This window comes from Neomonachus schauinslandi, chromosome 6 (genome assembly GCF_002201575.2).
Source record: "Neomonachus schauinslandi chromosome 6, ASM220157v2, whole genome shotgun sequence".
NCBI lineage: Eukaryota > Metazoa > Chordata > Mammalia > Carnivora > Phocidae > Neomonachus > Neomonachus schauinslandi.
In genome coordinates this window covers 117,862,334-117,932,451 of record NC_058408.1, presented here as the reverse complement: position 1 = coordinate 117,932,451, position 70,118 = coordinate 117,862,334, and the positions used below count along the sequence as shown (strand labels likewise).

General features: G+C 42.4%; 1 protein-coding gene across 1 annotated transcript; it reads left to right on the top strand.

Annotated features, from left to right (window-relative positions):
- Positions 1–10,735: 10,735 nt before the first annotated feature.
- On the top strand, positions 10,736–65,099 carry PANK1 (pantothenate kinase 1). The gene is given in 8 exon segments (XM_021699586.2): positions 10,736–11,114; positions 11,116–11,605; positions 41,602–41,954; positions 50,714–50,967; positions 55,546–55,722; positions 56,223–56,346; positions 60,144–60,269; positions 63,581–65,099. Coding segments are annotated over 8 exon segments (1,797 nt in total). The 5' UTR covers positions 10,736–10,901; the 3' UTR covers positions 63,641–65,099.
- Positions 65,100–70,118: the final 5,019 nt, after the last annotated feature.

Below are 70,118 nucleotides of genomic sequence, written 5' to 3'. Positions count from 1 at the left end.
CTCTCCTCTCCTCTCCTCTCCTCTCCTCTCCTCTCCTCTCCTCTCCTTTCCTTTCCTTTTCTTTCTTTCTTTTTCTTTCAAGTAGGCTCTATGCCCAACATGAGGCTTGAACTCACAACCCTGAGATCAAGATTTGTGCTGAGCCAGCAAGATACCCCCTGTGGTTTTCTTTGAACACCATACTACCTATTTATCAAAATTCTCTATTGAGATTTGTGGCAGATAAATAGATGGGTTCACTCAACTCCATTTCAACCCCTTGTAATATGCCATAGTGCATGCTAGAAGTGAGAAAATTGAAGACTTTATTTCCCAGACTCCCTTAGACCTTGGGTCCAATACATAGTCTAGCTCTAGCCAAGCAGATGCACTTGGGCAGCGTCTGGAAGGCCAGAATGAAAAGGAAGCTGCATTTCTGCTGTTTTATGTGCTGGGCAGTGCAGTGGCAGCAGAGGTTCCAGTGTCTCATCTTGGATGTCATAGACTTGGAGAGACAGAACACAGGCATGCCTCTTGCAGGTGTAGATTCAGCCTGAGCCAGTCAGTCCTGGTCCCGGCAGTAGGAGCAGTGACTTCCTGATTTCTTGGTTTACCATTGTACCAGAAGTAGCAACTCCCATATCACAGTTCCCTGAGTAAGCTGATTCTGTGGTGGAATGCTGGCAGTCATTACTGGAACTCAGCCTGGAGGCTGCTCCTTCAGCCTTTCCCCTGATTATCCGCCCAGTTCACTGTATTAATTCATTTTATGCTGAAATGAGTTCAAGTGACTTTTATTTTTTGCAGAAGAACCTTCACTATTCAGCAGGGATTTCCTCTGGGAAACAAGGAGGCTGTATAACAAATCTGAGTGTCCTGAATGCTGGGACCCTAATTTAAAACTCTCCCTACTGCTGCTATCATTCTCAAAGGAAGGTGCACATACCCTAATCACCAGCATCCCCCAAATACTGGAACTTTGGTTATGGTGAAATGTCTACACACACACACATTTTTCTTCCATAGGCTGGAATGTTGTTCCAAATCTCTTCACATGACAGTTCCCATCTTAATCTCTCAAGCTTCAGGTACCAGCATCAACTGTGGCTTCCTCAACTTCCCCCATCTAAACTGCCCCCCCTTCCAGTTATTCTCTTTCACAACTTTTGTTTAATTTTTACATTACTTAGCACAATCTGTATTTATTTATTTGCTTGTTTATTTTCTGTATTCCCCTGTCCCCACCCCTTCTCCCCACACCCCACCCAAAAGAATGTATGCTCCGTGATGGAAGGGGCTTTTTCTCGCATTGTTCATCACTGTAACCTCATTACTTAGCACAGTAGCTTGCACATGGTAGTATCATTTAAAAATACTTGTTGAATAAATACAAAATAGAGATTGTTATAGCTAGGAAATTTTTTAAAAGGGAAAAAGTCTCTTTTGTAAACAAGGTTAATCTAGACTGCAAAGAAATAATGAGAAATAAAGGGACGCAACAATTGTGATGAAAGGCAGCCCTGTGCAGGTAGAGGAGTCGGACGGCAAACACTCGCAACCACGGCGTGAACTCAAGGCAGTGAGAGACACACTGCCTTTTGGGAGGCACCGTGGGTGAGTCATGAAGTGTTCAGGTTCCAGAGCCACCTAAGTGTGACCTTAAATGTCAGTTCTACATTTCTGCTCTGTGATTTTGGGTAAGTGAATGAGCTTCTCTCGATTTCGTTCCCTCATCTGGAATATGAGGAGAATAATAGTACCCAACTCACATGCCTTCTGTGCTAATCAAAAGAAAAGATGATACTTATGTGCTTAGTACAGTGTATGGCCCGTGAGGACTCCATAAATGTTAGATAATAAGACTATTATAATTTTGTTAAACCCAGCTCCATTCCTGAAATTATGGCCAATACTTGGGGTCATTCCGATTATAGCCTATTACATTTCTAGCAGCCACACCATATCCCCCTTCACCAAATCATAATTAGTAGGTACTCAAAAAAATTAGTGACTGACAGGAAGTTTGTTCATGTGGGGTGTGTTCCATTCTTGGATACACAGTTATTACTGGTGGTGCTGATGCTATATTTTTCCATCTCTGTTGACCAAAAACAAAAAAGAAACTTAAACAGGCAACAAGAGTATTGGGTGGAGGGGTGCCTGGGTGACTCAGTTGGTTAAGCATCTGCCTTCGGCTCGGGTCATGATCCCAGGGTCCTAGGATCGAGTCCCACATCGGGGTCCCTGCTCAGTGGGGAGTCTGCTTCTCTCTCTCCCTCTGCTGCTCCCCCTGCATGTGCTCTCTCTGTCAAATAAATAAATAAAATCTTTAAAAAAAAAAAAAGAAAGAAAGAGTATTGGGTGGAAAATACTCCATCATCAGAGAGAAGAGCAACCAATATAAAAGAACAGTAAAGAGAGAAGGATTGGCCTAAACCTTTCCAGTGATGCATTTCAGTGAATAATTTTCCATACATTTGGTTTGTCCAGTTGAGAGGGACAAGGTCAAATCATTCTTTCATTCAGCAAGTATTTATGAAGTGCCTACCAAATTTATGATGTAGAAAGAATAGGCTAGGAATACCTCCTCTGCATTCACCCCAACCTTAGTTAACTTCTATTCAATATTTAAAATTCAGCACAGGGGCTCCTGGCTGGCTCAGTTGGTAGAGCGAAAGAGTCTTGATCTCAGGGTCATGAGTTCAAGCCCCATGATGGGCATAGAGCTGACATGAAAAAAAAGTAGAATTCAGCTCAAATACCATTTCCTCTGCTAAAGCTTAAGACTAGGCCAGGTCACCCTAGTAGGTGTCCTTATGGCACTGGCAGTCTTACTTTTTCCAACTTGTCAGAATGTACTTATGCCTTTGCTTTTTGGGTGATTATGTGCTTACTGCATGTCTTTTCTGTAATCTACACAAGGGCAGGGACTTTGGTTTTGGTCAAGAATGTATCCATGGTACTTAGCTTGGTGTCTACTCTATAGTAGCTGCTCAATTCTGAAGAAAGGAAAAGATCGAGGCCCTGATGAAGGGGTCATCAGAACCTCACTCTAACACTATTAATTCACCAGGGTAAGGTTTGGTTTTTTTTTAAGATTTTATTTATTTATTTGAGAAAGAGAGAGAGAGCACGAGTGGGGAGAGGGTCAGAGGGACAAGCAGAGTCCTCGCTGAGTGGGGCTTGATCCCAGGACCCTGAGGTCATGACCTGAGCCAAAGTCAGATGCTTAACTAACTGAACCACCCAGGCACCCTGACACCAGGACAGTTTGGGCTTGTTTCTGGTGGCCTCTGACTCCCCAAAGCAGCTCTGCTCCCTAGGGCCCTGAAAAAGCAGTATGAAAATCACTGTCATCGAAAATAGTGCTATAATCCAAAATCATCTATCTCTTGTATGAGATGGCCTCATGGCGAATCTCTAAGCAAGGCACCAACACGTATAACAAAAGCAAAAATGAAATAAAGAAGTTCATCTTGGCTCAATGTTATTCTGGCAGCTAAAGTTCTAATAATTCAGAGTTTATTTTTTTAAGTAATCTCTACACCCAACATGGGGCTTGAGCTCACAACCTCAAGATCAAGAGTCACATGCTCCAATGACTGTGCCAGCCAGGCACCCCTAGTAATTCTTTTTACACTAAGTCTTGAAGTGTACCTTATTTCCATGCTCACACTGTAGCATCAATGTGATAATTACCTGGATGAAAACTTGAGCATGTTTGACTTTATCTCCATTTTGGCAAATAACTAGAATTTCCGCAGTGATAACATATAATGATGGCATGGCAGGCAGGTTTTATGTTTGTCTTAAAAAAATAACCAGTCTTACTTAGAGTAACTAAACGCTAGGTTACAAATCCAGATTGCTGACCTCCCTCCTTTTCCGCAAAGAAGCCTTTCCCCAAGTCCCGCAGACCTTCCCCATGTTTCATTGGCCACTCCAAAGTCAATCACAGACAGAGGCCAATCAGGATTGCTCTCCTGAATCTCAGCCCACCTCCTCAGGGAAGCTTGTGGCCCTGGCTCACCCATACCTGGGCCTCTCTTCCCCTTCCACTCCGAGGCCTCAGCTCCTTCCCCTGTACCAGGAGGGAACTGCATTCTCCGATGATTCCACACACATTTTTTTCAGCTCCCAATTGAGCTTGGCACTGTCTTGAGTCCTGGGGATTCAAACATGGGAGTCCCTACGATTGGTTTGGGAGGCTGAGAGCTGTCAGAAGTGCCTCAGGGACCAGGTATATAACACACAGGTGTAAATGCAGCCTACTTCCTTTCTTGCCTTTTTGTTGTTGTTGTTGTTGTTGTACAACACAGTGATTTAATATTTGTGTATATTGCAAAATGATCGTTAAGTCTAATTAACAGGGATGCCTGGTGGCTCAGTCGTTAAGCGTCTGCTTCCGGCTCAGGTCATGATCCCAGAGTCCTGGGATCGAGTCCCGCATCTGGCTCCTTGCTCTGTGGGGAGCCTTCTTCTCCCTCTGCCTGCCTCTCCCCCTGCTTGTGCCCTCTCTCTCTGACAAATAAATAAATAAAATCTTTAAAGAAAAAAAAAAAGTCTAACATCCATCACCACACATAGTTACAATTTTTTTTCTTGTGACGAGAACTTTTAAGATCCACTCTCCTAGCAACTTTTAAATATACAACACAGCACTATTAACTATAGTCACCATGTTGTACATTACATCCCCATGACTTATTTATTTTATAACTGAAAGTTTGTAGATCTTGACCACCCTCACCCATTCTGCACTACCTCCAATCACCAATCTGTTCTCTGTATCTATGAGTTCTGTTTCTGTTTTTGTTTTTTAGATTGCACATAGAAGTGGGATCCTAAAGTATCTGTCTTCTCTGTCTGACTTATTTTACTTAGCATAATGCCCTCAAGGTCTAGCGAAGTTGTCACAAATGGCAAGATGTCTTTCTTTTTAATGGCTGGATAATATTCCATTGTATATATGTACCATGTAGCCTACTTGCTTTCGAATCCAAACCTTCAATTTGCAACACCCAGGTGGTCAAAAAGAACACATCTTGGGTGGGAGGGAGATTTGGTTTCTTTTTTTCTTTTTTTTTTTTTTAATTTTATTTATTTATTTGAGAGAATGAGTGAGAGAGAGCAGGGTGAGGAGGGAGTAGGGAGAGGGAGAGTCAGACTCCCCGCTGAGCAGGGAGCCCAACGTGGGGCTCCATCCCAGGGTCCTGGGATCATGACCTGAGCTGAAGGCAGATGCTTAACCGACTTAGCCACCCAGGCACCCCAGGTTTTGCTTTCTTGTTTGCCCATCCTTGAGGAGACCAAAAAAAATTTTCTTGTTTTACAATGAAATGTGATAAGTGTGAATTGGACTGTGATAGGCAGAGAGTGGTATGGCTTACACCAGAGGGGCACGCCCCCATCCTGGGGGGAGCTGCTGGGAAAGCCTTCGGGGAGCTGTACCTGGGATCTCATAGGAGCACCGGGTGTAAGCGTGCGTAGCAGGAGATAAAGGCTGAGGCAGGCAGAGTATGAAGGACCTGGATGAGCCCCGTTAGAGAGTTTAGAATATTAAGAATTGTTGGGCATCCATGAAGGAATTTAGGTACAAAAATGTCAGGGTCAGATCTATATTTTTAAAGGATCATCCTTTTTGAAGTGTAAGATCCAGAGAGAATATAGGTAGAAGGTCATTCTCCTTTTCTGCATATTTTATCTTGCCTGTTGAAACCACCACTTTGCCAGTTGCCCAAACTGGAAACAGAAATCATCCTAGCCTTACCTCTCCCTCACCTTCCAAATGGCCACCAAGTCCTATGGATTCTACCCTCAAAAAATTCTTGACTCTACCCAATGCTCTCATTCCAACTGCTGTCCTTCACTCAGACCCTCATCACCGCTTATATGAACTTTTCCAATAGCCTTCTCTCTGATCCCCCTAAATAAGGACCTCCTCCCCCAGTCTGTTCTCTAGGCAGCTACCAGAGATCCTTCCAGAATTCAAATCTTGTAGTTTTTCTATAGCCTAAATCTTTTTAACAGTTTCCCGTGGCCCTCAGGAAGAAGTTCAAGCTCTTTCCTACTGGCAGAAAGCCATCTGAGATTTGGACCCATCGAACATTTTCAGCTCCAAGCACTCACCTCCTCCCTTGCTAAGCCGTCCTTCAGCATTGTTGAACTCCTGGCAGATTCCCAAACAGGCCAGAAGGTTTCAAACCCACCCACAGAGTCTCCATTTCCCTCCTTCTGAATGAATTTTTTTCAACCTTCCCTAAACAAATCCCATTATTATTCAAAATTCAGTTTAAGGGTTATTTCCTCCCTGACGCCAGTGTTACCCTCCATCTTAGCATACCTCCCTGCTCTCTCCTCCCCTGAGCTCTCTCTCTGGCATCCTCCAGAGTTACTCCCCTGGCAGAGGTGATACTTGGCTTTGTTCATTGTTTCTCCAATCAAGGAGCATCTACATCATAATCTCGTTTTTTAAAAAGTTTTTTGCTAAAAAACAAAAACAGTTTTTTGCTACTGTTTTGCTTCTTTAATTTTAAAAATACTTATCATAGGGGCGCCTGGGTGGCTCAGTTGGTTGCACGACCAACTCTTGATTTCAGCTCAGGTTGTGATCTTGGGGTCATGGGATTGCCCTGCTGGGGCTCCATGATTAGCAGGGAGTCTGCTTGAGATTGTTTCCCTCTGCTTCTCCCCCGCTCCTCCTCTGCTCCCCCACCCCACTCTCTCTCTCAAATAAATAAACAAATCTTTTTTAAAAATAAAATACATAAAAAATACTTACCATCACCATGCAGACTCCTGTGCTCCAAACCAGTGCCATGAACCTGGGCCCAGAATCTGCTCTTAAAAAAATCTCCTAGATTACTGGCAATGTTCGTTTCTTGATCGGGTGCTAATTACACAGTGTTTATTTGTGCAAAATTCACTGAGCTCTATCCTTAGTATATGCATACATTTCTGTACGCATGTTATTTTCAATGAAGAGTTAAAAAGTAAAAACTCCCTAGGTTATTTTTGTGTATACTGATGGAGAACCATCAACTTCTCTCTCTTGCTACGAACTGTAAACTCCTCGAGGGCAGTGAAGAAGGCATCTATTTTGTCTCTATATTCCCACCATCTGTTTTAGTTCCTACAACATAGTACACACTGAATGAATGACTAATACATCAATGAATGAATGAATAAAGGGAGAGAAGTGGCTTGTGGGTTCCTCCCTCCCTCACTCTTCCAAACATTTGTTCCATGCCCCTGCTGGAGCACATGAGAGCTCATACCTCAAAGTTACATTTCCGAGAGACTTCCTCTCTACCACGTGCCTGGTGTGACTGATCTGGGGCACCAGCCTGACAAGGACGGGAGCAAGGAAGCAGGTGGAGGACGTTCTGTCCCAGTACCAGTAATTTTGCCCTGCCTGGGTCGGAGCCACCTGGCTCAGTCCTTCCTCACCATGCTTGGGAATCAAGCTGGAGAAAGTGTGTCCTTGGAGATTCTGCATTGCTAAAGCTTCCACTTGCATATCGGATATAAACTGCTTCCTAAACTACTCAGCTCAAGTTATGTGAGAATTTGAAAACTATATCTTTGACTATTTAGAAATAGCAATGGAGATTTTTTAGCAAATTTACAGTAGAAAGTGAGAGACATCCTGGGTAAAATATCATGCAAGTCATTTATTCAGTCACAGATGATTACCAAAAGTTTCCTAAGGATACAATGAGGAACAAGAGTCATCTGCCTTAATGGAGATCACAGTGTGTGTGTGTGTGTGTGTGTGTGTGTTGTGGGGGGGGGGAGGTAGAGACCGACAGTCAAATAGTAACACTGAAGAGGACTTCCACTCCCTCCATTTTGACCTCAAACTTTCTTACTGATTAAGTTCTTCTTTCCAGTTTTCCAGTGTACCTCTTAAGTCAGGCTAAAGACCCTGTAGGCAAAGCATCCCCTGATGGGAACCAAAACTACTCAAGCTGTAAGGACTGCCCTGAGCCAGCAAGGCCTGCATGATTGACCCCAAGACAACCTGATCAACCTGACCTTGACTGCCCAGCTGCATTCACCCATTGACTTTTGTCCCACATTTTCCTTATATAAACCTGGAAGTATTTCTTTAAGACATTACTCCAAGGTCTTACCAGTGTTGGCCTCACTGAAATACATCCCTTTCTTGTTTCAACACTACTCGACTCTTTGCCTTTGGATTTTTGTCAGTGGCAAGTGGCCACTTGGGACCCTCTGAGCTAGGGGCCTGTTGGGTCGTTTCTTGATCAGGTGCTAATTACACAGAGTGTTTATTTGTGCAAAATTCACTGAGCTCTATCCTTAGGATATGCATACATTTCTGTACGCATGTTATTTTCAATGAAGAGTTAAAAAGTAAAAACTCACAGTGTTTATTACAAGCTAAAGACCCTGTGGGCAAAGCATCCCCTGATGGGAACCAAAACTACTCAAGCTGTAAGGACTGCCCTGAGCCAGCAAGACCTGCATGATTGACCCCAAGACAACCTGATCAACCTGACCTTGACTGCCCAGCTGCATTCACCCATTGACTTTTGTCCCACATTTTCCTTATATAAACCTGGAAGTATTTCTTTGGGACATTAGTCCAAGGTCTTACCAGTGTTGGCCTCACTGAAATACATCCCTTTCTTGTTTCAACACTACTGGTCTGTTTGGGACCCTCTGAGCTAGGGGCCCTTGCAACCTTGCCCCCCCCCCCCCCCGCCCGTTAACAATATCTAGCTTTTTCATAGCAGTTATGATGTGCTGGGTACTTTGCATATGTTAATTCATTTCATCATTGTAACAACTCAGTGATGTCCTATTATTATCCCCATTGACAAATAAGGGAACAGAGGCATTGTAGTCACAAACTGATAGAGTCATGAAGATACAGTGTAGGGAGTAGAAACACGTGATCTAGTCCTAAGGGTCAGGGAAGATTTCTCCAAATATACGAGGTTGAAACAGAGGTCTGAGGATTGAGTCAGCATCTAGTGGACAAAGAGGTCTGGGGGAAGAGCATTTCAGGCAATGGAAGTAACAGGTGCAAAGGGATAATAATTTGAGGAATTGGCAGGCTGCCCTACAGCAGGAGCACAAGCAGGAGAGGAAGGCAGGAGCCGTAGCACCCAACTTTGTTTGTTTGTTTTTCCTCTATGTCTCAAATAGTATAATAAGGTCAGGGATAGACGATGTAGGGCTTAGCCCTAGTTTTGCTCTTAATAACCTCAGCCATTTCTCTGTGGCTCATTCCTTATGTGCAAAAATGAGTGGATGGACCAGAGTTCTCCAGTGGCCCCTGGTGTAGGAAACAAAGGCAGAAGGAAATGTAGATAAAATTAAATGTCCGTATAACCTGTAGTCCATTGACAAATACTTGAGGCAAGCAGAGTATAACCCTCCTCCAGGAAGCTCCAAACTGTCTTAATATGAATGCCTTGCTAGAGGGAAAAACAACCTTGGTTTGACTACAGCAAGCCCCCCCCCAATTCGGTGAGTCTTCTTTAACATATGAAAATCCTTTTGGAACTTCCCTTACCTTTACTCCCCTCAACCCCAAAGTATATAATCAGTTGCCCCTCACAATCCTGGAGCAGCAATAGCTCTTTCTGCCCATGGGTCCTGTCCCTGTGCTTTAATAAAACCCCACCATTTTGCACTGAAGACATGTCAAGAATTCTCTCTTGGCTGTTGGCTCCAGACCCCACCAAACCTCACCTATATTCAAAAACATCAGTCCCTATGGTTCCAAAGGTGTGGTTCTGGGTAGGGCTCTCCTGGAAGCAATTGCTCATCCGGGCTGCAGGCCCTGGCTGCAGCTGAATGCACCAAGGCCCAGGGGCTTGGCAACCCAGCAGCCCAGCCCGCACTTGGTAGTCTCTGACTTCTCTGCAGATTCAGTCCATACAAATGATGGAGAACATCACTCGTAATAAATCATACTGTAAATATGGCTGTGAGCATGGTTTGCTCCCCTCACTTGAAGGGTGGACTGCTAATAATAACAATGTAATTAAAATAACTACCTCTTTGAAGCATTTACTGTGTGCTAGGATTGTACCAGCTACTTCAGGTAGATTTCTCGCAACAGCTCCTGGTGAGATTCAAAAGCTGAGGCCTCAAGGGATTACATAACTTTGGAAAGGTCCTCACCACCCAAGTTTTTCCTGCCTACTGAGCATGTCCAGTCCTGTTTCCTATTGCCAGGTGTGTTAACTTGAGCAATTTTCTATGGGTTTGCTCAGTGACTGAGTTGGAATTTGAACCCAGCTCTGACTCCAAAGTTTATGGTGTTGACCACGCTGCCATGCTGCCTTCCCTTCTTAAAACACAGGCAACTCCTTACTCTATAAATAGGATGACATTGTCTCTTGAAGTCCTTTCTGGGTGAGGAAAGTGCTTTTTATAGCTTGGGACTGCTTCTGTTTACTTGGTCTCTTCCAGCACCGGTTAATCCCGTGTGCAGCTGTGTCCTTCACTGTCCTTACACTGTATTCCTAGGTTTCCTCCCCGCAAAGACAACTCCAGGAAACCGCATGGTGTCTGCATGTGGGCCAGTAAAGAAATTTCACTCCCTTTGCTTCGCAAATCAGCCTACCTTTCTATAACTAATCGTTCTCCTCCCTCCACTCAGGCCTGTGAGTAGTTTGGTCACTTAACCAAACACACGCACACTCACAAAGCAAGGAGAGGAGGGGTTTTGGAGGTGACACCGTGAATGACCTTGCAAAGGTGTCTAGCCCACTGCGGGCAGGATTAGCAAACCTGAAACCTCTACAGATATTTGTGTGCCTCCGTATTCCTCCCCAGGCTGCCTGCTCCTCTAGCGCCAGCCTCGCCCAGTCCCCTCTCGGCTACTCCGAGATACAAAGCCCAACCCGCCCATCTCTTTGCAAACCCTGAGAACTTCATTCCCCATGTTGAAACTCGTCGGTGGCGGTGGCGGGCAGCACTGGGCATGCTCAGTAGCGGGGACAGGTCTGGGAGGCAAGGAAGCCGCGTTTGAAGTCGCACGACCCCGGTATCAGGAGGAGGCGGGTTGCCGGGGCCCCGGCTGGGGGTCCGCGGGGCTCTCCGATTCCGCGCCGGGAGCCGGTATGCTCCCGGCCGGCGCGGCGGGGCGGGCGCGCGGGGGGGCAGAGCGCTGAGGAGCGGGGGGAGCCGGTGGGAGAAGGGGAGGAGCGCCGGGCTCGCCATCCCCCGGCGCCGGCTCTGCGGCTGCTGAATCGGAAACCGCAGGGAGGATCCGGGGAAATAAAGACGCCCGAGAATGACCTCCAGCGAGGCCGCCTGAGCCGGGGCCCGCGCGCCGCCGCACCAGCCCCCGGCATGGGCGACCGGGGCGGGCGGCCGGAGCACTCGGCCACGCACGCCCTGGGGGCCCCCGCCGACGCCGGCGCTGCCGCCGTGAACGGGCTGCTGCACAACGGCTTCCACCCGCCGCCAGTCCAGCCGCCGCGCCTCTGCAGCCGGGGCCCCGCAGGCGGTGGCGACGCGGCGCCCCCGCGCCTCCCGCTCTTGCCGGAGCTCCAGCCGCAGCCACCGCCCCCTCAGCACGACTCCCCGGCCAAGAAATGCCGGCTGCGGAGGAGAATGGACTCTGGGAGAAAGAACAGGCCGCGTAAGTCCCATCGCGAGGGGAGCGCTGGCGCGAGGCAGGCGCATCCCGCGGGCCCAGCACCCGGGAGCGGCGGGGCAGGCACCGCAGCGCGCCCGGTGCGCCTCAGCGCCCGCTGTCGGGGAGTGTACGGAGGGGTCTCCCGGGACTGATTCTTTCCCCAGGGGCGCCAAGCACTAAAGATCGCAGCTTAAGCCTCACTCTTGTTTGCTTCGGTCTGTAGAATGGGCCGATTGAATGCGGATCCTGCGCTGCTCGTTCGGTCACGACTCTAAAAAAGGCTAGCGCATCGCCCGCCTCACTAATTTGTTGATGGGAAAATGCAAGTGTGAGAACATTATTTGGGTGCGGGAGTAGGGGTAGAGTTGGAGGGACAGCCGGAGCCGTCCTCTCCCTTCTCCTTGCCCCTTTTCCTTCTCAGAGTTCGTCTTTCTGGGGTTACCGCTCAGGCAGCCACCTTGTCCTTTGAATCGCAGAGTAGCCGCCAGTACCTCGGGTCTATTGGCAAGCGCCAGGCCTGGAGGCGTGGAGTTTGACAACCCCCCAAATCACAGCCTATTAAATGCTTTTTCTTCGCAGCCAATGAGAGGACCTGTTGGCCGCGACACACCCACTGATACCATGTGGGCCGGAACTATGTGGACCAATGAAAATTGGAGGTGGAGTTGTTTTTTTTTTTTTCCGGGAATTGGGGATGTAGAGTTGAGGGTTTCTAATGGTGTGTGTGGCGTAAAAAGCTGAAATGCGTAATTTCACAGTCTAAGGCTTGTATATGATATTGGTCTATAAAGAGTACCTTCCCCGCAGGACGTTGTGAGATGTAAATTTGTAGATCGAGTTTACAACTGGTTTTTCCCATCTGAGCCGAACCTCATTCAACTGGTTACCTCTTTCTGGGTGTCTTTAATGAAGCTTATAAATGGCAAAAAGCAAAGTAAGTAGAATGCATTACTAATTAGTGATTGCATTCAACACCATTTGCATATGTCTGATACTGAGAAATTGCTAGTATAGGTTTTGGATATATCTGTAAAAACTTGATATTTGGCAAACTTTTTTGTTTCTGTTTAGACTCTTAATTTTTCTGTGCCCAGTTAAAATCTCTGAGACTTTAGGAAGTATCGGTGTGGGACGTGACTCTGATACTTGTATTTTGTAGATCTGAAATGTTTAGTTGGAAAGTTAGAAGTCTTGTCTGGAACTTTGAAGCCACACAGCAGATTTGGCAATGGTTGTAAGGAGGACATCTACTTAGCACTTGAAGTTGTATTTATTTTTGTTTTTGAGACTTGTTAGAAAATTACTTTCCTTATGGACTTAATATTACTTATGATTTGTTAACCTGTTTTACTTCTTTCAAAACCACATTTTAGTTATTTCTCTGATCTATGTGTACAAATTGTATGACAGTTTGCAATGTAAATTGCTAAAATATATTGAAAGAGAACTATATTGAGTTTTGGGGTATTCCAGCTAGCTTAAATGGTCTATGAGAGCACAATACCTTTTTAAGTAATTTTTTGAGGAATTTAAGGTACACTCTTAATAATAGATTGGAAGCATAGAAAAAACCATTTTGAGCCTTAATTTGAGCTTGCAAACCCACAGAGATTATTATCTTAGAATACAAGAAAATGTAACTTTATGCCTGTATGTTTGGTGTCAGAAATTAAAGTGGTTTGTATTTTTTACAAAAATAAAAACCTTAGTTATCTTAAATTCAGTGACCAGGACACTTACCTATAAACTTTTAAAAGGGATTCATCAAAGTGCGCCTGGGTGGCTCAGTTGGTTAAGCGACTGCCTTCAGCTCAGGTCACGATCCCGGGTTCCTGGGATCGAGCCCCACACCCGGCTCTCTGCTGTGGGGGTAGCTGCTTCTCCCTCTTCCTCTGCTGCTCCCCCCTGCTAGTGCTCTCCTGCTCTATCGGTTCTGTCAAATAAATAAATAAGATCCTTAAAAAAAAAAAAAGTAAAAGGGATTCATCCAAATCGACTTTTCATTATCCTACCATGTTTTCTTTTCTCAAATTTGAATGAACATTTCTGAAATAAATTTTACGTGTTCTGAGTCACATCTGCTGTATTCACTACCAAAATTCCTCAGTGAAAACTAGGTTTAATATCTTTACACCTTGCCTAGGTATCTTTTAGGTATCTTTTTAATGTTTAGGTATCTTTTTATAAAAAAAGATAGTGCTCAATCAGTTCATATTTAGGTTCTCTAATCCACTTAGAGTTAAATATATCCCTATTTTCTAATGACTGATAGATTTTTTTTTTAAGATTTAATTTATTTATTTGACAGAGAGAGAGAGAGCACAAGCAGAGGGAACAGCAGAGGGAGAGGAAGAAGCAGGCTCCCCGCCAAGCAGGGAGCCGATGCGGAGCTCCATCCCAGGACCCTGGGATCATGACCTGAGCCGAAGGCAGACGCTTAACCATCTGAGCCACCCAGGCATCCCTGACTGATAGATTTTATGTGAGCAACTATAACAAAGAGTTTTGGGTGCTTTAAATAAAATGTAAGAGTATGTTGGGGATTGAAGCATCAAAGCTAGGCAAATAATTCCTACTTACCACTTTACAACATCAGACACCTGAGTCTACTACCTAAACCAGAGGTGTGTTAAAGACAGCCAGATCTCACTTCTCTCAGATAAGCATCTGGAATGCTGATGTGAGTAGGTGTGTTTCTGTTTGGTAATATCGAGCTTAGAGTGCAGTACATAAAATACTTGATGTTTAAAAACAATGAGTGGAATGAAACAAACAATTCAGTAGTTTCTAATTGTTTTAAAAATGAAATCTCAGTGCAGGGACTCTTTACAAGCTTGTAATCTAAACACCAGACCAGTGGCAGGTTGATTTTGCTAAAGCAGGAGAGAGGAACATTGTCTGCTGTTCATCGAAAGTACTGTCACCTCACTACTTGTCCTTGGAAGGCTTTTCTAAGACTAACCGCTTCATCGAACTTCCTTCATTACCTGCCTTCCCTCAGCTACTCAGCAGCTCTGTGACCTCAACCAAGTTACTAGCTCTCATCTTGAGATGCTGGCATTGGCTAGGTGATCTTCAAGTGTGGTTTCTTGTACCTTTCAAATTCTCACACTTCACAGCTGATGAGGTCTTTCCACGTGACTTCTACACTAGTTATAGTTAAGCATTTAATTATGGTTTGGGGTTTTTTGTTTGTTTTTTTGCCTTGTGCTGATTGTTTCATGTGTGTTATTTGTCTTATCTCCTCAATTAAGTTGGAAGTCTGATTATAGGTGATATAGTTTTTTTCTCTTATGCCTTGCTTCTTGGGGACATGAACACTTGATTGAGGTCACAGAGAAAAGGTACAAGTCACATCTCTACCTCACTGAGGTAGCCATGTCCATCCATAAGATAGACTTTGGCAAAAGTCCTGCAGTGGAATTTCCATAAAGTATCAACTGGGAGATTCCTTTGGCCTGTTCCTTGGTGCTTTGATTCTTCGAAATACATGTAAGTAGCACCTTATGGAGTCAGTGCATTTCCCAAATATTTTGAAACATTCTAATAGTCCTAATAAAATGCTATGAGGACTTAATGTGTTATAAACGGTGAAGCCATTCATACCCAGGAGGGCATGAGTTTGAAATGCAGCTGGATGGCCTGAGGCCGGTTATTTCACCTTCCTGCTTCAGTTCCAGTATGATGAGGTGGAGATAATCATACTACCTCGCTGGGTTGACGTGAGGATTAAATGAGATAATGTATAATAAGAACTTAGATTCCTGCTTGGCACATAGCAGCTATTCAGCAAAGGCCAGCTGTCATCACCCACATACAGAATCCTGTCCACTGTTAATCCATAGAACAGGACAACAAAGCTGGCAGAGACAACCTCAGACTGACATAGTTTAAAAAAAAAATACATGCTCAGAATAAGAAAGACCAAAATGTTTTATTTGATTAGCTGTAACACTTTTAGTCCTACAATGATTTTTTTTTTTTACCCTTCCCCAATAAAAATAGTGGATAATACAAACATGTAGGAAAAAAAGCAGTTAAAAAGTACTCACAGTTTCATCACTCAGAGAAAACTATGGTACATGTTTAAAATGTACCATATTTTACAGGTAATTTTGGATCATACTAAGATAAGATTTTGATAATTTTTATTTAAAAATAAAATTTTAGCATAAGCATTTAGCAAACATCATTTTTAATGGTGTATTATAATCCCAATATTCCATTATATGGATATACCAGAATTTATTTAACCTTTCTCTCCTAGCTTTAGGCTGTAGCGAGGGTCTCTATATCATAAACATCGCTGCAGCAACAACTTCCTACATAACTCTTTCTTAAGTTGTTTTTGTATGTTTGGTTTTTAAAAATGTATTTATTTAGAGAGAGAAAGAGAGTGCACACGCATGGGCAAGCGGGAGGAGAGGGCAGGGAAGAGAGGGAGCGAGAGAGAATCTCAAGTTGACTCCCCGCTGAGCAGGAGCCTGGCTTGGGGCTCGATCTCACCACCCAGAGACCTTGACCTGAGCGGAAAGCAAGAGTCCAGTGCTCAACCGACTGAGCCACCTAGGAGCCCCTTAAGTTATTTTTGTTGAGATTGGCGAATACATTCTCTTTGGAGGCGGAACAGAAATGGCACAAGGTAGTATTTAGATGTTGCCTTGAAATACTGGATATTTTAGACCACAAGGACACTGTTAGATGAGCCACCCTAGTGGAGGGAGGAAAAAATGCCAAGGGGATTGTTGGAGTCACCGAACACTATGCTACAGAAAGGCAAATATTTGGGCATCATCAGAAGGCTGGGTGATGAGTGCTGCCCTCTCCATTCCCTCTTCTGTTGTGCTGCAACAAGCAGGAATAAGGACTGGATCAGTGCTGGCAGCCTCCTGTGGTGTGGGGGTGGGAAGTTCTGGCTTCTCAAATCATTTAGATAGAACACTACTAGCAGAAAATGGGTGAGAGTTCATTATGCACAGAACATACTCATGGGTACAAACCGAAGAAACCGAAGTCTGTTACCAGTTTTAGCTAGCCACCGTTGTGAAAGTAAGAGGTGTCGATTTTCTAAATACTGGGGTATTTAGCTTTGGCATTTGGGCTTTCTACTACCTCTGAATCAGGCTAATTAGAAAAACCAGGATAAAAAGATAATAGGTAGAATTTTCTGGTTGTATCTGCATAGAATGTAGATATATGCGCTTTAAAACAACAACAACAACCATATTCAGTGCTTCTAGATGGATGGGAAGCATGCAAATTCAAGAACAAAAGAGAAATGGAAAGCAAGGGCTCATTATACTATTGCTACTTTCTGGGACATGGTCAGATTCCCAAGTTTGTCAATGAAATTATGAGTTGTGCAATGCACATTTGGACTGAAGATTAAGAATTGAAGGCCTAGGGGCTCCTGGGTGGCTCTGTCATTAGGCGTCTGCCTTTGGCTCAGGTCGTGATCCCAGGGTCCTGGGGTCGAGCCCCGCATCGGGCTCCCTGCTCAGTGGGAAGCCTGATTCTCCCTCTGCCTGCCACTCCCCCTGCTTGTGCTCACTCTCACATGTTCTTTCTCTCAAATAAATAAATAAATAAAATATTTAAAATAAAAAAGAATTGAAGGCCCAAGTCTCCAGCATTGAAGAGGTTAAGTCAGGTATCAGGATCTTTTAGACACGTGAACACTCTTCCTCAAAAGACCAGTAAATGAATTTCAACATTAATGTGAAGCATATTTGTTTGGCACGGTAACCAGAGTTGGAAAGAGTACTGTTAATTTTTAGCATGTGGGATGCTTACCAAGTGAATAAAACAAAAAGCCGTCGTGGTTTTGGAAACAGAATTAGTAGGGAAACAAAGGAGTCCTGGTTTTAACTGACAGGTTTGGGGTTTGGTTTGGTTTGGTTTGGTTTTGTGATAGCCTGGCTGGTGTATGTATGTGTGGTTTTAATACAAATCAAATGCCATGAAAGTAAAAATACGTCAAGGTTTGACTTCTATGATATTTAATTACATGTGTTTTAGCTTTAATAGGTAAGTCAGTATTCACCTTGGGATGGCAGTATTCTGATTCAGATATGGAAACTGTTCAGTGTACCAAACGTGGTGCACAGAATTTCTAAGTAGACCTTTTCTCTAGATAGTGCAGCTGTCAAGCTTGGTATCTCATTACTTAATTCATGCCATCTCGTAGATGCTTAGAGCTGGCTAATCGTGTGTGTGTGTGTGTGTGTGTGTGTGTGTGTGTGTGTTCGTATTCTCCGTCAATTTGAAGCGGTAAGGTAATGTTACTTTTAGTGGCTGTTCCATCAAAATAATGATCTGGACGTCTAGCAGATTTCTCTATAGTTTGGAAAGAGGATGGAAAAACTCATGACAATAGTGAGTACTTAACAGTAGTCACTTTGATTGAGTAATCAGAGTAGCTGTTATTGAGCAACAGCTAAAGGCCTGTGTTTTTATGAAAGCATGCAAATTACCAACCCCACTCTCCATTTTACAGAAGAGGAAAGAGAGGCTCAGAGAGATGAAGTATCCTGCCCGAAGACCTGTATTCAGTGAATGTCAGGGCCAAAATTCAGACCCAGGTCTAAGTCCATTGACAGCTAGCTGGCTGTTTTTTCTGCCACAATAAACCTATTATTTATGTCAGGAAAAGAAGTATGTTCTGTAAAATTTTCGGAAGAGATAAGCGTATGCAATCTGTACCTTTGGCAAAAAGCTGATCTGTGTGTCTGTGGAAGTAACAGTGGCCAGCATTACGGGGCACTTACTATGTGCAGACTCTGAGCTAAAGACTTTACATGGATTATCTGAACAAACATTCCTAGCACCCTATGAGATGGGTACTGCTATGGACTTGTGTCCCTCAAAGCTCATGTATTGACTTCTAACCCCCAAGGTGATTGTGTTAGGAGGTAGGGCCTTTGGAAGGTGATTAGGTCATGAGGGTAGAGCCACTGGGATTAGTGTCCTTAGAAAAGAGACCTCAGAAAGCTAGCCGCCGCCCCTGCCCCTCCATCCCTGCTTCTGCCATGTGAGGTTACCTCCAAAAGCCATCTAGGAGGCAGGCTCTCACCAGACACTGAATCCACCAGCACCTTGATCTTGGACTCCAGAACTGTGAGAAAGAAATTTCTGTTGTTTATAAGATACTCAGACAATGGTAAGACAGATCCTATCATGATCTTCCTTCTTCAGGTGAAGAAACTGAGGGAGGGCACAAGGGCTCCGGGTAAAACCGTCAGAGTTCAGATTTTGACTCTGCTGGGCTAGACTCAGGACCGTAGAGGGCTCTCGGAAAGTGTGAGTAGTGTTCTGTAGTGGAAAGAGCTTTAGAGCCACCAGACCTAAATTTAGAGTCTCCCTGCACTGTGGGGGTTTTTTTTGTTTGGCAAACTGTTTTTTGTTTTTGTTTTTGTTTTTAAAGACTTATTTATTTATTTTAGATAGAGAAAGAGAGTGGGGGGAGAGGGGCAGAGAGTTTTAAGCAGACTCCGCACTGAGCACAGAGCCCAACTCGGGGCTCCATCTCAGGACCCTGAGATCATGACCTGAGCCAAAACCAAGAGTCAGGTACTCACCTGACTGTGCCCCCCAGGTGCCCCAGCACTGTTTAATAACAGTGTAGCCTTAAGGTGAGATCCTCAACTTCTGGGACTATCTCTTGAATAGAGTTAATGGGACCCATCTTACTAGTTGTGGGGACCAAATGTGGAAAATGTAGATAAGTGTAGAACAGAATGACTAGACCCTGGTGTGTGCACAGTAAAAGACATTTGGTTATTAACACTAGCAACTCTTAATAAAGGTCATTTAATATTAATATTATTGCTGTTATTTAGTTACAGAGGCTTTCAAAACTTTGTGAAATCTCAGAATTTCCATCTTGCCCGGACTGAGACTGGGCCTGGGTTTCCGGGTATGTTCTAAACTGACCTAACATCACATCCTGTGTGGAAGCTCCCCTAACTCCCTCTGACGTTTCTAGAAGCAGGACACATGGCCTGTGTCACAATTCAATGACCTCATTGTCACTTTTCTTAAGTTGCCCCATTGCAACTCCTGTAATGGAGTACAGCATGCCCTGTCTGAGGGTGATGTTGGCAACTTTGTGACTAAGAAGACTGTCATTGATTTTACTGCTAATCTAGTGCCAGGACAAAGTGATTTTTAAAAAAGGAAGTTCCTTCCTTTGATCTTTACGGTTTGATACCTCAGCCCTTAGGTGAGGCAGATAATGCACAAAAGAGATGAGAAGGATTAGGAAAGTGAGCGCTTGGCCTTTGTAAAAGCTGCATGAATTGGACAAGGCTTCAGAATTCAGAACAGCTGCGTGGAGTTCTTAGGCCTTCTTTTTAACCTGCAGCCTAGCAAACTTTGTTCTGGCAGATGAGGAGATGGATATTTCTGGGCACTTGTTGCCTTTAAGACTAGCACATGAACCTTCTGGGGCACCTGGCCTTGACTCTATGCTGAATCGGGGCCACAGGGCCTTTAGCTTGCGCCTCTGGATAGTGTGAGCCTACCCGAATCTCTGGGAGCGGGGACCAGCCTGGACGGTGTTGGTTACTAGGAATCGTCTGGGGCTTCTGGACAAACAACTCCTTTACAGCCTGAGGCAGGAGGTCCAGGAGTGAGAGAGGCAGGGGTGGACTTGTGTGACTTCAAACTTGATGTGGGTCAGCAGTTGTGATGAGGCTTCCGGCAGAATGTAAGCACTCAAATGTTAGCTATTATGGGTGGTGGTGTTAGATGCCCTTCCTTGCACGTAGTCAAATCAGACTCCCATAACTTCTACCTTGACCATACATTTTGTCCAATCTCTCTTCTACATGACTGCTCACTAGATATTTAAAGACAGCTATTTTATCTTGACTTTTCCTTGGGGTCCTACCCTCTGAGAAACCAAGACCCACAGACTCACCTGCCAGACCCCATCATCCATGCGATTCAGTACTGGTTGTAATGGGTTGCCAACAGCATTAAAGCTTAGACAGGAGGATGGTCTCTTGGGGTTGTCATGAAGGGGATTAAGTAAGTACTGACCTGGGTGACCTTGAACACTGACATTTAATAAGCCTGTGGGTCCCACAGGGGCTAACCAGTTTTTATCCCTGCGCTAGACTTTACATGTGATACTTGGCTTCACGTGATTCCAAGCTGGAGTGTAGACTGAAGCCAGTTACCTGGCTTGATTTTACTCAAATACTAAGGCATTTCCAAAGTCACTAAACTCTGTGTGTATGAATTAGAAGACGTGAACATAGTTGAGGCTGTCTGCTTACTATTCATACTTTCCCAACTACCAGTGTTTGATGAAAAACATCTAAAGACATGCTGTGTATTTAGGGAAAGGAAGGTAGTATCTGTTTGGGCAAGGAGATACCACATCTTCTTATCTTTTATAGAAGGTTTTTACTATAAGGAAGTGGCCCAAATGTGATTTATTCTTTGGAGTGACTGCATAAGAGATCATCAACACTTTTTTTTCTCAAAGATTTTATTTATTTATTTGAGAGAGAGAGAGAGAGAGCATGAATGGGGGAGAGGAGCAGAGAGAGATGGAGAAGCAGACTCCCCACTGACCAGGGAGCCCGACATGGCGCTCGATCCCAGGACCCTGTGATGACGACCTGAGCCGAAGGCAGATGCTTAACTGACTGAGCCACCCAGGTGCCCCTATCATCAACACTTTTATTTATTTATTTATTTATTTATTAAACATTTTATTTATTTTTGACAGAGAGAGAGAGAGCACAAGCATGGGAAGCAGCAGGCAGAGGGAGAGGAAGAAGCAAGCTCCCCGCTGAGCAGGGAGCCCGATGTGGTGCTCGATCCCAGGACTCTGGGATCACGACCTGAGCCGAAGGCAGACGCTTAACGGACTGAGCCACCCAGGCGCCCCTCATCAACACTTTTAAAGAGTGGTGAGGGGTATCATGAATAATTATGCCAGGACCACAGGCATAAAATGGGATTATCCGAGACAAACCACGAGGAGTCCCCTTGATGTGCTGGTGCTGGCTCCTACAGGCCCTGAGAGCTGGCTGTACACATTACTTTCTAACTGCATTCAATGTCCTTATGTCAGTAGCTTGACATTGGCTACGGTGGGTGTATTTATACTGTGGAAATTAGTGAAGAGTAAAAATCAAGGCTTTATTTTTAGAGAGCCAGTTGCTAAACATTTACCAGTACGCCACTGACTAGAAAACAGGTCATGGGTCACGCAGAGGAAAGTCCCAGAGAACATCAGTAATACAAGCTGAATTATTAAGGCATTTGAGTCAGAAGGGGAGGAAAAGGCCAACGTGTCCTCTGCTAAGTAGGACAATGCCAGAAGATGGGGAGTTAGACAAAGGAGCTTCATTCTCAGGAAAGCAAGTTTCTACAAACTTGCTTTGATGTAAGGGCCCGCTATGATGTAAGGGTAAAATTTGGAATTGCACTGTTATCTGCCTCCCTTTCTCCCTCTTAAATTCCTACCCCAAATACAGTTGGGTTCAGTGCTGGATCACCCAGTAGGTAGGACAAGCAGGTGTTAATATACCAGCAATGCAGCAGGAGAACTAAGGAAAGGAGAAGAAAATAGTATACATGACTTTAGGTATACAGATATATATCCGTGCTGCACCAAAGTGTTAATCACAGGGAAATCGTAACTTTGGGCTTCTTTATACTCATTTTATGATTCCCTATGTTTTTATTTTGGATGACTTGAATTGTTTTGAGCTGTATGTTCATCACACGTGGATTGGGAAACACCAACGTTTCTTCTGTAAATAGGTGTTAAGTCCGGCCCCGATGAGCCTTGCACCTATCTAGGGTGATTTAAAGTTAATTTACTGTTGGTGAAATGGCAGGGTGGAGTTGCCGGAGTATCTTCGTTTCATGTTTCTGGTGAGAGCGGGCGAGTTGAAATTTGTCCCAGCCAAGAGGGAAAGGAGCTTGGCATGTTTGTTTCCAAAAGCAGGATCTTTGGGCAAAAAAAGGGACTTCCCCAGTTCGATCCCATTTGTGTTTTACTCATGCTCCACTGTCCTCTCACTGTCTTGTAGGAATATTTGAAGAGTGTTGGGATTTTAAAGAAATCTTTTTATCTAGGAAAATTTCAAACGTTATATAAAACCAACGTGTATATCCAAGAAGTGCTAATCACTCATCGTTCAGCCTATCTGTCCATTCATGTCCTATTCTCTTTTTTTTTTTAAAGATTTTATTTATTTATTTGAGAGAGCGAGAATGAGAGAGAGTGCATGAGAGGGGGGAGGGTCAGAGAGAGAAGCAGGCTCCTCGCCGAGCAGGGAGCCCGATGCGGGACTCGATCCCGGGACTCCAGGATCATGACCTGAGCCGAAGGCAGTCGCTTAACCAACTGAGCCACCCAGGCGCCCCTGTCCTATTCTCTTTTATCTGTTACATCCAAACCTCCCCTTTCAAACTGGATGATTTGCAGGAAATCTCAGATATATCATTTCGATGGTAAATATTTTCATATGTATTTCTAAAAGGTAAGAACCCCTTTTAAAAACATAACCCTTATCTGTTAATTGCTGAAAAAAGTTAACAATGTGTTATTTTCAGTTGAACTATAATATTTTATGGTGCACAGTTAGAGGAATAAATTCAGTTATCTAACCACGGATAAAATTGTTGCATCCTGTTTGTTGCTAGGTAGATGAAAATTTGACATTGTGTTTCCTGGAAGGATTCAGTTTGCGGAGGTGGGGTGGATTTTGTTTGTTTGTTTTGCCAGTCCCTGTTATTGTTTGTTTATGATTAATTTTTAACCATTTCTTCATGGTGTGAGACTTGAAACTTCATTCTTGTAATGCGCCCAAAAGGTGCTTGGGGATCACCCCAGACTCACTGGCTTAGAAGTGACTTGTGTCTCATCTCCTATGTAGTTTTTGTCTTGAGATTGAGAGTTTGAGAACACTATTAAAAGAATTCCACCCTTCTTTCCTCTGCAGCCACTCGGGTGAGAGCAGGCAAGCTAGCACTCATCCTGAACACACATAGGAAGTAGGACTGGGCTCAGGCTGGAGGCCTGGAGGGGCTGCATTCAAGGTTGAACCTCAGCTGGGGCGCCTGGGTGGCTCAGTCGTTAAGCATCTGCCTTCGGCTCAGGTCATGATATACCAGCAATGCAGCAGGAGAACTAAGGAAAGGAGAAGAAAATAGTATACATGACTTTAGGTATACAGATATATATCCGTGCTGCACCAAAGTGTTAATCACAGGGAAATCGTAACTTTGGGCTTCTTTATACTCATTTTATGATTCCCTATGTTTTTATTTTGGATGACTTGAAAAGCCTGCTTTTCCCTCTCCCACTCCCCCTGCTTGTATTCCTGCTCTCACTATCTCTGTCTCTGTCAAATAAATAAAATCTTAAAAAAAAAAAAAAAGGTTGAACCTGGGGTTTAGAGGAGGTTCCCAGGAGGGGTATTGCTGAAATTTGTGCGGTTTGCCATTCCAGACAATCTTTAGACCGATGACGCTGCATTTCAAATTAATCACAAAAACAAAGAAAAAGATCCTGAATCTACTTAGTATCACTCTTGTTTGTCAAGCATTCCTGGGGATCAAACCAGTTAAAACATCAGTGAGTTCTTACCTGTGTAACTGCCAGGACTGGCTTACTCTTGTCAGTATTAGGAGTTTTTCTGTTTTATGAAAAACGTGCTTCAGATGCATTCTATACATTTTTGTCTTCTTTGACAGAGTACTGAGTATCATGTGATATTGTCTAGTAATTTAGGGACCTTACTAATATCTGTTCTTATGCTGGGTTGTATGCTCCTTTGTTTTTTAGTCAGTGGATATTTGTTATGCATCAGCTACGTGCAGGATGGAACTTTTTAAAAAGGGTCCAAATATTTCATTCAAGATTCTTCTTTAAAAATATTTTTGTCTATTTAAAAGCTGTCGTTAAAAAACATGTTGGAAACCACCTAACTACTGTTTGGGTGAGTTCCTTAACTTCTCATCCTCAGTTCTGTCATCTTTGCCTACCGCATTGGGTAAGGAGAATTAAATCAGATATTGCACGTAAAGCTCCTAGCGCAGAACTCGGCACATAGTAAGCCCTTAATGTTAGTTGGAACAGAGCTGCTGCTGGATTAACCCATTTTTTGTAGACCTTGGAATAAGCTTCTCCTGAATTCTTATAAACAGACCACTGATTGGCAAATTGGTAGCTCTGAAGTCTTTTAAAAAGTTCGGCCTGTGCACATATGTCCACATAAAATTGCACAGGTTAATATACCACTTTAGTACAAGTGTACCACACTCAATTAAATTTTAGGCAAGCCTTAGTTTTTGCTTGGCAAATGCTCTCACTCTGGCATAGGTCAGTTATATAATAACAAGTAAATGAATAACCTGTCCAGTTTAGAGCTTTAGCGCTCACTCTAAAGTTTAGGTACTTTTGTTTGATTTTTATGTTTGTTACAAGCAAAAGGAGGAGTTGTTAGTTATTTCCAGTGTGAAACATTTTCAGTAAATGTTTTTGTGAAACATTTTCAGTAAATCTTTCCAAGTTACTGAATCAGTTGTGATTCCAGAAATCCCCGGATTGCAAGGAAAGCTGTTCAAAAAACAGTTAGAATTTGCACCTATTCTCTGTGAGTCAAACTTTTCTCCATATTGTGTAATCCAAACAAAGTATAAAAATAAATTGGATGCTGAAGTTTATGAGACTACAGCTATCGTCTATAAGTGACAACTGTCTAGCCTTTACAGTCATCAAAACAGCGTTGTTTTCATAGATGAACTTTACATTAAATGTGTAATGCGTTTTGTAAAGTAAACCAATGTAAAGATGTTGCTTTTATCTCTTTCATATGTGAGGTCCAGAGCTCAGATGTAATAAATTTCCACTGCTGAATTGTTTGGAAAATATTACCTTAATGATGGAGAAGGGCACTCTGTCCCCAAACTAAATGGCACCAGATAAATAAAATATTTTGGGGTGCCTGGGTGGCTCAGATAGTTAAGCGTCTGCCTTCGGCTCAGGTCATGATCCCAGGATCGAGTCCCACATTGGGTTCGAGTCCCGCATCGGGCTCCCTGCTCGGCGGGGAGCCTGCTTCTCCCTCTGCCTCTGCCTTTCTCTCTCACTGTCTGTCATGAATAAATAAATAAAATCTTCAAAATATTTTGAATACTCATATTTTTAAAGCTGCAACCTCTTTTCCAACTGGATATTACATTTAGCTGTGCCTTTGATAAAAATTGTTATAGTAAAAGAAAACATTTATTACTAATGACAGTGATCGTCACTTCTGGAAACTTGCCAGCAATGAGCCAGAAGGCAGCTGAGAAACTGGAAGGAAGCAAACACTTATGAGCCACCCAAATCAGTGTTGGAAAGTAGATAAAATTGGAGATGCTTTTGCATTTTGCATTCAGAGTACTTCCTGTGCTCTCTCTGAGTCCATTTACTCTTACAAAGGCACAGTTTTTAACAGACTTGATTTTCTGGTTTCTCTGCATTCATATCCAGCAGGTTTGGGATAGATATACCGCAGTAACATTGATAGCAGCAAGAAATTAACAGCATTAGCCCAAAAGCAAGACAGAAAAAGCTATAATAGAGACAAAAGAATACTCAAGTCATAGCAGCCTGGGAGGCACAGATTCATGTGGTTCCTGAAGGCATCAGTCTATAATGGGCACAAAAATTGCTTCTCATATGCCCGTCAGTAATCAGGAAGAGTTAAAATTTTTTTACTGTTTATTTTCTTTAAAAATATGGGAAAGTGGGTCATGCATTTTAGAAAGATTTTCAAAAACAATTATAACTTGGCATTTATATTTTATTTATTTTTTAAAAGATTTTACTTATTTATGTGTGAGAGAGAGAGAGAGCACAAGCAGGGAGGGAAGGGCAGAGGGAGAGGGAGAAACAGGCTCCCTGCCGAGCAGGGAGCCCGATGCGGTACTCGATCCCAGGACCCCAGGATCATGACCTGAGCTGAAGGCAGTCGTTTAACTGACTGAGCCACTCAGGCACCCCAATTTAGCATTTATATTTTATTTTATTTTTTTTTATTTATTTTTTTTTTTTAAAGATTTTGTTTATTTATTTGAAGAGAGAGACACAGCGAGAGAGGGAACACAAGCAGGGGGAGTGGGAGAGGGGGAAGCAGGCTTCCCGCCGAGCAGGGAGCCCGATGCGGGGCTCGATCCCAGGACCCTGGCATCATGACCTGAGCCGAAGGCAGCCGCGTAACCGACTGAGCCACCCAGGTGCCCCTAGCATTTATATTTTAAAAGTTATCTATAAAATGAAGGGATTAGGCCAGAGCTTCATATATGTATAAAATCTGCTTTATTAAGATATAATTCACATGCAATTCACCCATTTAAAGTGTGCAATTAGGTGGTTTGTAGCGTATTCACAGAGTGCAACCATCACCACAGTCAGTTTTAGAACCATAGCTCCCCACCCCGAAAACTTATTGGCGGTCACCCCTTTTTGCCCCACAACTCCCAACACCAGGCAACCACTAATATTCTGCCTCTTACAGATTTACCTATGGTAGACATTTCATATATTGGAGTCATACAGTAGGTGGTCTCTTGTGATTGGTTCCTTTCACTTAGCATAGTGTTTTCAACGTTCATCTATGTCTTAGTGCATATCAGTATTTCATTCCTTTTTATTGCCGAATAATACTTCATTGAATGGAGACAGCATAGGTTATTGATCCATTCATCAGTTGGTGGACATTCAGGTTGTTTCCACTTTCTGGCTATTATGAGTAATGCTGCTATGAACATTCACGTACAACTTTTTATGTGGACATGTGTCCATTTCTCTTGGGTGTGTACCTGAGAGTGGACTTGCTAAATCATATACTAGCTTACGTTTAACCTCCTGCAGAACTGTCAGACTGTTTTCCAAAGTGACTGCACTATTTTATATTCCCACCAACAGTGTGAGGGGCTCCCAATTTCTCCACATCCTCACCAACACTTGGCATTTTCCATTTTTTAAATTATAGCCACTCTAGTGGGTTCAAAGTGGTATCTCATTGTGATTTTGTTGCGCATTTCCCTCAAAGTGCTCTTATGTCCCTCCAACACTCACATCCTATGGTTTTAAACTTTTTTGTAGGTTTGAGTGTCATCTCCAGTTTAATGATAAGGTTCTTGAATGGCTAGGAAGTCTTAAGCTTAACTTTCTGATGGTTATTGTGCCTAAGAGGGAACCCTGCTTAGAGCTGCCATTCGTAAATAGTAAAGGATTGTTTTAAATGGTGTCTGGTCCTAAGACAATGTGGATTTCACGCATAGCAGAGTTTTCACTCTTTCCTGATTGTTCTTGATTAACGATCAGTCCTTGCAGACTGGAATGTAAGTGCCAAAGGGGCAAGGTCACGGCCGTATCCTGGCTCTGTGTCACAGTGCCTCTCTCTGTCATAAATATCTGTTCATGAATCAGTTTATCCATCAGCATGTAGTTGTTCTCAGATTATTTGAAGAGAGGCTTGTGATCTTTCTTTCAGCTTGTAATGCCATGTGAGCAGTTGGCGTATCTTTCCTCAGTCCCCACTCAGCTCGACTTTAAAGATTTGCCAGACTTTCACAGTCAAGCTAAAGTGCATGAACAAAGCCCATTTCTGGTAAACCTGTTGTTCCGCTCGGTGGTGCCACCTAGCCCTGCAGTTCTCCCTGAAGCCTCCAATTAACCACTCCCTGGTATTAAATTGTCAGTAGCATCCCTGGAGTAAATACGTATGCTCTGGTGGCTTATCAAGAGAGAAAGCTAAACCTCTTGGTGGTTTAAACTGGGATTTATTTAAGCAGGTAATGAGATTGCCATCTTGAGCTTCAGTGCAGGGCGTTAGATAGCTGGAGGAACCATTCCTGGGTGGATGCTCTGGTTAGTTCTGGGTTCTGAAATGATCACATTGGAAATAATCACACAGGGCCACTGTACTCTTGTCCCTTGGTACATCTCTACAGGATCTTCTTTTTAGTCAAGGGACTGTATTTCTGATGACGAAGGTGACGTTATTAAAGCCGAGGACCACATGCAAGATTGATACTTACCTCCTGTTGCCTCTATGTGGGGCAGAACAGACAGCTTCTTGGTGAGAAATCCCCCCCTTCCTTAGCTTGACAGTGTGACTGCGGACTGGGACACAGTTTTCATTTGCCTATCATTTCCCCTCCTTAGGACCTAGGACAGAAGTCCAGGGCTTGACTGTGAGGATGACAGGAACAGAATGAGCTCAGTGGTCACTAGAGTGACATCCCTCCTTCTGCTCTGATTTTCCCTCGTAAGGGTGGCAGGGAGAGGCTCCAGGACCTTGGGAAAGAAACCATGCCTCACTGAGCTGCTCAGGGACTTGAGGAAGACGCTCAAGGAAAAGTGTTTTTCACCTCATGGGTTTGACATTTTGGATCCCCTCATCTGTAGCTTCATCTTGCCCCTGCTTCCTCCTGGCCCAGGTTCAAGCTAAGAATACATGTATGGGTAACACCAGAATGGCGCCCTGCAAGACCTGTTGTTTTTTTTCTCTCTCTCAAATCTTAAGCTAAAAAAGAAGTAACACAGCTTTTATGTTGGTGTTTCTGTTTGTTGTTCAGATTTCATGTGGTTGTCTGTGTCAAGGTCGGCCACGTGGGTTGCAAATCAAAGAACGTCTGCCTGCCTGACCTAAATACACCAGTACTGTGTCATGAGCTAACTTCTTTACCGAGGAATGCGTGGTTACCTTTAACACAGGGTCACTGGGAGAGAGAAGCACATTGACGAAACTTAATCATATGTGGAACGTTTCTAAACCCATGAGCATGGGTTTAGTCTTGGGTGGATGATACCTGGAAATTCAAAAGCTGTGTTTAAAATTTAAAAATCACCTGCGGCGCTCATGGTATAAATTGTCCATTCATAATTTCATTAACAAGCAATTAGATGTGTTCAGGTCCCTTTGGGGAATGGGAACGTCTGCCAGGTCATTGCCAGGCACTACCCCGTGGCCCGCCTCAGAGCTCCCTCACAGTTAAAAGCAAGAGCAACCCATTCAAACTCGGATTTCTCACTTTTAAGTTGTGCTCTAGCTTCTTACAGCATTCGTTTTGATTCAACTAGAACAGCAGTTTTGAACTTGACCAGTGAGAATTACAGCCGCCCCCCGCCCCCACCCCCTGGAAAACATTTTCCATTTTCTCCAGTCCCGCTGCATCCCAGTCTCCGGGCCATGGCCTGGGAGCCCATATTTTTAACAAGTACCTTCGGCAGTTTTTATAATGAGGCAAAATTGAGAAAGATGTGGTTGAATATAGCTTGTCCTTTTTAAAAAATAAAGGTCATTAAAACTTGGACTTTAAATTTAATTGCAACTAAATACTCAAATTGAAGTTGCTTTAAGGAAATACAATTGTAAACAAACCATAGCTACCCAGTTCAGATTGCAAATGCAAAGCAGACTGCAGTCTGGTGTCTTGTCAGTTCCAACCTGTGACTGGGTGAGGCGCAGAATGTGAACAGAGGCGAACTGCCTGGACCCCCAGCGCTCGGCCTTGATGTGCTCCTTCCTCCCTACGAAATTCAAAGCTATAGCTTTTAACTCTGTTGGTATAAAGACGAATGTGCTAATAGGACATATTACAACATTGTCTTTGACCTGAAAGTTTGTATGTTTTCTTCTAATTTTAAAAGAAATTACAGTATCTTCACCAGTGCCCAAAAAGGTCACAGGCCCTAAGCGCTGAGTCTGTTGCGTGTAGCCGAGCGGAACTGGTGAAATCCGGGCTTTAGTTCTGGGGGCTGATGTGAGGATATTTCTGCCGGCCTCAGAACTCCTGAAAGGAATCCTCACTCTTCGCTTTTTCTCTCTCATATATGAGAATATGATCAGCCTTTTTTTTTTGATCAGCCTTTTTGTTCCCATCCCAGTCCGCATGAGAGGGAAAAAGCTGACAGGATCCAGAGGCTATGAGTGGCAGGAGAGTTATTGTCACACGGGGATGTGTGGCCTTTCCCACACTGATCCTTTCCCGCAAACGTACCTCTGCCCCCGTAAGTGCGTCTTGAATGGCCAAGTTTAACCTACAAGGTTAGTGCAGGAGGGTAAGTCAGGACTCTTCCTACCCTCAATTCCCACCTGTCAAGTGTCTAACCGATGAAACAACTTTGTCCTTGGGGGTCAGGCGTGCCTTGTCATTGATAGCTTGTGTCTAGTGGATTTCAATAAGGGCTTGACACGGGCAGGGTGTTGCTTGAGCAGGGAAGGGGCTGTGGGGCTGGGGAATGCAGGCATACTGGTTCCCGTGGGCAGGACCGCAGGTCTGAGGTCAGCTCCCTGAAACAAAGGTAAAATAATTTCTTTTTCTTTTGCATCATTACAGTGAAGTTTTTGATTGAGAATTCAAAAATAACTCTGATTATTGGGCACCTGGGTGGCCCAGTCAGTTAGGCATCTGACCGGCTCAGGTCATGATCTCAGGGTCCTGGGATCGAGCTCGGAGCCCTGCGTCGGCCTCCCTGCTCAGCAGGAGTCTGCTTCTTGCCCTCTTCCCCAGCCTTTCTCCCCCTTCCCCCTGCTCGTGCTCTCTCTCTCTCTCTCTCTCAAATAAATAAAATCTTTATACATAAATAAATAAATAAAATAACCTTGATTATGAAGATTAAATGTGTTATTGTAAGCAATTGAAAAGCATCATCAGAAAAGCCAGAAGGAGAAAAAAATTACCCTAATCCACGACTCAGAGATAACAGCTATTAACATTTCCGCCTAAAGTTTCTAGTCTTGTTTTCCGTGCACAAATAGCTATTTAATTTTTATACAAAATTGTAATCATGTACAGTGTACCATTGAACCACCTGCCCTTTTCACCTAACAACATATAATGAACATTCTCCTCACATCATTAAATGCCATCCTACAAAATGATTTTAATGGTGGTATTTTGTTCCTTTGTGTTAATGGGTGATCATTTATTTAGTTTATTTAACCCACTCTGTATGTTTGGACAATAATTAATTTTCTCACTCACGGTAGTAAAAGTTCAGTGATTTTTTTTTTAAGATAAATTTTTGAATGCATGCATAATTATTTCTTTAGGGTACAGTGGAACTGATACATTAAAGAATAAAGGAGGAATCTGGAGCTTTTTAACAGGTATTTTCCAAAAAGCCCATGTCTCCATTCCCACCAGTGCTCCGTAAGTGCTTGTGTCCTTGTCCCTTTGCCAACACTGGGGATTGCCATGTGACTAAAATGCAAACAAAGGGAACCTGGTGTGCGTTAATTTGAAAGAGAGGATGACTCAAGTTTCTTCGCATAGAATATTTAATGTTTAGCAGATTGCTCTGTGTGCAATAATTATGGGTTCCTCTACAGTGTTACCGAAACCCTTTTATTAAATTTTACATTTACCACTTTCTTCAAGGTCCTTAAATAGCTCTTAGGTTTTCAGCTTTTATGTTTTACGCAGTTAAAAGTATGGTTTTGGAGGGCTGTGTGTGTTGAGGATGATGGGATGTGAGAAGTAGACGGAACCTTGGTGATCGGTGAGCCCACTTCCAGCTTACAGCTTAGTCAATGGCTCAAGGAAGAAACTTCCCCACGACCATCCTGCCTGTCCGGGTGCTGTCACTGCAAGTGACAAGCTACTCAACTCAGACAAGCCTTGCAAAATGGGGAGCTTACTGGCTCATGAAACTGAAAATGGGTCTAAACTACTAAGACTGACCTTGGGCAATCCTTGATCTTTCTGAGCCATAATTTTCTTATCTGTAAACAGGATGTTGGACTTGACCTAAGGTCCCTTTCACCTCTTAAAGTTAAATGTTTCTATGAATATATTAGCAAAGACTGCATTATACTACCAGCTAAATTTAGAGATGGTGAAGGGAAGACTAGACCTCAGAGAACTAATTTTTTTTTTTTTAAGATTTTATTTATTTATTTGACAGAGAGACAGCGAGAGAGGGAACACAAGCAGGGGGAGTGGGAAAGGGAGAAGCAGGCTTCCCGCCGAGCAGGGAGCCCGATGCGGGGCTCGATCCCAGGACCCTGAGATCATGACCTGAGCCGAAGGCAGTCGCTTAACCAACTGAGCCACCCAGGTGCCCCAAGAACTAATTTTTTAAGAAATACAATTCTATTACACACTCAGATCTAAGTTAACAAAGTTTGGGTTTTTTTAACATGTAGAGGTCCTTAGGCAACTTCAACATAATAGTATTCATGTAGCGTAAAAACATCAGTGCTTTTTTTTTTTAATTTTATTTATTTATTTGAGAGCGAGTGCACGCACGAGCAGGGTGGAAGGGCAGAGGAAGAAGCAGGCTCCCTGTTCAGTGGGGAGCCCAACACAAGGCTCAATCCCAGGATCCCAGGACCCCAGCATCATGACCTGAGCCGAAGGCAGACACTTAACCGACTGAGCCACCCAGGGGCCCCAAAATATCAGTGCTTTTTAAAAGTCTTTTTTTTCCTATTGATTATACAAACCTAAAATATCTTTTCTACCCATTAGTTAGCTCAACAAATCTATTTGTGGGGCACCTGGGTGGCTCAGTCCATTAAGTGCCCAACTCTTGATTTCAGCTCAGGTCATATCTCAGGGTCCTGGGATCGAGCCCCGAGTTCGGCTCTAGGCTCAGCACAGAGTCTGCTTGTCCCTCTCCCCCTGCTCCTCCCCCCACGTGCACGCTCTCTCAAATAAATAAATAAAATCTTAAAAAAAAAATCTATTCTCAAGTAGTGGGAAAAGAAATTCAGTCCCACTGTTCCCCATTCACAATTATTTCAACAAATTCCAGCTTGGTGGAACCTCGAGAGATATGTTAAACTGTGCAGGACAGCAACTGCTTGCTGAGTCAGACCTGTGCCCAAAGGTGCTAATCTTACACACAGGAAGAAATACTAGTATTAGTGAACTTTGCCTCACCAGGAACACCTTAAAGCTCTGGCTGGTTGTTCAAGAGGAGGTAGATTTTCTACTGTCAGGCTCCCTTAGCCCTTTAAAATTATTTCTTTGGTAGGAAATCTTTTCTGCATTGTGGTTGTTGGGGGTTCTTTTTGGTCTTTGCTCATTGATGCTATTTGGAGTTCACTGTGTAACCCTTGGAATTTACTGCAGGAAGCATGGGTGCCTCTCAGAGACTATTCTAGTGTTCCAGAAAGGTCTTTAAGAAACAGGCTTTGTTTTAAAGCCATCAACTACCAATAAAAATTTAAATATCTCCATCACAGCATTTGGAATACAGATTCATTTCACGGTTTTAAATTACTACTAGATAGCCAATCCTGGTTTGTGTTTGGAGAAATTTTTAGACAGAAATACATGCAACAGGACCTACATATCTTTTTATTAATGCTCAGCTACCACATGTTTATCAGCGATACTGGAAGTCCCTGGATCCCCAGATCCCTGGATCTGGTCCTGCAGGAGAGGGAGGGTTCCAGGGGAAAAAATACCCAGATTTTGATGGAGGGTATATTACTCAGGATAGGCAAATCATCTGCATAACAACCGTCAAATCTCAGTTCCTTAAAACAACAAAGGTTTATTTCTCATTCACACTATAAACCCATTGAGGGGGTGGCTGGGGGCTCCATTCTGGCTCATCCTCGCTCTGACACAGATGACCCAGATGATGCCAAGTCATTATCTTGGATTTTGCTGTTCATGGTAACAGAGAAAGAGTTCCGAAGGGTCTCACCCCAGCCGTAAGTGCTCTCTTGCCTGGAAGTGACATACACCATGTCCATGTACATTCACTGACTGGATTAGGCATGTTGCCCAGCTCAATTATAAAATGGCCAGGAGCCGCAGTCTGACCCCATGGGCTGGAAGGAAGAGAACCAGAAATATTTGGCCAGCAGCACTAGTGACTACCACAGTTTACTCTTCTGATTACCAGATAATTGCCTTGCTCTCCCAACTGCAGGCGAAATATAGGCATTCCCATCCCAAAGTAGACAGCCCCAAAGCCTCACCCAGTCATGGCATCTGGATGATGTGCAGGGGGATCTAAATTAGGGGGTGATACAAAGTGGTTTCGACATCAACTCTGGATGTATGTCCTCTTGAGCTAGAGACTTCTGAACTAAAAGAGGGCAATTACCTGCTGTGTCCCCTCCCCAACATCATATATTAATAAATAATGGTGAAAGAAAGATTGGAAAACCCAGTATACATTCCTATTCAGAAAGGAGGTGGATGGGAGACCTCCATTCATTGGTCCTCAGTCGTTCTAAAGTGCTGAAGCAATTCTGAAATCCATCTGGGCTCCCTGACTTATAGGTAGAGGATGTTTCTTTGGGGTCTTGATTGTTCTTTCGGAAAGGGGCTCCCCAATCCATTGCTCTCTTCAGGCCTTGGTTTTTTCCAATAACCTCCTGGATCACAACTAAGGTGAGACTGAAGAATATGTCCTTTGTAGGAGTTGAGCCGCTTTCTCAGCTGACTTTAGAGGGTTAGGGGCTCAGGCGTTCTCTGGCAGTACAACTCTTTTCAAAGAGAAATAAGTTTCCTATCTAACTCTAGTTTATTTCCATATGCCAAGCCCTCAGTCCTTGGCATACTTATGTTCACTGGATGCCTTTGTAGTTTTGCTTCCAACATTTCTTTATTGACTCAATTGATGATACTTTGAACCTGTCAGCCTTTGGTGGGGAAGCCACACCTCTGGTCTCTTTTTCCCTGAGGTATTCTAATTGAAAGAATTAACGAAGAAGCCATGACCTTAACTGCATCTTTACTTGGAGACTTTGTAACCCTTTCAAAGTATTAAGAGAGAGTGTGATAACCTATTCTCTTCCTTTGAACCTCACCCCACAGCTAAGTGCTAATTGTCCTCTCTCATCCAAAGCCTTTCTCCTTTCTCATTTTTCATTGTTTATCTGTTGGGGAAGAGAAGCAGCTACTTTTTCCAACCCTGCAAGTCTGACTTGATGGACCCTATTCCCTCTTTTTGTTTGTAAACGAGTCGGTTACTTTCTGGGTGCACTTTTTTTTTTTTTAATGGTAAATTCCTTTTTATTTTTTTAATTTAAATTCAATTAATTAACATATAGTGTATTGTTAATTTCAGAGGTAGAGTTCAGTGATTCATCAGTTGCATATAACACGCAGTGTTCGTTACATCACGTGCCCTCCTTAATGCCCATCCCCCAGTTACCCCATCCCCCGACCCCCCTCCCCTCCAGCAATCCTCAGTTTGTTTCTGGGTGCACCTTTTAAAATGCAGCCAACAGGGTGCCTGGCTGGTTCCGTCAGTAGCGCATGCAACCCTTGATCTCAGGGTTGTAAGTTCAAGCCCCAAGTCAAGTGTGGAGCCTACTTTTACAAAAATAAATAAATAAATAAAAATTAAAAAATAAAATGCAGCCGACGGTAACCAACACATGCTACTAACATTTGACTTTCAGTCTCTTCCACAGTATCTACTAATTCTTTAGGTATGTTATCTGCCTTTCAAGTTATCATAACATGATGATTTTACCAAATGCTTTGCCAGCCTCCAAAATCCGTTTCCTCCCTCCCGGCTGCCTGACCTTTTTTGTTGGCTTCGGGTCTGCTGCAGTAACAGATGATACCCAAGTCTGGGTGGTTTAAAGAACAAAGGTTCATTTCGTGCTCAGGCTGTATGTACATTGAAGACCGGCTACGTCCTCACTCCAGGACCTAAGCTGACAGGTCAGCCAACATCTGGAATGTTCCAGCTGCTCTGGGAAAGCGCTGGAGGGTCTCATGCCTGTAATTAAATGTTCTGGCCTGGGAGTGACAACCTATATGTCACTGGTTCACCATTAAAGCGGTTTTCCTTCAGCATTTTTGGGCTCCATCTATGTTGAGACATATAAATCTAGCTGTTCTCATAGCTATATCGTATTCCATCATGTAAGTATATTACATTTTATTTACATATTGATGGATGTCTACATTGTTACCAGTTTTTCATTGTTAAAAAAAAATTTTTTTAAAGATTTTATTTATTTATTCGTAAGAGACAGAGAGAGAGAGAGGCAGAGGGAGAAGCAGGCTCCCAAGGAGCAGAGAGCCCGATGCGGGACTCGATCCCAGGACCCTGGGATCATGACCTGAGCTGAAGGCAGACGCTTAACCATCTGAGCCACCCAGGCACCCTCATTGTTAAAAATTACCGCAATGAACATCTTTGTGTATGTTTCCTGGTGCACCTGTGCCAGAATTTCTTTGGAAAATAGTTCCTTTTGCTCTTCATTATTACGATGATTCTTTATAATATGCTAAGAGAAGGTGGACCTAAAGTCCACTACTTATCTGTAGCACCTTGTTTGATAAATGTTGGCTTCTCATTTATACACACCTCACTATGGTAGAAACCATCTTGAATGAGTAAATCAGTTGTTTGTGAAAGTCTTCTTGTGCACTTTAAGCCTTGTCTCCTGCTGAACATCTTTGAGGAATATTCTAGAAATTCGTAAAAAATGACATCTGGTTGAAGAAGGAGTAGAGGGTGAATGCAGACATTCTGTATCTAGAACCAGCATCACTCCTGGCAAACACAGAACAGACTCTTATCAGTGGTTCAGCTGCATTTATCAAAGCATTTGGATATTCTGGATTGAAGAAGACATGAGTCATGGATGATAGCTGCACTGGGATGTTCTTCCTTCCCCTTGTCTTTTATCTCCATCCATGGCTTATGGTTAGGAAGTGTAAGATTTGGGTACACCTTGATATCAGGAAGATGAATAAAACTGCATTCAAAAATCTGATAGTTTCTATAAAAGCATTAAAATGTGAATAGAAGAGCATTTATTTTTTTCATGAGGGTAAGAAAGGAACATAGGTAAGTGAAAGCAGTTTCTATTGCCATTTAAACTAATGTAGTGTTCCGATCTTTATTCCCTTTTACCTTAAGCAAAACTGCTGATATAACTGAATTTTCAGAACTCTACACTTTTTCCCACTGTTTTGTGAGTTGCCAACAAAAGCTTTGAAATGAGCAGGAGGTGAAGCAGAAAAGACAGCAGGATTTTAAATAACTTATGAAATGTTTAGGTGTCCCCTGTCATGTTTTTAAAAGTGAGAACGCTTTGTAGTCGCTCGTACTTACCAATAGCCAACCAAATAAAAAGCCATGGAGGGACTCTTCATTTCCAAGGGCTGGTGACAGCTGTGGCTGGGTGAATAGTAGATTTCGACTACAGAACTAGATTATTTTCTGGGTTTCACACAGCTTGTTCTGTCCATTCTGTGCTGGGATGTCTCCTGTTTTCCATTGTCACTGAATTCCTCTTTTGTTTGTTTATTTATTTATTTATTTATTTTATTTATTTATTTTACTTCTGCGTGTACTGAGTGATTTGAGTGTAGACTTTTCTCCATCCCCTCCTCTAATTTCTAGCCTCCACTCATACAGCCTGTCCATCCTACCACTTGCTGAAGATATTAACAGCCTGGAGGGATAGGCTTCTCTATCTTTCAGCAAGCTCATGTAATCATAAACATAGGGTTCTCCCTTCCACCTGCTTTCCTTCTTTCCTGCCTGCCTTCCCTCCTCTTTTTTTTTTTTTTCAAACCAAAAAGGGTAAATAAATTATTTGCACTTCTTGGCATCTTTTACTTTTCTCATTAACAGAAGCTTAGGGCTATCAGGCAACTGATACAGATCTCATTCATTCTTTTCAATGTGTGCCCAGTATTCCATGGTTTGGAAACAATAAACTTTGTTGAACAGTTTTCCTATTACAGGGCATGCACTTTGTTTTCAGGTTTTTGTTTTTGTGTTGGTGGTTTTTTTTTTTTTTTAAGTTTTTATTCATTTAAGTAATCTCTACACCCAGTGTGGGTCTGGAACTCATGAATCAAGAGTCACAAGGTCTTCTGACTAAGCCAGCCAGGTGCCCCTGTTTTTGTTTTTTTTTAATTTGGCCGCTGTAAATGGTGCTGCAATGAACATTCTTTTTTTTTCCTTTTTTATTTAAATTCAATTTAGTTAACATATAGTGTATTATTAGTTCCAGGGGTAGAGTTTAGTGAGTCGTTAGTTGCGTATAACACCCAGTGCTCATTACGTCAAGTGCCCTCCTTTAATGCTTATCACCCAGTTACCCCATCCCCCCACCCACCATCCCCTCCAGCAAACCCTCAGTTTGTTCCCTATAGTTAAGAGTCTCTTGTGGTTTGCCTCCCTCTCTGCTTTTATCTTATTTTATTTTTCCTTCCCTTCCCCTGTGTTCATGTGTTTTGTTTCTTAAATTCCACATATGAGTGAAATCATGGTATTTGTCTTTCTCTGACTGACTTATTTCGCTTAGCATAATACCCTCTAGTTCCATTCATGCTGTTGCAAATGGCAAGATTTCATTCTTTCTGATGGCTGAGTAATATTCCTGTGTGTGTGTGTGTGTATAAATATATACACACACATATATATACACACATCTATATATATATACACACCACATCTTCTTTATCCATTCATCTGTCGATGGACATCTGGGCTCTTTCCATATTTTGGTGGTTATGAAATTGCTGCTATAAACATTGGGGTGCATGTGCTCATTCGAATCACTGTGTTTTTATCCTTTGGATAAATACCTAGTAGTGCAATTGCTGGGTCATATGCAATGAACATTCTTATACCTATCCTCAAATACTGGTGTTTTTTAAATATGGTCCAGGAGAGGGATTAGCTGAGTTAAAAATGTATGTGTACTTTTCATTTTAAGAGGTGTTGCTAGAGTTCTTCCAAATGATTAGCCTAGCAATGTTCCAGAATACCCTTCCCCCATCCTGTCCAGTAGTAGGTATCTTTCCTACAATGATAAGAATGGATTATACCTGCAACACTGATTGCATAGCCCAGGCACCTGTTGACATGCCATAAAGTATTTCAGTGGAGATTAAAACTAGGGCTCTGGTCAGCCTACATGATTGGGGGTGGTTGTGATTTTTTTTCTACTTCTGAAAGAATCCGTAGAAGTTTATAGTAGGGAGAGAAGTGGAGTCCATGCTACTGCAATCCATTACTTTCACAGATAAGGGAATTGCGATCCAGAGAGGTGGAGGGAGTGACCGTGAGCTGGTTACCGACTGCTGTTTATGGAAAGCAGCTGTGAATCCTGATTTGAGGTTTGACCTATTAGCTACACCATGGGCCATGCTGACTGTGAGTTTTAGAGAAGGGACTAAGAAATGTCATCTGTGAGTTGAACTGACTGGTAGGGGTGAACTATTTCCAGTTTTCTATTATCTCCTGCTAGGACAAGCAAGCTTCCCAACCTGCCCTGGGCTGTGTGGGATTTGCTTTGCCATCCTCCACAATTATAATAGGACATTTGTGACCTTGGTCTTGTTAGTGGAATCTGCTGCTCTTAATCTTTTGCGGGTTTGGCGCTTTATTTTTCTGTATTTGTTCAGAGTTAGTGCTTCCAAGGGTGGAGCTGCTGGCTTGGATTACAGCTCAAAGGACAGCAGTGAAGCGCTGGAGGAAACATTGCACACACAGGGATGGCTTCCCGGTCCGTACCTCTCCCCCCACCCTCCCCAACTTCCCGATGGAGAGGGCTGAACAGGAGGGCAGCCCAGAAAAAAAACTGGAGGTCTGGAGGTCTCCCTCGTGTTCCTGGCCATGTAATCTCGGGGTGGGACAATGCACAACTTGACTAGGGCTCATATGGATATTCTCCAGGGCTGAATAAAATAAACTTCTTGAAAGAAGTCATTTGAGCTCCCTGTATCTTTAAACTCAGCTTTAATATTACAGTTTCAGATTTAGCCCGTGGAGTCTGCCGAGGGAAATGAAAAGGGAGCCCCCAGATTTTGCAGTCTCATTTGGGTCTGCTCAATGTTCACTGCAGAGCATCTGACAGCACAACATTAACTTTCCAGGTCGCCTCTAAATGAAATCGGCCTGTTTAGGGAGCTCACCCTGTTCTTTTAATAATAAGAAAAATTATGATGATGGAGATTTATTTTGTTATAGATAAACATCTCGAGCAGATTTCATATATATTTCATATATATATATAATGTACACGCACACGCATGCAACATGTCGTCCCCTAAAGGCATGCCTTCGTGTTGCAGACCTGGTCAGGAGCTGTGCCTATTGGTGGGCTTGCCTGTCAGAGGCCATGGTTCTTCTGGTTTAGCAGTTCCCAAGGCTGCAGATTGGAACCACTAGGGAACTTTCAGAAAATAGTCATGCCCAGGTTGCAGCCCTGAATTAAATCAGAACCTGTGGGAGAGGAGAGGAGAATCGGGATGCTGAAGGCGATTCTAGCCCACAGCTGGGTTGAGGACTCCTTAACAGGCCATTCTGAGGCAAAGAGAGGTCTCTGCTTCATGAAGAAAGAAATGAGCTATGACAGGAGCTGTTCTCTTTAGAGTTATGCTACCGTAGGGTCATCGTCTCTCATAACCCACTCACTTCCTCCTTCCTGCTTATTCTGTAGATTAAAGCAGCAGACTCATGTCTTGTAGAGTCAGCTTGTGGAGGCAAAAATTGAATGCTGTAACAGTTGTCATTGAAAAGTGCCCTAGGAGTGTCCATGTGGGTTAGAGACCAATACGCCTCGTGGTCCACCTAACATAGCCAGTGTTTCCCCTGGTGTTGAAATAGATGGTTGTTCTTTGGCCAAGATTCTGATAAAATCGTTAGCATTTGGGAGCATGGTGTATGCAGAAATAGATCTTTAAGAATTGGAATTGTACCCAGCTTGGGAAGATACTCGAGCCCTAAGAAGCCCTGGGAATTGGGACAGGCCTAGGGGACTGCAAAGTCCTGTTTCTCTTCTCAGGCTCAGTCTGAGGCAGACCCTGAGTAGAGTATGGGCAGAATCATGGGCACCATTTAAATGGTGAATTTCTCCTTGCCTGTGTCTTCTTTTAGGCACATAGAGTTGAAGGTAGGGGCATTGGATGTTAAATGCACATACAGATGTGACACCACTGCATTTCATTATCAGATATCCAGAAATTGAGCATCTCTTTAAATGCAGAGAATTCAACAGTACTATCTTTCTGCCCTCTAGCATTCCCCTGGTTCGGCATGGATATCGGTGGAACACTGGTTAAACTGGTCTACTTTGAACCAAAGGATATTACAGCCGAAGAGGAACAAGAGGAGGTGGAGAACCTGAAGAGCATCAGGAAGTATTTGACTTCTAACACGGCTTACGGGAAAACCGGGATCCGAGATGTCCACCTAGAACTGAAAAATTTGACCGTGTGTGGGCGCAAAGGGAACCTGCACTTCATCCGCTTCCCCAGCTGTGCGATGCACAGGTTCATCCAGATGGGCAGCGAGAAGAACTTCTCCAGCCTTCACACCACTCTCTGCGCCACGGGAGGCGGGGCTTTCAAGTTCGAAAAGGACTTCAGAATGGTATGTCAGCTTTGTGCTTGGTACAAAACAACAAAACCGCCTCTCAGAGAAGGAAAGAAAGCCTCTCCCGTGTCCATAATCATGGCTTCTCGTGTGGAAGAGCTAGACTGCTAGCCTTGGGACTCTGGACAGGTTCACTTCACCTCTCTGTGCCTCAGTTCCCTCCCGTGTCTGGATAGTTCATACCTCATAGTGTTGTTCCATGCAGGATTAAGTGAGAAAATATGTACCTGGCGCTTAGTAAATGCTCATAAGTATTAGCTATCGTCATCATTCTTTTAACAGCTGTGTGTTCCAATTTCCCCATCTCTGCAATCAAGATAATCTCTCTACTGGCCAGCCTCAACACACAGGGAATAAAATGAGAATAAAGTGCAATAAAAGATGTAGAAAATAAAGAGAAAAGAAGGTTAGCTAGGTTCAACTGAAGTGTCTGGGTATTAGAGAAGAAAGGGTTGGAAGATTTGGGGGTTAGTCTTGCCAGAAAGTTGAAAATATAGTAAGGTAAATTGTAAAGTACACTTTTTCAAAGCCTGGAGTGCAAATTACTGCATTCTGTCATAGAACCAGTGTATTCAGTCTTGCCCTAAAGTCTAGCATTAATGAATAAATTAATGAATCAATACATTATTCGTGGTATTTAATGAAGCTATAAATACAAATTTTATTTGTATCATCAAAAGTAACATCATTTATCCCACGGAGTGTACTAAGTAGTTTCCAGGAGAGCCGGCAACGGAGTCCTGGCACAGTGCCCTGAGTGAGACTGATGATAGCAGGTTTTGGTTTTTCTTCTCAGTCCCCTTTCCCGACATATCCGTGGAATTTGATGCTGCCTCTCACCTGAGTGATCCATGGCATCTTTTTCCCACCAAAGGGGCCCAATGATCAGAGTTTTGAAACTGAAAAGGCTGAGATCCAGGGGCATGAAAATTAAATTTGAGCTCATGGTTGGAAAAGCATTGAACCTGAATTCTAGCATTGAACTAGCTGGGTGACTTTGGGTGAGACATTCCCCCCTGGAGCCCTCAGTATTATCATCGGCAAAAAGGTGGCAGTAAAGTGCAGAGAGAAGGGAGGAGTTCTAGAACATCAGAACCTGAAGTCACCTTTGGAGACCAGGAAGTACAGCATTCTTGTGCGACATGGATTAAGAAACTAAAGCTAAGGAGGGATTAAGGGGCTCTAGCAGTGCCTCCTAGTAAGAGCGGGTCTCAGCTCAGTTCTGACTCAGAAGAATATGCTGACCCAGCCCTAGTGCTGAGAACTCCCCAGGTCACCTTATCTGGGCATCTCCACTAGGGAGCCTCAAGAACCCAGGTGACCTGGGACATTTTGCAACATCCCTCAATGCCTCCGTTCCTCCTCGGGGTAATGTACGTTCTGGGGAAAAGTTACTCAATATATGTTGGCTGTGAGCAAGTGTGTTTCTCAAGGTTCTGAACTGAGAAAGGTCGTATTTTAAAATAACCAAGATAAAGAAGCCTCTACTTCTTCAGGCAGGCTGCTGGAGGCTAATGAATAGATCGGAGCAGGGAGTAAGTCCGGAGTATTTGCCAAACAGCCTGGCTAGCTAGGGGCATATATCCATAAAAGAAAGGAAAAGGGCTGCCTTCTGTTTCCACGCTCAGTCTCAGGCAAAATGCAGACAGAATTGATCTCTTCCCATAGCCTGTCTGTCAGTATGCTAAATGCCAAAGTGTGCAACGATGGATAGGTCTTCTCATCCTCTTTTCTAGGCCTTCATTCACTCACCCAACAAGGATTTATTGCGCTCCTTCTGTGCGCCAAGTACTGTTACGAACAAAACAAAGCCCCTGCCCTCCAGGAGCGTATATTCTAGTGTGGGGAGACGGTCAGTAATTAAATAAGCAAACGAATATAGAAATACAGAATATACCACTATATCCTATGTGTGTGTATGTATATATGATATATGTTATGGAAGGGGGGGGAAAAAGCAAGGCAAAGGGGATAGTAAGGGTTGGCAGAGTTTTAGTGCGATGAGGTAACATTGGAGCAGGAACCAGAAGTAATGAAGTAAAACAGGCCAGTATCCCAGGAAGGGTATTTTAGGCAGAGGGAACAGTAAGTGCTAAAACCCTTAGGTGTGCTGAATCCAAGCCCTTCCCTCTTCCCCTTTCCAGAATAGAAAATTGAAACCTGGTTATAAATGATCAATATTTACTACTGTATATATTAAGCAATCTGACAAAATAAAGCAGTGCATATTCTATATATATTTACGTATATAAATATATATATACTAATATATATATTTTAAAGTCCTGCCATTGTTATTGTATAAAATCACTGTTTTTGGTATAATACAGCTTTGCAGAAGTGTATTTTAAAAACCTAAGTAATTAGAGCTAACTAAAAGACATTTAGCAGACCCTGAATAGTTTGTAATTGCTATATCTAATGACTATATCCTTTTCACTTATAGTGAATATATTTAATTCTCAGATAATGTCAACTAGTCTTCATCCAATTTTGAATATACAAGAGCTATAAACCATGAGACAAGCATTAAGTTAGACTCCTGTGTGGAAGACTTTCAACTGAACAAAGCTACGTTTCTTGTTTCCTTTTTCTTTCCCTCTCTTTCCCTCTCTTTTCCTTTCCTTTCGTTTCCTTTCCTTTCCTTTCCTTTCCTTTCCTTTCCTTTCCTTTTCTTTCTTTCTTTCTTTCTTTCTTTCTTTCTTTCTTTCTTTCTTTCTTTCTTTCTTTCTTTCTTTCTTTTCTTTCTTTCTTCTTTTCCTCTCTTCCTTCCTTGTTTCCTCTTTGCTTCTTTTAACATTTAGGATCACTTAAACTTCTGACTGGCAAAAATTAGCCTTCTGAATTAATGATACACCAAAATGGACACAAAAGAAAAACCTAATCTAACTACAAATGGCCTAAGAAAGTGATAAGCCAATGAGGAATCCCACCATTGAAGAAAGTGATCCTCAAGGGGAAGACTTGTCTATCCCCTGTCTCTATTCTGTGAGTTTTGTTTTTGAAGAACCGACCAGAATATTTTATGTACTAAATCTAATATTTTCATCCACAGCTACACTTCCTAACTTCAACAGGAGTATTCTTTATTTTATTTTATTTTTTTAACATTCTTTTTTTTTTTTTTTAAGATTTTATTTATTTATTTGAGAGAGAGAATGAGAGAGAGCACATGAGAGGGGGGGAGGGTCAGAGGGAGAAGCAGACTCCCTGCCGAGCAGGGAGCCCGATGTGGGACTCGATCCAGGGACTCCAGGATCATGACCTGAGCCGAAGGCAGTCGCCCAACCAACTGAGCCACCCAGGCGCCCAACAGGAGTATTCTTTAAAATGCAAAGTATTCTAATAGAGAATGCATAGGGAAAAAAATCATCCTTTTTGTCCATCTAGCTCTTCATTATAATAGATACTTTTCCTTGTGAGTTTTGTTCAGTGACTCTTTCAGTTACTTTTCAAAAAAGACCTATGCTATAACAAACGGGATGTAACAATAATCTTATTTGGTTGACATGAGATTTAGGGAACAGAAAAGGATCTTCTGGTGGCTTTATTATGTTTTTCTCAAGGTGTGAGAACTTAAGAATTGGCCTTTCTTAAGCCAGAAATCTCTAAGGAAACAATCTAAAAAAGTTAAGAATAGTGGGGAAATTATCAGGAGGAAGGAGGACAGTTGTGGATATGTGAAATTCTACATCTAAATGGACCATTCAAGAACATTTATTAGCTTGGTTCCTATTATGAATCCAGGGACTGATTCGTAGTATGGCGGCAGCATGAGGTTTGGTAGACAATGTCATTCTCCACTTGGGTCTGGCTTGACTCTTGACCGCTGGTCTGTGGCCTCTTTATCATTGGGTGCAGGGAGGAAGAAGCCGTCTTTGAGGTTTTGTCATATTTCTCACTCACAGAATATGTTTGAAATTCATCTCTCTCAGGTCTTCTAGGTCTCCTTTGGGAAGAGAAAAGAGCCCTGAGTGAAATTTGTAATTCAGAATCAACTATTTTATAGGCAAATTATTCTCTGTTTAGTAAGATAACTTTTTCTGCCACTTCCAATATGATTTACGGAGCCAGTGTCCTCAAAAGCACCTTGGAAAGTGTAAGGTATCATACAGATATGTATTTTATTCATTTCTGAAATACAATTTGGTGACTTATTTCTCAATTACAGGGGGGTTATTATAACTGGTTTGGGGCAGGTCCATAGAATGCCCTCATAGGAGTAGTTATGGAATCTCTTGGGATAGCTTTTTACCAGATTTATCTGTTTAACTCTTTAATTAGTATTTTTGACAGACTGAGCTGAAGCACATACGGACAACCTTTTACAGTTGTATCCTGAACATGCCTTGTGTTTAGGATCCATCTTTTTTTCTAATATTAGCATACCAGAATCACTGAATTCCCTCTACAAATTAGTCTTCAGTGTGGAAATAGTGTTTTGACTAGTGGACTAGCGCATTTCAACTTGAGATAAGAAGACCCAAATTATTTTACTTCTCACATAATTAGAACCCATGTGTATAGTTCTTTACAGTATCCAAAACATTTTCACACAGGCGTCTCATTTGATTCTTGAAGGTAGCCCTGTGAGTTAGCTAGGGCAGGTGCTCTGTGACCTTATCCAGTGTTTGTTCTCACTGGGGTCATAGACTCATCCCAGTTCTTCAACGCCTACTACTGTGTGGTCCGAGGACCAGCAGCATCAGCATCACCTGGGATACTGTTAGAAATACAGTCAGAACCTCTGGGAGTGGAGCCCAGCCATCTGTGTTTGAACAAACCCTCTGAGTGATTCTGATGGCTCCTATAATTGGAGAACCCCACTGCACCCACACACTTGCTTGAGTGACTTTAGTACTAGGCACAACCATGTGAGTTCATCACAGTTGTAGTTTGAAAGTTTTTTCTACTCTGCTTCTTCCCCTACTTGCTAGCCTTGGGATCCGGAATAGGTCACTTAACCCACTGACCCCTGGTGATATATTTCATCTGCAAAATGGGTCGTAATAATAATAATAGCTTCCTTGCCTGAAGTCCTACAGATGAGATCCATATAGTTTTTTATTAGCTTCCATTATTTACACAGAGTTTGTTTGAGTCTTAGGACAAGCTGAGGTTTGTTGGTTTTATATTTGGGGAGTGATTTAAAGCTTAATGATTTAGGAATTGGCAGAACCCATATTTTCTAAAAGTGCTAAGGAGACTTACAAGCAGTGGGATGCTGAGGCCAGTTCCTACTGGCTTAAGAGAGCCCATTGTGTGCATGTCTTCCCAACTCTGTGTTTAGTGACATCATGTTGGTAGCTTGAAATTAGCCATCATGGGGGCAATTATACCACAGAAATTGTAAATGCTATAAACTAGGCTTTTGCTCCCAGAGAGCTGGTTGCTAAACATTTACCAGCACACCTTGGTTACAAGGTTATGTTCACATGAGCTATAACTTCATCTGCATGCTGAATCTGATATTTCAGATCTGTCATCATTTAGGACCCATCATAGAGATCAGCATTAGAATATATATAAAATTAATAGGATGGAAGTCAGCATCAGCCTACAGATATGTTTGGTTGGCCTGCAATATTTACAAAAAAAAATTAAATAGCTGTCAGCTAATTAATTACATTGAGTCCTCATTATGACATGGCAACAATGGGCTGCAGGTGAATTGCAAATATGTATGTATTGTCCTCTGTGTGTGTTCTGTTACATTACATCTAGCCCAGGGCTTTGCTCTTTTATGTTTTCTTACTGTCTCCTGTAGGCGTTTGCATTTGCTACCCCTGATAGAAAGAAAGCTAAGCCCAGAGAAAGAGTGTTTTTCCACAGCTAGGATCTGAGCGTGCTGAATGTTCCACTGAGTCTATTCAGTTGTATTTACAAACTACAGAGTGTGAGAAGTAATTCCCATCTTGTTCTGAATTTCAGATGGCCCCTGTGACTCTCCAAGTTATGATTTGACTCACTGCTTACATTTGGGAGCCTGGACTTTTCTCTGGATGGTGAAGACTTTTAAGGGAGGTCTCTATAGGTCTCCGTGAAAGTGACGAATGTTTCTGTTTCCCTGTTTGGGAATGCATGACCCAGGCTTCAGAAATATCTATCCTTCAGTAAAGCGGATAGCAGAGATGTTTGGTTGCTGCTGGCACTTTATTTGAGACTGAATTTGAGATAACAGTGTTTCCTTTCAGATCAAAGTTGTGTGTGCTTAGTTTATTTGCCTTGATAGGTTTTTCTTTTTCCACAGCATAGGTTCAGGATGTCCTGCTGGACACAGTGTGTCTCTGTCTGTGTTTGTGATGTTGGCCCTGGGCATGAGCTGTTGATATTGTTGATGGACCCCTGATTAATTTTTAAGCAGGTTAACCTATGGTCCCACGACTGGCTGATGAAATTTCTACTTTTCAGTTTGGTTTGATCCAAGAAGTGGTAACTTTCCCTGTCCCACTTAACAGATGTTTATTAAGCAACTATTATGGGCCAGGCCTTGGAGCATGGTGCTCAGGGGCACCTGATGAACCAGAAAATGAACCAGAATGTGATTAGTGCTATAAGTGGAAGAGGTTAATAGGGCTGAGGAATGGAGAGGACAAAAACAGCATTTACATGGCTGTGTCTCACTGCCATCTTCCAGGTCTCCAGGTAGTTCTATACCTAAAGTATTACCCGCTTAAAACGTGTAATTACTTGCTTCTCACTCAAACTTTTCACTCGGTAAAAAAGGAAATGTTTGGAATCATTTATGAGGTAGATTTACTTTATCAGCTAGCGTCATTTAGGATGATGGTTTCTGGGGACCTCCTTTCTACTTGCTAGATGGTATGCTGTCTGATTCATGACTCACTGAATAGAGCCAATTAGATCTTTAAATTAAAAAAAAAAAACAAAAAACCCAGAATGATTGTTTCTTTGTATCAAGAAAACTTGTACCACCTTGCTGGTAACCTATTCAAACTAATTCTGCTCTCTAAGTATAGATTTAGTGGAGTTCGTTGAATGGGAAATTCAGATGAGTGATATGAAGTCAAGAGTATTCTTCCAGCTCTTAACTTTTGTTGCAAATATGTGTGTATTTTTGGCAAAATATCTAAGTATAGTACTTGTATAGGTTGTTTCCAGATCCCGGAAGCAATATGCATTATGAAAACAAGAGAAGAACAGCGAGTCCCTGGGAGCTTTTTGCTAGTTGTATCACTTAGGGAAAGTTATTTAGGCTCTGCAAGCCCTACCCATAAAGCGCGGATAAAACATCTACTTAGAGGATTTTGTGAGAATTAAATGATCTACTACAAGTTCTGGGTGTGTAATGAATAACAAATACTAGCTATTATTTTCTTAAAGATATTTCTTTAAAAGTTTAAGTTAGATCTTACAAATTATCTTCCTTCGTTGGCTTTGTGTCGTGTTGGTGATTATTCGATTTATTATTATTATTTTGTTGTTGTTGTTCATGGGAAATGATCATCAACCCAGACATCTGGATCAGCAATAATTCTCCTCTCGGGGACCATGAATTAAACTTTTAAGGATGCAAAGTGGCCACTCTCCCCTAAGGCTGCCCCACAGCCAACTCATCCCCATTTACTTTTTTCCCCCTATACCTGGGAGAATGGGAGTTTTTGTCTCATAGGAGCATGAAAAGACACTTTGGGACCATCCCTGCTATTCATCAAAGAGCCAACATTTTTTGAGCCCTTTGTACATATATTATTATCACGAAATCTCTACAACAACACTGTGCAGTGGATAATATCCCCATTTTACAGAGAGGCAATTGAGACTTCTCAAGTGAAATAACTTGCCCCACATCCCTCAGTTAAGTGCTAGAGCTAGAATTCAAAGCCAGGTCTATCTAACTGCAAAGCCCAGGCCTGGGAAGAGGAGAGTTGGGTTTTGTGGGCTCAAAGGTGATTGCCCCCAGATCCCAGGCTCACCATGCCTCACTCAGGACCGTGTGTGTGGGCAAGTGTGGGGTTCTTCCTGCTTTCAGAACGTTCTCACTCTCCTCCCCCTGCGGGGCAGCCCTGGTCTTAGTGATACGCCGTATTGGTTTCCTGTGGCCACAATGTGGTAACCAATGGCCACAAACGCAGTGACTTAGAACAACAGAAATGTATTCAGTCATAGTTCTAGAGGTGACCAAAATCAAGCTGTTGGCAGGACCACACCTCCTTCTGAGGCTCTCGGGCAGATTCCATTTGCCTCTTCCAGCTTCTGGGGGCTGTGGGCACACCTTAGCCTGTGGTGGATGGAGTACTCCAGTCTCTGCCTTCGTCTTCACAGCCTTCTCTGCCCATCAGATCTTTCCCGTGTGTCTCATAAGGAAGCTTGTCAGTGAATTTAGGGTCCACGCAGATAACCCAGGATGTTCTCTTCATCTCAGGATCCTTAACTTAATCACATCTTGCAAAAACCCTATTCAAAATCAGGTAACATTCACAGGTCCTAAAAATTAGGACCTGGTCATACCTCTCCGGGGCTACCAATTCAACCCATTACACATGCTCCTGGATGCTTTTCCAGCGACCAGGCAACTTCCTGGCCTTCAGTTCCCACTGTGGGTAGACATGAGGTCTGACAAAGGCTGCTTTTCTGTCAGAGCCACTAATGATCCACAGGGTTTCACAACTTGGAGTTTTAAAGATGTTTTCATGCTTTTACAGTTAATGACACATGTTCAGTCCAGCTAAAAGCCCCTGGGGCTTCCCCTGAGGTGATCATAGCTTCTCTCACAAGGTTTTGTTCTCTTTCAGATTGCTGACCTGCAGCTCCATAAACTGGATGAACTGGACTGTCTGATTCAGGGCCTGCTTTACGTTGACTCCGTTGGCTTCAACGGCAAGCCGGAATGTTACTATTTTGAAAATCCCACAAATCCTGAATTGTGTCAAAAAAAGCCGTACTGCCTTGATAACCCATACCCTATGTTGCTGGTGAACATGGGCTCAGGGGTCAGCATTCTAGCAGTGTACTCCAAGGACAACTATAAAAGAGTTACAGGGACCAGGTAAACACAGTTTCTACTAGGAGAACCTTTCTGTACCTAAACCCAGGCCTCTTCCTTGAAGACCAGTTTATACAAAGGTTATATGTATCGAACACATTTTTCAAAGAAAGATCTTACCCTTCTCAGCCAACCAAAAAAGATTTATTGCATGATATGTTAAAATAGTAAGAGGGTAATTTATGTAAAGGGTCATAAAACCTAGTCCTTAGCCTGCTGGAAACTGGTCAGGTTGAGGGAAGAAGGATCGCACACACCACAGCAAAAGGCAGTACGTGGTAAGTGCCAAATGAATTGCGGGGACAGGAAGAAAATAGAATCCAGAAGTAAGGATGCTTGGGATGGTCAGAGAGGGCTTCAGAAGAAACCTTCTTTTGGAATTTCCTTGGTGCCTAGCACAGGATGAATTGCTTGACATAATCCGTCATTCCAACCAGTAAACCAAACTGAGTTTACCAAAAAATGTTTTTTTACCCTCAATTGGATGTTCCACCTGAACGCCGGAATAATTGGCACACCTCACAAGGAATTTTGGAGTGCCCCGGACAGGAAACCAGCCTGCAAGTGCAGCTGGGCAGAGTGCCTTGTTCTTCAGTGCACACGCGCCTCAAGGGCAGATGTGCTCAGCTCCCTGCTGGCTGCAATTTGGCATTGAGCAGAGAATCCAGGGTCAGAAATCACTGAGAAATTCTAGTGTAAACATAATTTAAAAAGTTTTTCTTACTTCCAAGTGAAGGATTTGGTATGAGGTATTTCTCCCGCTTATGAGACCACAAAACCTGTTTTTGGAGGAGTAATTTAAGGAACGAGTGCCATGTGGCATGTGCTTTTGGACATGATATCGAAACCATTGTTTTTAAAAGATGAAGATATGTAACTTTTCTGGGCCTCAGTGTCCTTGTTTGTGCCACGCAGGGGGTTGTTTCTTAGATAGGTTCTTTGGGCATTTCCAGCGCTGAAATTCTGCAGCACTTGTCATCCATTAGGAGAGGAGCACTGTTTTTCTCCCGTCTATCCATGACCTGTGACGGGTCTGCATCAGTCCGTGACTCCACTGGGGAAGGGAAGATTGAGCCCCCCAGGGGATTTTGGCAATGTCTTGGAGACTTTTTTTTTTGGCCGTCACAATTGGAGGTGGGGTACAACTGGCATCTAGTGGCTAAAGATCGGGGGTACTGCTAAATAGCCTACCATGCACAGGGCAGCTCCCCAACAACAACAAAAGTACTGACCCTCAAAAGTCAATAGAGTACTGCTGTTGAGAAACCCCAGCGTGTGGGGGCACACACACACGCGCGCATACGCACACACACACATTCTCACTGAATCCTGCCTGTGTTCAGAGTAGAGGATGTTAATTGCCCCTGGGCATACCTTTTCTCACTGAGCATACAGAAACTCAGCTGACTTGCTCACCGAAGAGTCACAACTGACCCATGGCTTTATGAGGACTGTCAGGAGCATCAAAGACAAATGAATATTTCAACCGAGCTGGTTTTACCTTAGAAAGCGATCGCCTCATTAAAGTACAGTTTTGAAGAAACCTCAGACTTCCTCCCAGGAGTCATTGAATTGATAGAGCGAGTCCCAGGGTAACAACAAGCTAACCACTGTCCTCAATTAGAGATATTTATCATTTTGTTGATTAACACTTAACGAATTCATGAATCACAATCACAGTTCTATTTTCTCAAACTTGGAAGTTCCAAGAATCTGGATCATCTTCTTTAACAGCGGCTAATGAGCTCATTGTGGTGTTTGGCTTCTGTTACATGTGTAATCATGCTCATAAATTCCAGTTATTGGTAAATGCCCATTAATGACCAGTGTTTTGCAGTCTTCAACAAATCCTGTCTGGATGCCCAAGTTCCCCTGCGAGTGCTTTTCAACGAGTAGTTTTGGAAACGTGCTATAGCACACTGAAGGTTAATGGAGAGCCCTTCTGGGGGCTGCCGCAGGCAGGGGAAGGGAAGGAAACGTCTATTCATGCTGCAGCCCTTCTGGTCCAACCAGAGTTATTCTGCCAAAGGCTTCTTTTGATCTAAGTTACAAAACCACTGATATAAATTATGACGGTGAGCCGCGAACATGAGTGTGCGGAACACACTTTGGGAATCACTGATCTAAGCAAATGGCCTCAGCTTTAAGTTTGCTACTGTTATTGTGAACTGAGAGGTGTAACTCCGGGGTTTTTGTTATCAGGCTGTGCCCTAGCTTCTCAGACATTTTTATTTTTACGAAGCCACAGCATTACAGTAGATCAGTTCAGTTCTCTTTTAACAGATGATTTTAAATGGTTTGTTTCGTGTTATGTGTGATTTTAGTGCATCTTAGATTAGGGAGCAACGCATTTTTTTTTTCTATTGATGCTACTCCAATTTTATTGTAGAAGCCAAAGGAAAAAGAGGACTTTGCAGCCGACATTGTTGCAATGTGCAGATGATTAAAAGAGGAATGTAAAGAATTTTGAAACTTCGGTGAAAGGAGTAGTACAGCTCATCTCATTGTTTTGGAATCTATTTTAAGAGCACAAGCACTCAGTAATTGAAGGTTTCTTCTACTTTCCCCTAAAATCCCTCACTACAAGGTTGTTGGGTTTTTCAAAAAATAATGATGCTATTCAACAGCTGTCTCTGGCCATATGTTTTTGTCTCCGATTTGCTGAGGGTCTTACTGTGTCTGCTGCAACAAACGATGTGTCTGGTTGTGAGCAAGAGCACCACATTGACTAAATACCGGTTAGCAGGTTGAGGATATGAATAAAGTGCTCTTCTGCGACTGCATTCTTTCCTCCTGCCTGCAGCGTGCCCGCTACGTGAATGCATGCTCGCTTTCCCCATGCAGCCCCGATGCGTGGTCCGCAGTCGCCGGTCATCTTCCAGTCACACAAAACACTTCCGTCCTCACTTGTACCAACACATCAGCTGATGAACTGCCTTCTTTCTAAGTCAGCCAGTGTCTCCCGTTGCCTATGCTTGGAGTAGGCTATTGAATGCCTGGATGAATATCAATTCCTGATGTTCAAAGAGACCTTATTAATGTGGATGAAAGCAGCTAGACGGGTGAGAAAAGACTTAAAAATATGTAGAGACAAATCCCGAGGGCACGCAAACCAAAATTGTTCCCGTTAAAATACACGAGCTTTGTAGGGCAGACTGAACCTGACAACGTGCATGACACGCCGTGTTAAATGTAAATAAAGATAAGCTTTCCTAGAGGAATTTCAACATCTCTCCCGTGACTGAGCTGTCAAGGCGGTCATGTCCATGGAGCTCTTGAGCTCCTCCTGGTGCTGCACCTTGGCTTTGGGTAGCTGCCGCCGGTGGCGCCTAGCTACCGAATTTTCCACCAGGAGCTATCCTTTCCATCAAGTATGTATTTTTGTGACAATCGCTACTTAAGAACTATTACATACAGTTTCACTTTAGGTGTAATTTAAAGAACTGTGCCCGTCTACAATCTGGCACCTTCTTGTTAACAGTTACTGACATGAAATATAATTTCCCCTGAAGTTTCTTTCTTCAAATTTAAATTCAAAATAACCTCAATTTCGACTTGGATTTTCTCTCAGAATGGAAGTCCAGGGGCTCACAGCTCTTGGAGCTTGAGAACAAACTGATGTGAGCAATTGACTCTTCTGCATATGCTTGTCTGCATCTGCTCGTGGTAAATAGAGTAAAGCCCATGCCCGCGTCCATACTGCCAGGAGGTCACTGGTGGTAGCTTTACTCTCAGTCTCCTTTCTGTCACGTAACTGTGATATTCATACGCAACTAAATTCATTCTCACCTACCATAATTAACTTCTGTCTAAAAAGACTGTTTTAGGGGAATTTTCCCCAAAGCGACTGAAAGCTTTTTAAAACATAGTTGAGCATTGAAACCCTTTTATGACCTTTGTTACTATATTTGAGTATTGGGTAGTAAGTAAAATATTAATAACCTTTTCCATAGTCTACAGAAAAAAACCCCAGTGTGTGAGCAATCAGTGGTTTCCTTTTAGAAATTTCTGAGAAGTTTCAATGAGATTATGTCTGCTAGAGGATCGAGGTCAAGGTAAAAGATACGGCCTCTGGACTGGCTGTTCCTAGCAGCCCTGGGTCAGTCTGGCTCTGCATTGTGAACTTCATGTACATATGGTTTCTTTTTCCAAGTATTTGTATTCGGCTACATTTTTTTTTTTCATAGCAGTCATTTCTCTGGTTATTTGCTGCTTTCAGACCAACCAAATAAGAGAGATCCTGAATTTGGCCCCATTTTATAGCTGTGAAGACTGAACGAGGTACTTAGTTTAGCGGCTAGCTGAAGGTCTCACAACGGAAATCAGTGAGAGTCTTTCTCTGGTTTTGTTCTTAAATTCAAGGGCAAGTTTTCCTTGATGTTCCTTTTTAGCCTCTGCCCTTTTTTAAAAAGAATCCAATCTACCCTAAACTTGTGTTGCACCCTACACTTTAATTCAAGTGCCCCTTTGTTTTTCTTCTCCTGTTTTTATTAACCCATATTAGTGATCTTGATGTAGTTGGGGACTTGGATGGGCATATCATAAAGTAAAATTTAAAAATAAACCTTATTGTTCCTTCAGTCTTGGAGGTGGAACATTCCTAGGCCTATGTTGCTTGCTGACTGGTTGTGAGACCTTTGAAGAAGCTCTGGAAATGGCAGCTAAAGGCGACAGCACCAATGTTGATAAGCTGGTGAAGGACATTTACGGAGGAGACTATGAACGATTTGGCCTTCAAGGATCTGCTGTAGCATCAAGGTAGAGACGAAGTAGCTAGGAGCAGTAGCGTGTGAACAAGGCAAACTCTCCACCCTGGCCATTCACTTAATTATCTTTAAAATGTCAACCCACCAGCCTGGTGCAAGTATCTATGGTTATTGGAGCTCAGACTTGATCTCCCGCCCTTTACGAAGCATTGAAATGTTTAGCCCCTGATGCTTGTGCTTAAAATAGGGCAGCTTTGAAAGAAGGTTCTGGAATACTGCAACAGTTTCCCCTGTTCCATTCTTGTCAATATATCTAGAGAACATTAAAAAAAATTTTTTTCCCATTAATAGCCATGCTACTTTGCCCCTATTAAAAAAAAGGGCAACCAACCATTCACATTGTAATCCTGTCTGCTTGTAAAACATGGTAGCCAAATCAGGTCATTTAAATTTTAACAGAGTTATTCATAAAGCTTTCCACAGTACTTTGGTGGAAGCGTGGGGCCTGCCTGAGGATGATTTTGAATACTCTCGCTAATATTTCCAACATAGCTTTGGCAACATGATGAGTAAGGAAAAGCGAGATTCCATCAGCAAGGAAGACCTCGCCCGAGCCACACTGGTCACCATCACCAACAACATTGGCTCCATTGCTCGGATGTGTGCATTGAATGAGGTAAGGCCTTAATCCAAAGGAAGGCTTGTGTCATTCATACACATCATCTTTAGTGATGCAAAACTGTTGACCCTTACAAAATGATAGATCCTTGGGAAACCTGCCCTTTGTCCTAGTCACATCTTGTAGAACATGAGGGGTGTGTTTTGGGGAATGGAGAAGAATATGCATCTTATTTTAAGTAGGCACTGGATAATAAATGATAAGCCATCCAACCACAGAGTCCGGGTAAAATCACAACTCGTGCCATAGCCTCTCTGACCGTCATTATTACCACCCACCTACCGAAGTGTGAGGGAAAGCCTGGCTCATCCTTGCAAATAATTGCAGGTAAAACGCTCCACTTGTAATATTCGATATTCTCTCTGCTTTCAGCTTCTTTACAGTGTTGCCTTGTGGCATGGAGTTCAAGCAGCATTGTACAGGGCTATCAAAGCATAGAGAGCTTGCTACAGCTGAGGCCAGCCAGAGCCCCAGGCACAAGAAGGGGTGGAGCTGGTGACAAAGCTTTGGGAACGCGTTTTGAAACACTGCAAAATTCCTCTGGGAAACTAGAACCCTTTTCTGTAACAGAAGACATGTAAAGTACAACAGCTCTCACTGAGTTGTGTTAGGAAGACAAGAAAGGGCTTGGGACAGGCAACGGGTAATAGAAGGGTTAAAGAAGCATAGTCGCTTCAGTAATAGAGTTTTTAAAAAGATAATTTTAATAGAAACACAGAAGACAGTCAAACCCGAAGTGTGTAGCCAGCTTGGATTTTCACACACACACCTGTGTAGCCATCACTCGGCTCAAGAAATAGAACATTACAGGTTCTGCAGAAACCGCCTCCTGTCCCATCCTGGTCGAGCAGTGGGCGTTTAAACAGGGCAAGAGGCGATCCTGATGGTGGGCGGTGCCAGTCCTGCCTTGGAGCTCTGGGATTATGAGAGAAACACGCTCCTTTACAACGTTGAGTAGAATATGTCTCTGGTCTGTGGCTCAGGGTCACCACTTTTTATGTCCCCGTGTGAGATGGAGTTCAAATGCAAGGCTGAAATGCAGAGAAAGAATGTATCCCAGACACGTGCCTTTCAAAGTCCACTTCGGTCACAGGACTCATTTTAACAGAGGATTTATTTTTTGACATTAACCTTTAAAGGGAGTTTTTCCAAGTAGGCAAACAACGCCTGACTAATGTGTGTGTTGTGGGCTGTCCTCGTGCACTCTCAAAGGTCACTGAGCCCCAAGGTCCCCGGCCCCACAGAGTGGTAGATACCCTTTCCCCTGCTTTCCACAGACCTTGAGTGAGCCAGCAGGGGGCCTTTTTACAATGATCATATTCACTTTAGGGGGAGGGCAACGGATTTTATTTTTCACTTTTGATTTCAATTTCAATACCATTTATCGTTGGAGTATAGCAAAAATGGCAGTTTGAAAATATGGCCAGGGCGCCTGGGTGGCTCAGTTGGTTAAGCGACTGCCTTCGGCTCAGGTCATGATCCTGGAGTCCCGGGATCGAGTCCCGCATCGGGCTCCCTGCTCAGCAGGGAGTCTGCTTCTCCCTCTGACCCTCCTCCCTCTCATGCTGTCTCTCATTCTCGCTCTCAAAAAAATAAAATCTTTAAAAAAAAAAAAAAAGAAAAGAAAATATGGCCAGTGAGAGGAATCACCGATCACCTCCCGCAAGGGCTTCACTGGCTGGCGTCCTGCCAGCGCAGGCTCCCTGTGGGCGCACCCGGAAGTGGCGGCCATTTTCCTGTGAGAGTCAAAACGCAAGCTTGAGTCATTGCTGAGGGCGCTGGACTCGCTGAGTGGAGAGTCCTTGAGCTCAGCTGTTGCACAGAGGGACACCACATTTACTGACTCTAAGATTTTTTTTTTTTTACTGCGATTATTGGAATCCTGTAAAATGCTTCGCCATCAGCATTGAATTTTTTATTCACAGTTTTGAGTAGAAAATACAAACACGTAATACAGAGTTCTAAAGACACCAGAAGGATGTACAGGGAAGTGGGTAACTGTTTGCACCTGTCCTGCAATGTTAGCCTTGCTCGAGGTAGCCGATGATTTTCAATTTTGGTGTCTTATTCTGTATTGTCTGCAATAGAGCAGAAACATATCCTTCCAAAGGCAGCAAACTCTATATCACATTCTTGCTTTTTAAACAATTTTATGAGATATAGTCACATCTCATACAATTTACCCTCTACATATTATTTTATGTCTTGCTTTGGTTGTGTGTCAACCTTTTATTATGAAAATTGGTAAATATACGTAAAGGAGCACAATAATATGAAGAACCTCCTTATAGCCGTTAACCCTAATCAACAGTTAACAAAACTGTGCCACACATGCTTTATCTGTTTTCTTCTTCCTCCTCCCTCTGTTCCTGTCTCCTCCTCCTTCTCTTCTTCTCTCTTTTGCTAACATATTTGAAAGCAAATCCCAGAGGTTATATCAGTCTACCTTACATACTTCAATATGGACTTCTGGAAACATTGCCTCATGCTTTTTTACATGATAATGCATGAGAGTGTTATATTTTCCCTACCTCAATGTTATTTTTAAAAAAGAATTCTGTTGTTTCTTCTAGTCTTTTTTTCCTTTATTCTTTCTTTTTTTCTTTTCTTTTCTTCTCTTCTCTCTTTTCCTTCTTTCTTTCTTCCTTCCTCTCTTTCTTTCTTTCTTTCTTCCCCCACAGTCATATCTTTGACCCACCTGGAATTTATTTGAAATAAAGAATGTCCATCAGCTTTTATTGCCATTCTATTCCTTCTGGCTCATTACCAGACTAATGCAGGCCTGGGGCTTTGAGGAAGTCCTACGTTGGACTCCCTTGTTTTAGAGGAAAAAACAAAACTCCTAAATTTAATTAAATTCTTCTTTAATCTGAGTTACTTACTCTGAGTGTTTCTTGTCACATCTCAGTCTGGGCAGTTTGTAGCTACTGTTCTTATTTGTGGAAACTTATTAAAACCACCTCCCACACCTCTACCCATAGAAAATATTCACAGTAGTTAATGGGCTTATCAATTTACATTGTCAAAACTTGAGACAGTTAAGAGGCCATATTCCTAGATCCTGATGACTCTTGATAGACTGAACAGAAAAGAATGCCAGCTTCTGGGACTCCCTTCCTTTGACATAAGTGACCATAGCAACTGGCTCTGTGAGTGAGTGGGTGGTAGACAGGCTGAGCTCAGTGTTAAGTGTGTGTGCAGAATGCAAATCCATATCCATATCAACAAAAGTATAGATGTATTTTTCGTTACCATATTTCAACCCACATGTTGACCAAACAGGATTGGCCACCATATAGCCCAAGGATAGAGACTGGGAATTGTTTCTTTTTGTATTCTGGTGTTTGGCATAGAGCAAACTGAGCAAACTTGTTAGATGAATAACCCATGCCAGGGCCATTTTATTTATGAGTTGGTTATAATATTTTATAGCTGGAAGTTGGGGGAATTGAAAGGAATGCAAAGGCAAATTTAGCTGAACTTGAACTCCAGTTAAAATTTTATATGTGTATTGGTAGCTGAATTTCATATCAGGCCTAAGTCAATCTGACATAACACTTGCAAATAAGCCCAATATAAGTCACTGCCTCACCGAGCCAGAATCTCACCCTTTTGTTCTTTGGAATGCAGTGTGAAGTTTATTCTACTTCATCGTAGAAATGCTGAAATAATTTCACTTAAGAAACAAATTGATTCTGCAAAGTCCTGGGAGTGCAGTGAAGTATGGAACATTGGATCTTTACTAAATGCTATTTTTATACCATTATTTAATTGTTCTTTAATTTTTTTTCCAGAATATTGACAGAGTTGTGTTTGTTGGGAACTTTCTCAGAATCAATATGGTCTCCATGAAGCTGCTAGCATATGCAATGGATTTTTGGTCCAAAGGACAGCTAAAAGCTCTGTTTTTGGAACATGAGGTAGGTCAAGTCTGCATGGACTTAGCTGTCCTACATGGAGTGTATTTGGCTTTGTCTAACTGTTGAGTGAGTCCCTCAGTTTTAAAATTGGTCAAGTAGAGGGGCGCCTGGGTGGCTCCGTCGTTAAGCGTCTGCCTTCGGCTCAGGTTATGATCCCAGGGTCCTGGGATCGAGCCCCGCATCGGGCTCCCTGCTCCTCGGGAAGCCGGCTTCTCCCTCTCCCACTCCCCCTGCTTGTGTTCCCTCTCTTGCTGTCTCTCTCTCTCTGTCAAAATTTAAAAAAAAAAAATGTTTAAAATTGGTCAAGTAGAAAGAGTTGCCATTTAAACTTTGCATTTATACAAAGGATAAAGAAGAACTATATATAAAATGGAAGCTTTCTTCTCCAGCAATAAGGACTGGTAGCTGGTTAATTAAAAAAAAAAAATCAGAGGCGCCTGGGTGGCTCAGTCGTTAAGCGTCTGCCTTCGGCTCAGGTCATGATCCCAGGGTCCTGGGTTCAGGCCCTGCATGGGGCTCCCTGCTCAGCAGGAAGCCTGATTCTCCCTCTCTCACTCCCCCTGCTTGTGTTCCTGCTCTTGCTGCCTGTCTCTCTGTCAGATAAATAAATAAAATCTTAAAAAAATTTTAAATTTAAATTTAAGAAAAAAATCAGCTAAAATGAGTAATCATTAAAAAATACCTCTCTACTTTAACCATTTTATTGTAACATAAAACATAAATGTTCATTCACTCATCAATTTCTTTGATGTAGGACCAAGGCCTGTTTTTGACCATGGGTTCTGCTGTTATCCTTTTTTTCATAATCCACAAATATTATATGCCTTCTTTGATTTCTGATTTATTTCTTTAAAATGGATCAAGAGATTAAAGATACCTATGAAACACTCTGGTTGCACAATCCTTCTAGATTTTTCCCTCAACCTTTCATGTGTATTGGGATCCACCCAAGTAGAGAGTAATGGTTTGTGACTGCCTTTTTCAATCTTTTTTGAGAATTTAACTGGATTTTCATAGAAGTGACCAATTTATTTTGTACTCTTTTTATTGGTTTAGGTATTAACTTAGATTATGACATTAACATAAAACTGTCAGAAACAAATCTGAGGATAAACACAGCTGACTCTTGGCAAGCAGACAACTGCATTGGTGAGAACAGAAGTGCGGGGGTTGCTCAGAGGAGCCTGTTGGCCCAGAGAGGCTGGTGTCCTTAGGCTTTAGCAGCCTGTCTGCAGAGGATATGAACATCAGTTAGTTGAGAGAGTCCCTTCTATCAAGTTTCTACAATCCCATAAATCAAATTTCTAGAGTAAGTGAGGGACCTTTCTCTTCCCTACCTCCTCTGCCACCTTCTTTAAAATCAGTACTGTAGAGAGCAACTGTTTATCAGGGCAGGTCCCTAATCCCTGGTGTGTATTGTAGTAGAAAAAACTTTGAGAGAACTAGTATCACAAACTTGTAATGAATAACTACTCTGGCATTTTTCTCATCTTCAAACCAAATTATTTATCTGAAAAGCTGCCCATGTATTTACAAGTTATTTAGAGTTTCCTAGGCCCGTGTTTTGTTTTCTTGATGCAGATAAAACAATAGGAATTTAAATACTAAATAGTTAAGGCCCAGTGATAGAACTTAATACTAAAGAAAGCCTGTTTTTTAAAGCAGGCTTAAAGCATGGAGCCATAGAACTTTTGGGGGGTGAGGGGAATGGAGTCCCAGAATTTTTACCTCCCCTCTCCCCCAACCAGAGTACCTCCCTTTTTACCTACTTATTTATCGTTTCCATGTAAGATTTTGTTTGAAAAAGGAAAAAGTACCTCAGCTTTTAAAAAGCAATTAAAACGAAAAAAGAAAAACCACTGTTCCAGTTCAGCTAGAGTTGCCATATTTAGTGATTAAAAATACAGGACACAGTTATTTTATCTGGCATTTATCTATATTTTATCTGGCAAGCCTAAATCCAGATTCTCTTCAACTAAGGCAGAAAACAAACTCTGGGAGCCATCAGGGATTAAAAGCCATCCACGAGGTCATATGGGGAGTTAGTTGGTGTAAAATAGGGAGTGAGATTCCAACATTTTGGGGAAACTCACTTCTGTAGGTAAAAACACAGTCACCTACGTTAACTTGTACAATCCTAGGCCTCTGTGGACTGTGGCTTGGCTTTGTTATGCGCATGTCATAACTCGGTCTCTGTAGCCAGTGAAAGTGGAGCATTTTTATAGCCCCTTGTAAAGATCTCTCAGAAAGGGCTCTGCGTTCTTAGATTCAGTCTGGCTTAGGCAGGCCTTCCTGGAGGATACTGTGGAGAGAGAACTTTGGGGAGGAGCTGGTGGGACGGTTTTCCTGTCCTGCCTCAGGAGTCCTCACTCAACGGAGTCTCATTCATTCAACTAACAGGATTGAGAAGTCATCAGCCAAGCAGTAAAGACACAGCCTCTTGACTGACTAGGAGTCTTTACACAATGACCCTACCTCTCCATCTTTGTTTTAGCCTTTGTAACATGGGGTGATAATAATATTTGTCTCATAAGGTTATTGTGAAGATTAAATAAATTCATGTGAAGTGCTTAGAACTATTTTTAGCATATAATGAGGCCTCAAGAAATGTTAGCTGGCAGCCACCGAGGCAGAGATCCTGTCGCGTAACTGCCAGTCCTGGCAAGCGGCCTCCCATTCGGGTTGGTGACTCTTGAGTCAGGGAACAGGCATGGAGTCTCAGACCTTTTGGAAACCAAGTTCTCTAAACATTTTTATTTTTCAGTTCCTTTCACTTTCACAAAAACATGGGCTTTTATTTTACAGATGAGCAAAGTGCAGCTCCGGCTGATGTAGATGCCTTTCTAAGATCTGCTGAGGGAAGCTTTGAGTTCTCATCTGTGAGATACAACTTGGAAGTCAGACAGATTTGGGGTTGAGCCCTGGCACAAGTGTGTGACCCTGGAAGGGAAATTTACTTTAGTACTTTCCATTTCTCATCAGTGAAATGGGGTTCATAGTATGGATTTTGCCATGGCACAGATTAAAATGCAATCATTGCAATTCTACCAATCCCAACAGTCGTGTAGTACACACTAAGTGCCAGGCATTTCCCTAAGCGCTTTATTTACAGCCGTTAACTTATTTAAGATAGAAAAACAGGTATATCTAATAAATATTATGACTATTATTCTACAGTGCATGGCAGAGTTCAGCTTTTAAGGTTTTTTTACCTACAACAGTAGGGAGCAGCATTCCTAGAATTATTAAACACAGTAAGCATTTGGCTGTTTAGAGATCATCGTGCGCAAGTTTTCCTATTGCTTTTGTAGGGTTATTTCGGGGCTGTTGGGGCGCTGCTGGAACTGTTCAAGATGACTGATGACCAGTAGTGATGACCAGTGGACGGAAGAACCTTCTGTGAGAACAGAGAACTGAGAGTTGCCGCCGGAGGAGGTAGATGCCGCTGTGGGACGGAAGCCAAGCCATTATGGCAGATGAACCTGCTGGATTTGTAAATAATTTAAAATCCTTCTAACTGATCTTTTACTCTTGGGTTTTGAGCTGATGATTCAAAATGGGGAATACAAGAGTTTTTTCTGTATACTGTATTTTTAAAAAAAAAAAAAGTTTGTGCAGCGAGGCCAAACCTACGAATTTTATGCATTAACCTTGAAAAGTTGTATGATGTGTAGGAAGGACCTGAAATGTAAGTGCTGTTTATTTTTCTTCTGGGGTTTACTGATCCGTGTGGTAATTTTAACTTCATTTAGTAATGACTCTAGGAGATTCTACCTTTACTTATATTCTTCATGACGTTTCATGATTTGCTGTTGGTTTCAAATGAAACTACAAATCTGGCATGTTTTACTGTGAACACAATTTTGTTTGTTTGTTTATATGCCTTTTTTCGTCTTGGTTTTTTTTTTTTTTCTGTTGGAATGTCTTATGGAGAAAGAGAGTCCTTCCCCCTGTTTCTGTCCTCAAATGACTCCCTCTCCTCCCCAATACCTTTCTTTAACCTAATTGTTCGTATCAATCAAGGTGCTGACCAACTCGATATGAAGTTAAGCACGAGATTGAAAGCTCTCGAAAGTGCCCTTGATGAGAAAACTCTGAAAGTGTTCATGAATTTTATGAGTCAGGCAAAAGTTGAAAATGATATTCAATTTTGTCTTAACCCTTACGAATATGCAATGTTTTGTTGGATTTATTTTCTGTTAGGTTATATTAAATTGAAATGTTTCTCTGATGAAATGTCCTCACTCATGCCCAGCCTATGAGTGGCAGCAAATCCTTATGCAGGACTTTGGAACTTCCCAGGTAAAGTCTCCCAGTAGATTAACTATTCACATTGGGAGAGGGGGGAGAAGTCATGGGTTGAGGTGTCAGGTAATAATACCTATTTGTTTTGTACACGTATGTACATAGGAGCTTTGTAACAAGGCATCTTAAATATTAACATTTTTTCATTTGAAATATTTCAAACTGAAAACTGTATTTCAATCCCAGTTTCTAATATTAAAAAAAAAATCATGATACTGATCTCTCTATACATATTTTTTTTCTTTTTTGAAAGATGTCATTGGAACTGATGGGTAACTTTCAAATGAGAGTCTTGTACAAATATTGAAACGCATGAGGTCTAATGATTTAGAACTGATTAATCTTTTGAATTGAGCATATTGTTGAAAGGGATTTTTCAAGGCAGTGCAATTCCTCCATGATGAATCTTTCCTTTTCTGCCTCCTGAGCACCATCTTTAATTGCCATATCTTCAAGTCTTGAAGAACATGATGTTAATTGAAGTGTTCACTTGTCTGGTTGAAATAAAGCCTGTTTCTGTTGTGATGTTTTTAGTGTATATGTTATTTTCATTTCTTAATCTTCATGTCCATATTATCTGCTTTTGTACCATAAAATGAATGTGTTGTATTTTTGCTACCCTACATTTCACAATTTGAGGCTTTCCTATAAGGGTGTCTTCAATTGAAGCTGTAACTCTATGCAGAGATTTTTTTTAAATAGCTTTATTGTTCTTATACAACTGACTCATTGCCAAAATACTATTACTATATTTGGTAATTCAAAAAATTTTTCAAAATTTGGTCATCACAAATACATTTTATTAACTTCCACCTGGCTTAAAAAAATTCAAGCAACTAAGATGTTCTTGAAAAAGATAAGTATAAAAATGTACATGTGATCTACATTAGTGCCTTTTTTGACTATTCCCTTCTATCAGTCCTACTCTCCTCTGTCAGGTAATAGTAGAACTTGGATTATGGTTCTGCAAAAGAAATCAGGGCAAGTTAATGTAATTATATAATTTTTTAATTATCTGGAATCACTTGATCTTTCATTGCAAATGCATAAGACATTGGTTTAGCTGAGGAAATCAATTCTTCCACTATACAAATATCAGTAAATGTTGGCTACCTATAGCCAGCCTTTTTTTATAATGAGTAACTTGTAGCCTGAGGATTTTTACATTCACTTGAATCATAGGGACTTTCCTTTGGCTCAACATTAAGAAGAAACTTGACAAGACTAAAGAATTTTTATCTTGAACTTGTGAATTCAAGATGGTCAGGTAGTCTAGAGCATCGCTTTTTTTTTTTTTTCCAAAGATTTTATTTATTTGACAGAGAGAAACACAGCGAAAGAGGGAACACAAGCAGGGGGAGTGGGAGAGGGAGAAGCAGGCTTCCCGCCGAGCAGAGAGCCTGATGCGGGGCTCGATCCCAGGACGCTGGGATCATGACCTGAGCTGAAGGCAGATGCTTAACGACTGAGCCACCCAGGCGCCCCGAGCATGGCTTTTGATTGTGAGACAGCTTCAGTGTGGATCTCCCTCAGCCATTGCCTACCTGTGTGGGCAAGGCATTAACCCTCTCTCTAAACCCTAGCTTCTTCATTCATAAAATAGAGCAAACTGTTTCACCTCCATGTTTAAAGAGCTTAGCACAAAGGCTGGCAAATAGTAAATGGTAGCTACCGGGAAAAGAAAAATAGATGTCTTAAACTAACGTGTGAAATCAGTGATAACTAACCTTCTAGAATGTGGGGAACCTCTTTTAGCACAGGGATACAGATCTCCCTATGCTAGTACCTGTCCACAGCCCTGTGTCCACAATTCCAAAATTCCAGACTCTTAAAATGTATCCTTACAGTCACTTGACAGAAAAAGCTGACTTGAGCATTATTTATCATACTCTGTAGGATTCTTCGCATGTTTTGTTGCAAAGCTACTAATGTGTTTGATTCTGGAGTACTGCCCCAGACCCTACTAGGGGTGTTAAGTGAACAATTCTGAATTTTGAAAGAAATCTGGTCCCAAGAATTTTAGATAAAGGGATTGTGGAGGTTATGGCTGTATTCTTCAGGTTAGGTAGTATATATGGGTTCAGAGTCCCTTTGTTGGGAACTGTTGTTACAGGTAATTTGTGCTTGACATCATCCGGTCATACAAGGAATAAGAAGTTACTTTGTGCCAGGAAGGAGCTGAGGAAACCGAGAGGAATTGGCTATAACCCCTGCTGTTCAGCAAGGGAGACAGGTCTCAAACCAGGTCAGGTTGTAAAGTATCATGGGTGTCATTCATTCATTCACCAATATGTACAGCAGTGAACAAAACAAAGACCCATCCTCACAGAGCTTACATTCTAGAAGGAAGACAGATAATCACGAAGTAGATCATGCTAGATCAGTACTACAAGGAGAAAATGAGGTAAGGTAAAGGGCTAGAGAGGAGGTAGTTGTATTTAGAAAGTGGAAGGGAAGAAACTTCTTTGGTAGAGTGGTCAAAGACAACTCCTACAAGAGGAGACGTTTGAGTAGTCAGATGAAGTTGGGAACACACCTGGGAGAACATTTTTTACTCCCGGCAAATGAGAATGAAGGTTTTGAGGAACTGCAAGAATTCCAGTGTGTGTGGAGTAAACAATGGGAAGAGTGACGGGAAATGCAGTTTGGGGAGTAGCCGTGGGCCAGGCCCAATATGAGGTCTGTACGTGAGGGTAAAGGCTGCACATGAAGGAGGAATTGGTCACTTCTCCTGGAGGAGAGGGCTCGAGAAGTTTCCATGGAGTCTTAACCAATGAGTGGAGACCACCAAGTGGGCCTGGAGAGGGGGGCTTCCCAAGCAGAGAGAGCAGGGTGAGAGAGGCATTGAGAGAAGAAACAGTAGTCATGTTATTCAGGGAATTAGAAGCTGTTTGCATCTGCTGGAGGCTTGGTTAGTGAGAGAGAAACCAGATACTGGGAGAGAGGAAACCAGTCAGATTATGGAAGGACTCATATTCCATGCTAAAGATTCTGGTGTTTTCTGTAGTCAGTGCAGAGCCATCAAAGGGTTTCAAGTAAAGTGAAGCTAGAATTAATCTGGCTTCAAAGTGATAACAGAGCAAAATGTCCTACTGAGGTTAATGAGCAAACCAGTTATTGTGCTTTTGAATACATAACACCATTTTTATTATCATGTTTATTTTAGTTCCTCTACTGTGTCCAACCTCATACAGTAGCTGCTTAGTGGACCACATTTCTCTGTAACTAAGAGGGTTATATAAGGTCTTGAGAATTTTCCCACAGGACCAAGGCTGCTAATAGCTAAAACCCTGCTATGATTCTATTTAGTGACTAGGAAGATTTCAACATCAGTGATCACCATTAACTCTATTCCTTGCCAGAATTGTTTGGAGAGAAGGCTCTTTTCCTCCCAGTGATCCGATGACCCCAAATTTGTGAGGAAAATTGAATTAACGCACATTTTCTACTGGGTCTACCAGGTGCTCGTGATTCACTCTTCACCGATTTAATTTTGACTGAATGCTTATGATCTGGGAGGCATTGATTGGGTAATTTTCGGGAGACATTCAGTCGTAGGACAGCAAAGTCCCTCCTTCCGTCAGGCTTCCATCCTCATGAGGACATGAGCCAACAAATAAACAGGAAAATAGCAGTTAGTGATCAATGCTGTGAAGGGAAGAAACAGGGCGATATGGCAGAGAGGAAAGCAAGGGACTTCCTTAGTAAGCTGGGCAGAGATAAAAATATGAAATCATGGCCTCAGCACTTGAGAAATGACCCTCAGGTGTTTCTTGCTTTCATTCATTACTACCTCCTCAATGAAAATGAAGGATGTTTTTGGGAAACAGTCTGAGAACTAATTCATTTTCTTTTTATTTTACTTAGAATATTTAATTTAGTTCCTGTATGAATTTAAAATCATATGTTATGTGAAACAATAGATTAATTTAATAACGCCCCCTTTTTACTACTCACTTATTTCACAAAACAATATTATTTAAGCTGTTCACTTGAATCTTTATTGTCAATGCCTTTGTCATGGCCAGAGTCATTTCGTGGTTTCCAGAGCACATCGAGTCTGACACACAGCACTTTTTAAATCTACTTGTGATATTGACACTGGTTTTTTTTTTTTTTAACCAAGCCAGGAGCACCTATTCCCGCAATGACCTCAATTATTTGTTTCATTTTCCAAAAGGTGTTATATTGGTGATGCCACAGTGTTAACCATTTATGTAGTGCCTTTTATGGTCAACTTTAAAAGGTTAGTTTATAAGTATTCATCACTTGCGATACAAAAATAAAAGAGAATTTGTATTAAAAGTCTTTGCCTCTTTTTATGCTCACTCTATCAGGTAAACACCAAACATTCCAACCTAGAATTAATTGAGGTGATTTCAGTTAATGTTGTCACCAAAGAATTCTCAACCAGTCTGCAGTTAGAATTCATCTTCTTACATTTAAGTATTTTTTTTAATTTCACTAAGTTTTATATGCATATAATCTAAAAAGTTAAATAGTTCCAGAAGACTATGAAAAAAAATAGCAGTACCTATGTTTTCTTTTTTGTTTTTTCCCTTCTTTCTCTTTACACGTTATTCATGACACATGGTACTTTCTCAGGTGTAAAGACAAAGCCAAGGCAGGAAAAGGGTACTTGGACATGTCAGACCACCAAGGTTGTAGCTAAGACTCGTAGCCACAGGGACTGTCCTGGTTGGAGGATTTTGGAGAGGGGTATGCTCAGCATTCCAACCAATGATGCCTGGATGTATTTTTATCAGGAACTCATTTTCAACATTGGCTGCTGGTCTTTCTTGTTTTATTTCACTATTCTGAGCAAAGCAGCTTCCCAGAGTAAAGGGTAGGGTGATGAGGGGAAAGGTTTGAGTAGCTGTATGTCTAAAAATTTCTAAAAATATACATATTTTTAGATTTTATTTATTTATTTGACAGAGAGAGACACAGCGAGAGAGGGAACACAAGCAGGGGGAGTGGGAGAGGGAGAAGCAGGCTTCCCGCGGAGCAGGGAGCCCGATGCGGGGCTTGATCCCAGGACCCTGGGACCATGACCTGAGCCAAAGGCAGACGCTTAACGACTGAGCCACCCAGGGGCCTCACTAAGAATATTTTTATTCTATGCTCATACCCAATTGATAGTTTGGCAGAGTACAGAATTTTAGGTTAGATATTTTTGTTCAGAATTCCAAAGGCATAGCCCTATTATTGCCAAGCTTCCAGTGCTGCTGTGAGAAAGCCTGATGCTGTTCTGGTTCCTGATCTTCATATGTGACTATTTTACCCCTCTTTTCTGGAAGCTTTTAGAAACTTTTCAACCTCTGGTTTCAGCTCTAACATGTAAAGAGCTTGCAATTCATCACTGCCATCCTTATAAGAAAAAAGCTGGGGCGCCTGGGTGGCTCAGTCAGTTACCCATCTGCCTTTGGCTCGGGTTGTGATCCCAGGGTCCTGGGATCGAGCCCCAAGTTGGGCTCCCTGCTCAGCTTTCTCCCTCTGCCTCTGCTGCTCCCCCCGCTCATGCTCTCTCTCTCTCTCTAACAA